The sequence below is a fragment of the Scyliorhinus torazame genome, chromosome 21 (genome assembly GCF_047496885.1).
Source record: "Scyliorhinus torazame isolate Kashiwa2021f chromosome 21, sScyTor2.1, whole genome shotgun sequence".
Taxonomy (NCBI): Eukaryota; Metazoa; Chordata; class Chondrichthyes; order Carcharhiniformes; family Scyliorhinidae; genus Scyliorhinus; species Scyliorhinus torazame.
The window spans coordinates 26,004,542-26,076,630 of record NC_092727.1 but is presented as its reverse complement, the minus strand read 5'-3'; positions in this window follow the sequence as shown (position 1 = coordinate 26,076,630).

Below are 72,089 nucleotides of genomic sequence, written 5' to 3'. Positions count from 1 at the left end.
CCGTGTTATATTTGGCCTGGTTTTCGCCTTCTTCGAACACCAGTGAGTTAAAGACATCGGTTGCGTGCGGGCCTGCGTAGAAGAGGAGCATTGCAATCTTCGAATCATCCGAGACATTCTGTTTTTCGGTGGCACGGATGTACAGGTCAAATCGCTGCCTGTAGAGCTTCCAGTTGGTGCCTAGGTTCCCCGTGACTTGCATCGGCTGCGGTTTGCCGGTGTGGTCCATGTCCAGAATGGCAGGTTAGTAGGCAGTTATCGATCCACTCCTGTACCATGTGGTGTTGGGTGTTCTGACACACAGATGAGCCAACACAGTTGCATATGGTACAACACTTCTTTATTTAAACTCACTATTTACAGTTTGGTCTTTGCACTCTGCACGTGGGGGGCTCCCTGCTTGTGGTGTTTCAACAGCTCTTTCTTGTTCCCTTCTCCCCAGACCTACTGACCACCAGGTGTCGTGCTCGTGCTTTTTATGTGGTTGGTGTTCTTGTCTGTGATTGGTTGTGGTGTTGTGTACTCTGATTTGCCTGTTAGTGTGTCCATCATGATGTGTGTGTTTGAATATCATGACAGGATCTATCCATCCCATGCAATGAATACCTGATACTCAATCTACTAAAAGCATTTTAAGAAAGATGGTATATTATTACTATTTCTCAAAGTGATGGTGTATTGCTTTGTGCAATATCTGTTTCTCACTTGCTTCTTCCAGGATGATCTTTAACTCGATGTTGACTAACACTCGCCATTTTCCAATTAGAGCAAATACTTCATTGAGTAACGTTGATAAATTAACTGTGAGTTTGTTCTCTCTCCAATGCTTAAACTAGAGGTTACATAAATGTGATTAAATAAGAAATGCTTATGATTAGCTGCCTCTGCACTGAGCTGTCTTTGTCTACCTGTGGTCATTAGCCCTGTCCTTATGAAGAGGCGGATCTTGGCTTGAGTCTGACTATTTATACCTGTCTCTAGTGCTGCCCTCTAGTGATTACGTTGCTGTTACATCTATACATTAACCCCTTGTATATATATATGTAGATATGCAGATCACCACAGATGGCAAACAGAATTTTGAGAGGAAAGGACGCAGGATTGTTTCCAATTTCCAGTTCAAGCTTGGATTCTTTTCCCACTTTGACACCATCATCAAATTGCAAAACACAACAATTAATGCAATATAACTACATTAATTGTTTCTGCTGAAGTCCAAATGGGAGCTGAATACAGTCACAGCACCCCAATGGGACCTGGTATCTCACTCTTTAAACCAAACGACATGTTTCTTCCCTCCTTCTGCCTTTGTTCGAATTGCAACATCGTTGATGTGGACAGCTGTCTGGGACATCACTGGCTTTGATGTCACAGGTGCTGCAATCACATAATGTAAAGTGTGTCCCCCACAATTCAGGGTCACAAAACTCAGCCTACCAGGAATTTCAGGATGTGGGTTAGAGCATTGCAATGGAAAATGCATCATGAAATAGTGGGGCGGGATTCTCTGTCCCTCTGCACCCGGTTTCGGGTGCGGCACGCCCCCGCCAGCAGCGGGATTCTCAGTCCTACCAGCTGGCCAATGGAATTTCCCATTGTGGGCACCCTCACACCGTTGGGAAATCCCCAGTCCTGGGTGCGCTGCTGGTACAACGGAGACACCTGCCGAAGGAGAATCCAGCCCGTGAACGCTCTGCCCACCACAATAGATCACCACAATTATGCTAATTCACAAAATCTACTTATGGATACATTGTAGTAATAACGTTATACATTTTTCTACTTGCTATGCATAAAGTGGGTGTTCCTGGCTTGGCCAGCATTTATTTCTCATCCCGACTTGTATTTTAGTAGGTGGTGATGTACTGTCTTCCTGAACCTCTGCAGTTGTAAGAACACTTACAGTGCTGCTGCGGAGGGAATTCAAGGATCTTGATCCAACGACACTGAAGGAGCGGCAATATATTTCCAGGTTAAGATGATGTTTGACATAAGAGGGGAAATTACAGGTGGTGGCACTCCCAGGCATCTGCTGCCCTTGACCTTCTTGGTGGTAGCGGTCACAGGTTTGGGTCAGAAGATACTCGATGACTTGGAGCCGTACATCTTGTTAATGATGCACACTGCTGCTATTGTGCAACGGTGGTGGAGAAAATGCATTGAAGGTGGCGGATCAGGTGCCAATCAAATAGACTTCTTTGTCCTGGATGGTGTCAAGCTTCATGAGCTGGACTCATCCAAGTAAGTGGAAAGTGTTTCAACATTCCCCTGATTCATGCCTTGTAGATGGCGGACAGGCTTTGGGGAATCAGGTCTGAGTTACTCGCTCCAGAATTCCCAGCCTCTGATCTGCTCTTGTAGCCACAGTATTTATCTGACTAGTCCAGTTCAGTTGCTGGTCAATGGTAACCCCCAGAATGTTGACAGTGGGGGAATTCAGTGATGGTAATACCATTGAATGCAAGGGGAGATGGTTAGATTCTCTCTTGTTGGAGGTGACTATTGCTTGGCACGTGTGTGGTGTGCATGTTATTTGCAACTTATCACCCCAAGACCGAATATTGTCCAGGCCCTTGTAGAAGGACACGGGAATCTTCTGTGCCTGAGGAGTAGTGAATGGTGCTGAACATTGTGCAATCATCAGCGAACATCCCCACTGCTGACCTCATGATGGAAGGAAGGTGAAACAGCTGAAGATGATTGGCCTGGCACACTACCCTGAGGAGTTCCTGCAGCTATGTCATGGGGTTAAGATGACTGGCCTCCAACAATCGCAGTTATCTTCCTTTCTGTTAGGTATGATTACAACCAGTAGAGAATCTTCCCCCCTGATTTCCATTGTTATCATAGATTTTACAGTGCAGAAGGGGGCCATTGGGCCCATCGAGTCTGCACTGACCCTTGGAAAGAGCACCCCACTTAAGCCCAGGCTTCCACCCTATCCCTGTAACCCAGTAACACAACCTAACCTTTTTGACACTCAGGGGCAATTTAGCATGGCCAATCCACCTAACCTGTGCATCGTTGGACTGTGGGAAGACACCGGAGCACCCATAGTAAACCCACGCAGACACAGGGAGAACGTGCAAACTCCGCACAGTCACACGAGGCCAGAATTGAATCTGGGACCCTGGAGCTGTGAGGCAGCAGTGCTAACCACTGTGCCACCCATCATTGACATTAGTTTTGCTCATGCCCCTGATGTCAAATGCTGCCTTGATGTCAACAATAGCCATTCTCACCTCACCTCCTGAGTTCAACTCTTCTGTGCATGTTTGGACCAAAGCTATTACGAGGTCAGGAGCTGAATGACCCTGGAAGGACCCAAACTGAGTGTCAGTGAGCAACTTATTGCTGATTAAGTGCTGCTTGATGGCATTGTTGATGAAATTTTCCATTGTAGTAGAAAGGAGTTTAATAGTAATCAGAAAAACTTAACACACAGGCTACACAACAACGGATAACTTAGACATAGAAATTAAAAGAAAATTACCCTAAATGTGAAATGCAACAATGGCAAATCTCCCAGCTCTCCCCATCATTACTGTGCAAAAGGATCAGAACTTCTGGAATTTGCACAAATGCAGTTCCATGTGAAAATCTGGAAGATGCTGCCAGTGATACCTTGGGCTGGATTCTCCGTTTTTGGGACTAAGTCTCCACACTATTGTGAAAACTGTGGTCTTTTGCGCCAGGACGACTGGTGTCAAAAGGCCACAGATTCTCCATTTTGCAGGGGGCTAGCAGGCAGCTGGCATAGAGCTCGCAGCTCTAGCTGCAGATACAGCCCCCAGCACTTCCGGGTCAGAGGCTGTGGATGCGCACGGTGGCGGCCTGCATGCGCCGTTTTCCATGGCAGACTCAGCCTGCAGACCTGGACCGGCAAAGTAGTACCCCGCATCGGCCGCTCGAGTGTCCTGGACCGCCCGCCCACATTGCCCCCAGCCCCGAATGAAGCCCCTTCTGCCCGCCGATCGGCCCTCACCCGACTGTGGCGGCCGGGAACTGCGTCCGCAGCTGCCTCGCGAGGTTCCCGTACGGCTGGGACCATGAGAGTCCCACACCGTTGGAAATTTGGCCGGTCGGCAACGGAGCATCGTGAGGCGAGCCCAGGCAATGGCCTGAGGCGGTGGATACTCGGCGCGGCGTACTCCACGAGTGCGCCGATTTTCGGGGGGCGGAGAATTTATAAACCGACGCCACTCCCGATTTCAGCGCCAAAATGGATGCACCGCCCCATCGCCAAAGGCAATTTCGATTGGTGCAGTCTTGACAGTCAGAATCAAAATAAATCAGTTAATTGATGTGAACTCCAACTTTTTATGACCCATTCCCTCTGCAAAAAACATTTAAAATGTTAAACCTTGTTGAATCAGGTGTGACTGACTTTTTAAATAATGTATACATCATAATTACTTATAAACAACCTCTCTGGCACTATAAAACTAATTTTAAAAGTGTGGAGTTTCATTCATTTCGAAGAACATTTAAACATTGTTTTACACATTTAAAAAAATATCATAATGATATTTCAGCTTCTACCTTCATTCAGGGATGGTTAGCTCAGTTGGCTGGACAGCTGATTTCTGATGCAGAGCAATGCCAACAGTGATTGTATTCCTGTACCGGCTGAGATTATTCATGAAAGCCCCGCCTTCTCAACCTTCCCTCTCACTTGAGGATTGGTGATCCTCAGATTTGTCGTGTTAGGTACACTGGTCTGACACTGGCTGCAACTGGATGCAGCTTAGATCAGAAAGATACTCCAGACCTTGAAGTTAGTTCAATCAGGTTTATTGAACTAATAGCACAGTTAGCACAGTGCGTTTGACTCTCTGCTAACTGAAGTGTGGTTACTCTGTCTGATTGAACCAGACTAGCTCTTAGCCACATGGTGGAGGTGTGAGATTGTAACAACACCCTTGACTGACTCTCTAGAGGTTCATCAGTGGAAAGAGGCGGAGTGTGAGTGCCTCGTGTCTTTTATAGTCAGTTCCCACCCCTGAGTGTCCTGCCTGCTTCTTGGTCATGTCCTGTGCTCTGTGTCCATTAGCTGCTTGTCTGTATATCATTATGTGTGTGTCTGCGTATCATGACAAGATTCACCCTCAGTCAGCTCTCAAAGGGGAGAGCAGCCTCTGGGACTATGGCGACATTTAACATAATCACCAGTGTTCCGATCTTTAAAGAAACGGGGAACATTTTTAAATAGAAGAAATATGAAATCCCAGCTATTTACTGAAAGAATTAAGGCAGAAGGTTTCCCAGTTCATACAGAAGAAAGCCAAAAAAACAAACATTAAAAACCATCTATCTGATACTCTATGTCCAGTTTCAACATGACAAACACAAATGAACAAGCTAATTGTGGTTAAATATAAACTTATAGATTGCATATTAAAGAGCAGATAAAACTAAGGCGAATATTTTTAATTGGCTCAGCAGTCCACTCAGATTTTGGTGATCAACAAAATATTCTGGGCGGGATTCTGTGTCAGCTGATGCCGGAATTGGGAAACGCGATTGGACGGAGAATCAGTTTTGATGCTGGAATTGTGGTGGGCGCCAGCGTCACGCCAAATCGTAATTCTCCAGTGCCTCGACAGCGGCGTCAATGCGTTCCACCCTGCACGTACAGTAAACACCCTTGGCATATCATTAGAGCGCCTGACCCGGTATTTTCTGGGGCCTCCGTGATTCTCCGCCTCTGCTGGAGTGAATTCCTGATGGCGAGGTTCACTTGTGCTTTTAAAAATCATGAAACAGGCGCCCGCCATGGCTGCTGAGGGAGAGAGAGGGGCAGGGAAAGTGTCCAACATCGCTTTAATGTGCCAACAGTTGTGCTGCTGACTGGGGGGGTTGGTTTCTGCCAGGGCTGGAGGGAGCAGCGGAGGGTGGCCAGCAGGAGGGTTGTGGGGTCGGGGTGGACGGGCACAGAACGCCATTGGTGCGGCAGCAAGGCAGCAATGCAGCTGCGCATGCCACTGACTGCCCAGTGTGAACTTAGGGCCTCGGGTTGTATGGGTGTCCCCCCCAGGCCAGGCCCCATCGGAGCCCTCTGGCCCCAGCCAACGCATTAGCAGGATGGGCACGCTCCAGCACATCCAGTGCCATCTTGTTGGCTGGGTGGATGTGTGTGGGGAATGAAATGTGTACGTGCGGCTGCAGCTTACCAGCCTCCCAAGTGTCAATCATGAATCCGGCAAATCCAGTGCCATTTCACATTGGAATCGATTGTGTTCCACATGGAGCCGGTGCCCGCCCCTCCACAGTCGCTGAATCGGTCCAGGTTCAGCACCAGTTTTCCTGTCGTGGAAGTCCATGAATCCTGCCCCGGCGTCAACACTTAGTCTCAGGAACAGAGAACCCCGCCGTCTGTCTTCCTCATGAGGACTTTCAGTTCCTACTCCTCTCTGTGATCCCAGCCGACAGCAGCACACAACCAAACCTAGTTCTATAGAATTCATAAAATCCCCGACAAGTGCAGAAGGAGGCTATTCGGCCCATCAGGTCTGCACTGACCTTCCAAAAGAGCAGTCTACCTAGGCCTACCTACCTAGGAGGTACCCAGTCTACCTCCTCCCACCCTCCCCTTCTCCCATCCCCATAACCTGCATATCTTTGGACACTAAGGGGCATTTAGCATGGATAATCCACCTAACCTGCACATCTTCAGACTGTGGGAGGAAACCGGAGACCCCGGAGGAAACCCACGCAAATACACGGAAAATGTACAAACTGCACACAGTCATCCAAGGCTGGAATCGAACCCGGGTCCCTGGCGCTGTCAGGCAGCAGTGCTAACCACAGTGCCACCGTGCCACCCCAAAGATGTCATGGTGTTGGAGAGGATTTGCAGAACAGCAAGAAGGGTAATTCTAAGAGGAGGAGAGACTCAGATAACCAAGGCAGTTTTCATTAGGGGAAAAGCCTGAAGAAGAATGGAAATGAAAAGAGAGTATGACATTAATCTTTAGGACTGAGTTTAGGAGGAACTTCTTCACCCAAAGGGTTGTGAATCTATGGAATTCCTTGCCCAGTGAAGCAGTAGAGGCTCCTTCATTAAATGTTTTTAAGATAAAGATAGATAGTTTTTTGAAGAATAAAGGGATTAAGGGTTATGGTGTTCGGGCCGGAAAGTGGGGCTGAGTCCACAAAAGATCAGCCATGATCTCATTGAATGGTGGAGCAGGCTCGAGGGGCCAGATAGCCTACTCCTGCTCCTAGTTCTTATGTTCTAATATATTAATAGGCATCGGGAATTTTCATGGGCACAATCTTTACCATAAATAGCATCATTTCTTTAGAACCTCCTCAACGTTGTCTGTATGACACAGATCCACCAGTGTTACCTTCAAATAACAGAAACAGCTGCAGCAACATACTCCTTTTTTATTATTTTTCTTGAGTTCTTCAGCTTGCCTGTCCTACTCCAGTGGACTTAGCAATAGCTTGGGCTGCTACCGGTGTCCTTTTATATCCTTTAACAAGGTTTCAGTTTTGATTTCCTTGGAGACTGGGAAGTTCAGCTTCATTTCTAAGTTTACCTTTGCTGCTTCCCTTTCAGTTCGGTTTCTGTTTAGAGACAGACCTTTTAAAATAGAGATTCGCTCACACATGTGTGCACCCCAAGCTTTATTCTACTTTCTAGACAAGGATTAAAATGTGAGTCACAATCTGTGTTTTCTAATTCTGGCCTTGCTGCCTGTGAGAATTCCTCAACTTGATTGGATGGTCAGCCTATCTGATGATATCACTGTTGCAGAACACCACAGATTGCATATAGATGTTGTCAGCTTTAAAGTCCCTTCGGTACAGTAGAAATCAAGGGTGCGAACCAACAGCCACGCTGCACCTGAGAAATAGCTTGTGTGGCGCATGGCCAATAAAAGCCGGAGACCCCGCTCCTGGGATCTACCCAGCTCATAGCGCCTCGTGAGATCCAATGCGATCTCGTGAGATGTTGCAATGTAAATCCCGCCCATTGTGAGCTTTTTGGGAAATCTAGTCTCACTCTAATGTGCAGATTCCTGAAGTGCCCAAGGCTTTGGGATTCATCCCCTTCTCCTCAGAGACCTTGGGCGAGCGCCGTTCAGTACTGGTCTCCACATATGAGGTTGAGATGGAATAGCACCCATGGGGGTCTCCCAGGGGATCTGAGGCCCCCAGGTACATGCCCTTTGAGCAGGGTGGTACCCTGACACTGCTGATGCCACCAGGGCATCCTGACAGTGCCAGCATGTCACCCTGGCAGTGTAATCTGGGTGCCAGCCTGGCACTTCCAACATTCTCAGGTGGCACTGCCAGGTTGCAAGGTTGGCATTGCCAAAGTGCCAATGTGCAAAGCTGGCATTTTTTGCGCTTGTGCAATCAGGCCAGGGGTGGGGGCAACAACCCTCCCCTAGTGTGTTCGGGCTGGAGGAGGGGGGGGGGGGGGGCGTGTGGTTGGGAGTCGCGTCGAGAACTCGGAAATTCGGCCAGCATTTAAAAATAGCATCCCGATCTCTTGCCAGACTGGAGAGTTCCAGTGAGCGGAGATCCACAGTGTACGAAATTGGATTATGTGTGGCTGAGGCCCCTTATACAACGCAAGACGCGTTGTACACCCATGAACGTCAGGAAACTCACGCCAAACGCGCTCGCTATGGGACTTTGTTCCCAATACTCTAGAGATTGCAAAATACTTTGGCCAGTTTTCTTTTAGATCTGATGAGAATGTAATCCGTTCATTGCTGACTGCAGAAACTGGGCCAATCTACATCGCAACATAGTGACATCCATTAGCAACGGTGAACAAGGGAAATTATTTCCATGTGATTATTAAACCTTTGGGGAAATCACTCAGTCAATGTAAATTATTGTCAAAATTAAATCAAATATTAACAACTCCAGACAATTTCATTATAAATCAGAATGAGTTATTTTAATCTTGCATTGACCAGCGATTAAGTTGTTTATATCACTACATGCGGGTTTGGGTAGTGGCTGGTTAAAAAGGAATTTCATAATAGCAAGAAGGGTAATTCTAGGTAATTCTAAGAGCCGAGGCAGTGTTCGATGAGGGAAAGCGGGACTAAAGAAGAAGTAAAATGAAAGGAGTGTATGACCTTCGTCTTTAAAATACTAAAAGGCACAGGGAATTTTGATGTCGACATGGCATTTATCTCTTGCCATGGGTACTAAACTGGAGGACGCAGGTACAACATTAACAAGTGACATGCAAAATTATTTTGAGCAGCATTGTGTGACGTACACTGCTGTGGTCTAACAGTATTCTCAGCAGTGTATTTAATTTCACAAGCAGCTTAATGCTTCCGTCCTTGAAAATCCTTGGCTATGCAACCAAACTAAATCTACGCCAAGACTTCATTGGTCTCTGCATTACAGTCATGTCTTTTGACACCAGGCAATCCTGTAGCTTATTTCACTACAACATTGAATGTTCAGCTCTAGGCAATATACAAATCATTATGTTATTTTGGTATGTGGAGCATTACATGTCTTTCTTTCCCCATTCAAATAATAATCATTTTAATAGAGAAGAAGTTCAATTCCGTAAGGTTGATAATGCTCCGATGAAAATGACAAAAGAGTAAGGTCATAAAATCGTAGAATTGCTACAGTGCAGAAGGAGACCATTCAGCCCATTGTGTCTGCACCAACCCTCCGAAAGAACATCCCACCCAGGCCTACTCCCCCGCCCTATTCCTGCAACCCCATAATACCATCTAACCTGCACATCTTTCGAGACACTAAGGGGTAATTTTAGCAAGACCAATCTACCTTACCTGCACATCTTTCGACTGCGGGAAAACCAGAGCACCCAGTGGAAACCCATGCAGACACGGGGAGAAAGTGTAAACTCCACACAGACCGCCACCCAAGGCCAGGTCTATGGCGCTATGAGGCACCAGTGCTAACCACTGTGCCACCGTGGTTGAAGTAAATGAAAAATACTGTGGAAGTTGAAATCTGAAATAAAAACAGGAATGTTGAAAATATTTACACCATTGCCCGTTCACAAACCAGGTTCATTATACCTAATTGTGATGATTTCCTAAATGTCCTTTTACATACCGCATTCTCTTCTCCGTCTTCCTTGCAGCAACACTCCACCCGTCACCCTGAAGCTCCCCGTTGGGATGGAGCTAACCTACTGGACAAGTGGGAAACTGTTCAACCTCCGACCCCTCGAGGCCAGAACCAAGACCACCCCAACCTCTGTCATCAGGCTGCGGTACGCAGCTACAAACCATCGTCAAAGCGTTCACCGAGGCATATGAGAGAATGGACCTCAGACTAAATATCCGGAAAACAAAGTTTCTCTACCAGCCTCTCCTGCCACACAGAATTGCCCCCCGACCATCAAGATCCACGGGGAACTCCTGGACTATTTGATAATTTCCCATACCTCAGGAGCCTCCTCTTGGCACGAGCAGACATTGATGATGAAATCCAGCGTCGACTCCAATGCGCCTGAGGAACAGAGCGTTTGAAGACCGAGAACTCAAATCCAGCTCATGATCGACAGAGCAGCCGTGGTCTCCGTCCTCCGATATGAATCAGAAACATTGGCAATGAACAGCAGTCACCTCAAATCCCTGGACAGGTATCCCCAACGTTGCCTCCACAAAATCCTGCAAATCCACTGGCAGGATAGGCATACCAATGTGAGCTTCCTCTCCCAGGCCTATATCCCCAGCATCATGCTCGACCAGCTGCCATGCCCGCATGCCAGAAACGAGACTCATGCAACAAGCGTTCCACTCCAAGTTCCGCAATGACTAAGAGGGCAGAGGAAATGCTACAAGGACACTCTGAATGCCTCCCTAAATAAATGCAACATCCCCATTGACGCATGGGAATCACTTGCTTTAAAACGCACAAACTGGAGAAGAAGCATCTGCGAAGGCGTCAATCACCTTGGGCAACGCAGAGTGGAGCACGCGGGGCCCAAGTGCAAACAGCGGAAAGAGAGTTCAGAATCAGAGCGTCCTACCCACCCACCTCATCAAATACCACCCACCAAACCCGTGGTAGAGTCCACCTATCCAGAAATGGACCACCGCAGAATGTACCTCTCCGGAGTGGAAAGAATTCATCCTCGACACTGAGGAACTGTCAAGAGAGAAGACAATAGGTTCTAGCGTTTCCCCTACTCATGAGGTCGGGTTAGCTGCCTGTAGATGCTATTAGAGGTGCCATGCCCCTGGTGGGAGACTGGTAGACTGGCCATGAATTGCCCAATCGAATGATAATATTGCATATTGGAGACTGTTTGGCATCAAATATCTGGCACCCTCCATTGGATAAAGCCCTGCAGAGGGTTTACAGTCAATACCCTGGACTTTTGCCTACACATGTTTGCCTCTGCCCCCAATCGCACAAAATGTTGCTTCTTCTTCAGCAATGCTCTACATCCAACCAGGTGTTTTTACATGATCTTCACACGGATCCTGTACCCAAGTATCTCCACCTTCCTTGCACCTGAAACAGGTGTAGGTAGTAACAGATGGTATTATGTGCTGGGGAAACAGTGACTCATGTTGTTGTGTGGCCAGTGCTTTTCAGGCATCATTTGGCGCCGCCGGAGTTCTCCATTATCTGTGAAGAGGGAAAGTAAGACTCTGCTAATGGATGACTCAATTTTTCAGCATTTATACTAGTTAACCGGCTCATTAACTGCCTGAAAAGCATTAATAGACTATAATTGCAGGTGCATCATGATTGAATGCTGGCTTTTAATTACCATCAGCTTCATCGTCAGGAAATACTTAAATTTCAAATAAGCTCTTCATTCCTGTGATTTTGTTGGTGAATGAGAAATAATAATTAACAAGTAGTCATTTCAATACTTGTCTTTTTCAAGCTGAGGATAAAGTGAACCCAGGTGCTAAGGTAATTAGTCATCCTTTCCCAAGTATTATTTTAACTATTTAACCAGTTTATATTGTTTCTAAGCATGTGAGGAGGGGTGAAATGGCTCCCCTATTCTCCCACTCCAGGTTCAATTGTAACAACTCTTTTTGTGAATTTCGAGTGAGTGTGTTTCACCAATCTCACTGCTTAAGATTTTATGTTATAAAGAATTAGTCAGACAGGCTTACTTAGGTTGAACAAAGAACAAGATAAGTGTATCGATGCTCTTTCCCAAACTAAAAGAAAAACTAGTTAAATTGCAAACATCATTCATCCATACATCACACACCAGTTCAGATGGCAGAGTAAGAAGATAGTTTTTTTGGATTTTTATACACTTCAGAAAAATAAAAGTAGCATATGGCTAGTCGTACCTTGGTTAGTCTCAAAATAGTGCTTCCACGTTGTGGTCATTTTGTTCAGCTGCCTTCCTGGATATAGGTTCATGGAGCAGATTTTCACATTTTATTCCCCCAAATAGTTTCTGTCTGCAGTTGGCTTCATTTCTCAGGATGTTTACTTTGCAAAGCGGGCACAGCATTTCGGAGAGAGAGAGGCAGAGAGGATCCGCAATGTCAACAGCCTGTGTAACAGCTCCAGGGTCCCAGCTTGGGCCACTGTCTGTGCGAAGCCTGCACGTTCTCCCCGTGTGTGTGTGGGTTTCCTCCGGGTGCTCCAGTTTCCTCCCACAGTCCAAAGATGCGCAGGTTAGGTGGATTGGCCATGATAAATTGCCTTTAGTGTCCAAAATTGCCCTTAGTGTTGGGTGCGGTTACTGGGTTATGGGGATAGGGTGAAGGTGTGGGCTTCGGTAGGATGCTCTTTCCAAGTGCCGGTGCAGACTCGATGGGCCGAATGGCCTCCTTCTGCACTGTAACTTCTATGATTCTGTTCAGTACAACATTCTCTTTTGTTTTCTGCCTCGTGCCAGATAAGGCATCCTTGGAGTACTTTGCTGGGTGTACTTTCCAGAGAAATTCTACTAGTTCATACCTTCTGCGTTCTTGCCTCAGAACAGGCCGTTGCATTCTGATGTCTCACCTCAGAAACCTTTGAGAAATCACAGGGTGGTGTAAATCAACAGGGGTTGAGGTCCTCCTGCTCCATAAGGGGTTGAGCTCCTGCTATCATCCCACTCGGAGGAATGTGAAATTGAGTGTATCCTGGGAAGTTTTGTCATTGCCTGTCGACAGGGTGTCCGTTTTTAAAAACCCAGCCAGAAAAAAAATAGAAATTGTACCTTTGAAAAGCACACCCTCGTAACATTATCTTTAGAGTATAGTGAGATGCACCCCAGCCATTTGCGCCACAGTATTCATTCTTTCACAGAACAATAAGGTGCAGGGAGCTGTAAAATAAATCAATCGGAAGAAATTACTTTTCTCGCAAGGAGGTGAATACAAGGCAATGCAATTAATGGACAAAAAGGAAAACCCAACGATGGCTGATTTAAGAGATCAGAACTTAGTACTATAAGTATCAGTGATGGCTCAGTGATAGCAGCACTCTTGCTGTACTTGATAAGCATGTGGACTTCAGCATTAAAATCTCAGCTGACATTCTAGTGTCGTAGTAAAGGAATCCTGCACTATTAGAGGTTCCAAATCCGAGATAGGATATTAAAGCAAGGCCCTATCTACCATCTGAGCTGGACAGAAATGATTCAATGACATTTTTATGAATGTTATTCGCAATTTCCAGGTCAGTATTTATCCCTCATTATGATCAGGTGAGGAGAAGTAGAATGGCTTCCCTCTGTTCCCACTCCTTGGTTGACTGTAACATAATTTTTAAAAAGAGATAAGCTGACTAATATGTGACTGTTTACATATAGTGACTGAAAAAGACACACCCAGACCGGCTATTTTGTAAAGTTTTAAAAAGAAAAGCAAATGGTATTCATTGTACTTAACCTGGCAACATAATAGAATTGCTTCACCCACACACATTCGAGGTTCAAACACACATGCGCATGCACGCGCACACACACAAACACACACATGTTATCGTGTTGGAGGATAAATTAAGCAGTTATATCAGAGTGTAATGAAGTTAACAGTTTCCTGGTCTTATAGGCTGATAAGTGGAATGATTTCAGGCTGAGCTCAATGGTCTCAGGATCCAACATCGAGGTAATTTAAGTAGGCCGATGGATGGTTATCCGTGTTCGTCTGGAGTCAGTGGCTGATGACTTTATTATTAAATCATTGCCTGTGTTTGATGAATGGTCAATCAACAGACAGAGTTCAAACTTGCTGGCTGGATGGAGGAAGAGAGAGAGAGAGAGAGTGTCTCAGTCAATGTCTTACCCCTCCAGTTTTTATATGCCTTCCACACTTGTGGACGAACAGGTGCCGGAATGGGGGCTTTTCACAGTAACTTCATTGAAGCCTACTTGTGACAATAAGCGCTTTTCACTTTCACTTTCACTAGAGGAAAACTGTTTCTCAAACGCAAAAGAGAGTTAGCTGGCTTGGTACGTGATCCACTCTCTCCAACTGACCAGTTGCACAACTATGGTCATGGCAAGTGTATTCCAGGCACGTGGTTTCAAATTGATTAGATTGTGGCTGGGTGAATTCCTACCTCATCCAGAGTTCATCGTCTGACGTGATTACATCTAATTTGTAGTTTCTACACAGGTGAATACAGCAGGTGATTGTCTGGATGTTCTGCGAATGGGTTAGGAGATGGTTCATTCATACTCCTTTATTTGTCTCTGATGTGGATTTCCACACAGGTTGACTCCATTTTAATGGTTTTGGAATGTGTAAGGTACAGTCATGTAAATGTTCGGCCATGTTAGAAACTGCTGTTTCAAGTCACTGGAATCACATTTCAATTTTTAAAAAGCTTAATCAATGGTTTTCAGCCAGTAAGTACATAGTCACTTTGATATAAAGCCTGGCTTTATAACAACAACAAAAACAGATTTTCTGGTCATTATCATATTTCTGTTTATGGAAATTTGCTGTGCATAAAATAGTACTGCACTTCCTACATTACAACAATAATTGTGGTTTAAGGTACTTAATTGGCTGTATAGCACTGTGGGGCATTATGAAGCTGTGCAAGGTACTTTGATAAATGAATGATTTTCTTTATTACTCTTTTTTAGATCATTTACATCTGCAGAATTGTTCAATGAAAGAGTTAAATTGTCTCAATGTCACAATGAATACCATAAAAACATGTGAAGAAGGCAGTCAGTGGAGCACGTACCCCCACCACAATGCGTTTGTTCAATGATATTATAATTACATCATTCTTCCTGTTGTGTTTTCCCTGCCTCGTTGATGCCATGTAGCGATAACACGGAAAAATTAAATATTATCATTCAGAGGGTCCATCTCGCTGGAAAGCTTCAGCCCAACTGAGATCAAACAACCTGCTCTGGAAACTCTGCTCACTTTTGACAGACATGGCAATTTCCATCACAGCTGAGGCAACCCATAATGTTCTCAAACAATCAATCACATTCTAAATTAAACAAGCCTGCAGCACTCTGAAAGAAAAGGTTAATTTGCCCTATCTCTCAATGTTAATGGATCTTTTTTTTTTAAATTCCGGGATCCAGATTCGGATTTTGATCAGAAACTATTCAATTCTTCCTTGCACCATACCCCATCTGAGCAATAAGCTTAGTTGAAATCTGACCATTCATTTTTGACATATATGGCTCACAGACAAACAGACTAACAAACAGGCGTGAAAACATTACCTCGGCCCACCTTCATTGTCAGGGTAATGATCTGTCTCATAAGCGAAGGAAATCCCCATGTGCGCTACAAATTCTAACGAGTACACAGAATACCAGAATATTCTTTTCTGATTGAAACTCATTACTTTCCTGTCAATGTCCATGGGAAATGCTTCTGCCAATGTTGGAAAATCACATTTCCTGCCTATCTCGGATTCTAGGAAAAACAAATATCTTGCCAATTCCAACTTCTGGCCTAAATCTCCTGGTGAGAGCAATGTGTTATCCTGGAGATCGCTGGTATCAGCTGCAATGAAAAACTGATTAGGTATTTTTGCTATTAAGTTTGATTCACAGCATATTTCCTATTTCCTGACAGTACTGAATGAGTGATGAAGTTCATGCTATTTGATATTGAGTCTCCATGCACATAATTGGCTCCCCCATCAAATCACAACTTGGGGAAAAAAAACATTTAATTCTTCTCGCCAAAAGTGAAATTGCCAGCATGCAGAGCTGAAGACACGACTGGAAATCCTTACTTGAAAAGACAAAAGTATGATTGAGGATTGTCGAAAGCACGTCCACAATTTTCCACATGCAGCTGTGAAAAGAAAGACTGAGAGACGAGGAGCAACAATGCCAGGCAGGGATCTCCACAAGGAAAAATACTAATCTGGTCTGAAGAAAATTATGGTTTTGTAAAGCCTTGAAAGAGACAAAATTTGTTAGAGAATTAGTGCCTTCAAATGAAACTCTTCATTTGGGAGCACAGGAACGTTGAATCAATCCTTGCTGTATGTACTGGGCAAATGTTTCTCATGCGTAGTCGTAGAAACCATTATCATTGCACACGATAGGGGCGGCACAGTGGTGCAGTGTTTAGCACTGCTGCCTCTCGGCACCAAGGACCCAGGTTCGATCCCGGCCCCGGGTCACTGTCCATGTGGAGTTTGCACATTCTCCCCGTATCTGAGTGGGTCTCACCCCAACATCCCAAAGATGTGCAGGGTAGGTGGATTGACCATGCTAAATTGCCCCTTAATTGGAAAAAAAAAGAATTGGGTAATCTAAATTTAAAAAAAAAAATCATTGCACAGGATTAATATCAGCAAAAAACTGCAGATGCTGAAAATCTGAAATAAAAACAGAAAATACTGACTAAACTCAGCAGATCTGGCAGCATCCGTGCAGAGAGGAACAGAGTAATTTTTCGAGACCATATGATTCTTCTACAGAACTGAAACGGGATAAAAATTTTACGAATTATATAGTTGGAGAGGGACATGGAAGAGGTGAGTCAGGTAGCTCTAAACTATCCCTGAACTTCCATCCTGCCCCACCTGCATTTCTATTTCTCTTCAGGCCTGTAGCAGAGTCATACGGGCTCGAGACGCTAACTCTGTTTCTCTCTCCACAGACGCTGCCAGACCTGCCGAGTTTATCCAACATTTTCTGTTTTATACCATTGCACGCAAATCTCCATTGAAATAATAACCAGAACCTTCCGATGTCCAGCAGACTAACAGCAGAGATAGGGAAATTACTGGAAAAACTTCTGAGTGACAGAATTAATCTCCACTTGGAAAGGCAAGGATTAATCAAGGCTAGTCAGTGTGGCTTTAGTCAGGGGGAGATCATGCGTAACAAATTTGGTCGAATTTTTCGAGGAGGCGACTAGACTAGGTGTGTAGTTGAGGGAAGTGCAGTTGATGTAGTCTTCAATAAGGCCTGCATGGGAGACTGATCAAGAAGGTAAGAGTCCATGGGAAGCCTGTCTCCAGTGGTGTTGGGCAGAGGTCCGTGCTGGACCCTTACTGTTTGTAGTGTACATTCACGATCTAGATGTGAAAGTAAGAGATGTGATCAGTAAATTCTTGGATTCCACAAAATGTGGCGGTGTGGTAAATTGCGAGGAGGAAAGCCTCAGATTACAGGACAATGTAGAAGGTCTGGTCGGATGGGCAGAACAATAGCAAATGGAATTCAACCCTGAAAAGTGTGGGAGGACTGACAAGGCAAGGGAATAGACAGTGAATGGTAGGACACGAGGTCGGCCACATGTAAGGTATTGTGTGGCGTCACACAATAGGAAGGGGCTGTTCAGCACAGGGCTAAATTGCTGGCTTTGAAAGCAGACCAAGGCAGGCCAGCAGCACGGTTCAATTCCCGTAACAGCCTCCCCGAACAGGCGCCGGAATGTGGCGACTAGGGGCTTTTCACAGTAACTTCATTTTAAGCCTACTTGCGACAATAAGCGATTTTCATTTCATTTCATTTCATGTGATTTCACTAGAAAGGATGCAGAAGAGATTCACCAGGATGTTGCCTGGGCTGGAACTTTCCAGCAATGAAGAGAAGCTGGTTAGGCTGGAGTTATTTTCCTTAGATCAGAGAAGGCTGAGGGGGGGACATGATCACGGTGTACATAATTATAAGGGAAATAGGTAGGGTAGATAGGAGGAAACATTTCTCCTTAGTAGAGGGGTCAATGACCAGGGGGCATAGATTTAAGGTAAGGGGCAGGAGGTTGAGAGGGGATTTGAGGATAAACATTTTTATCCAGAGAGTGGTGGGAATCTCCAACTCACAGTCTGAAAAGGTGGGAGAGAAGGGAACGTGCACATTGGCAGCATTTCGATGAGCATTTGAAAAGCCATCGCATACAATGCAATAGGCCAAGTGCTGGAATATGGGTTTAGAATAGATCGGATTGATGGCTGACGCAGCACAATGGGCCAAAGGGTCTCTTTCTGTGTGTAAAACCCGAGGGCAGAATCATGAGGCAGCCCTTGCTGCCCGCAGGATCGTCAGTGAAGGTGGAAAAACTGGCGAGAATCGAAAAACATGGGGCGGGATTCTCAGCGAACGGGCAGGGCGGGCCAGTCCGGTGCCGAGGAGTGGTGTGAACCACTCCGGTGTCGGGGCGCGCCGAAGGTGCGGAATCCTTGCGAATAGGCCGGCGCCTGAGCGTTTGACGCCGAACCAGCTGGCGCGGAAGGGCTTGGTGGCGAAGGGCCTCCGCCAGTCGGCGCATGCGCGGGAGCGCCAGCGTGTGCTGGTGTCATCCCAGCGCATGCGCAGGGGGGTACCTCTCCGCACAGGCCATGGCGGAGGTTGACAGCGGCCGGTGCGGAGAGAAAGGGGCTGGTTTAGCAGGCCAGCAGCACGGTTCAATTCCCGTACCAGCCTCCCCGAACAGGCTCCGGAATGTGGCGACTAGGGGCTTTTCACATTAACTTCATTTGAAGCCTACTTGTGACAATAAGCGATTTTCATTTAATTTAATTTCATTTCAAAGAGTACCCCCATGGCACAGGCCCGCCCGCGGATCGGTGGCACCTATCGCGGGCCAGGCCGCCGTGGGGGAACCCCCCGGGGCCAGGTCCCCCCGCGCTTCCCCCGAGGACTCTGCAGGCCGCCCGTGGAGCCAGGTCCCACTGGTAAGGACCTGTTGTGATTTACGCCAGCGGGACCCGCTGAAAATGGGTGGCCACTCGGCCCATCGCGGTCCGGAGAATTGCTGGGGGCCCGCTGCTAGCAGCCGCCGACTGGAGCGCCGCGATTCCCGCCACCGCCAAAATCCCAGCGCCAGAGAATTCGACAGCAGGCGGGGGCGGGATTCACATTGCCCCCGGCGATTCTCCGACCCCGCGGGGGTGGGGGGGGGGGGGGGGGTCGGAGAATCCCGCCCATGACTCTTGCCGGACTAGATCACGTTTCGTGATTTTCCCACCCTTCGTTGGTGATGTCACGTGATTCATGTCCGCAAAGGCCGTGGACCTAATTTACATAAATTTACATTCATTTTGATATTATTAACCCCCGCACCGCCCCCGCCCACGCCAAATTATCCTCCCTCAGGAAATCTTCAAGCCTCCTCGATGTGAACAGGTTGGGCCTGATGTGGGAACTTCGAGGGGATACCTCAGTGGGTGCAACGACAAGTGTAGTCTCGGTGATGATGGTGGGGGAGGGGGGGTCAGAGGGGTGAGCCTGACAGTGCACTGACATTGCACCCTGACACAGTTTGGCACTGGCAGGTTGGCGGCACTGCCTGGCAGTGCTGACGTATGTGGGGTGGCAGTTCCAGGGGCAGCCCTAGTGGGATTCCCATGGTGGGGGAGGGGGATCTAAGTGTGATGGTCGGGAGGGGGTGAAAAGTGAACACTGAGGGGGTGTTGTTTGGCAGAAAATTTATGTGGGGGGGTTGGTGCTGGGAATAAATGTCGGTGGGTTGGGGGGGGCGAACTGCCCCTGAAACCTGCGCACTTCAAAAATGGCCCCACATCTTCATTGGAGCTGGTTGCCAGCTCTAAGAGTCTCCACCGCTCCAGAGGAACAGCGTAAACCACTACCACTCACTTTTTTTGCCAAAGTGCCTCAAGATCCAGTGGGAAAACTGGGGCAGGATTCTCCGCTGGTGGGATGCTCCGTTTTGCTGGCGCCCGGGGCTTTCGCGATGGCGCGGAGCTGCCCCACAATGGGAAACCCCAATGACCGGCCGTCGTAACGGAGAATCCCGCCGGCGGATCAACTGACCCTCTCAACCATGACCCCGACCCTGCAACCCAACACTCCCCTGAGTTAACCACCCTTTAGCTTAGCTAGCCTCCTGATCACCCTGACTACCCACCCAATAAGACCCGACCTGACTCCACCTCCTGGTCTGACCCAACTACATCCTCCTCTGACCCGCCGACTACCTCCCCCGACCTGTCCCGACCCGATTACCACCCCCACTAACCCCACTGTTCAATCCGAACACTGCTGCTAACAGGAAAATCTGAGCCAAAATCTGCATGAAGCCTCAAATGTTCCTGGTCCAGATTATATTTTGTGAAGTTCCAACATATTCATCTTAATACTCAGAACAGTTGCAGTCATCTTACAATGAAGCTATCAGCCTCTCCACTCTCCATCCTGAACCAAAGAAAACCTTATTGTGCTTCCACAATTGATTATTTCACACCCGGCGAGGGTGAGGGGTGGGGGGGGGGGGGGGGGGGGGGGGGGTTGCGTTCAATGCATTAAAACAATGACAAATAAATTGCGATACTTCAAGAAGGAAATGGAACCTAAAAACTGTAACATGGCCACAGGAGAAATCAGGAAAAAAACAATTTCCAGCCAGATGCATTCTCCAGTGACTGAGCACAAGAAGAGGGAGCTTCAGAACACTGCCTTCATTTACACATTAATGTGGCAATTAGAATTATTTGTCTTATCCAAGAACATTTTAAGAAGTTGTTTGGTATACTTCATTCAATTATATACTTCTATTTACAGTATAAGATTTCAGCTGTCAGCAATGTACATTGGTTTATCAACGTAGCTATTTCTAATGGGTAACAATGTGAATCGGTTATATTAACATTAAGATAAATTTAAATTATAGCTCTTTGACCTCTGTCGATAAAGTTTTCTCCTGGAGACAGTGCCAGGCTCTCGGTACTATTAATGAGAATATTCACCTTGTTCTTGTTGATCGAGGTAAATCACATCAGCTAGTGCTGATCTTCTAAGACTAGACTTTTGATTGGCCAAATAAAAAATTGGCCCTTGAAAGCAATTTTCAGTGAGTGAAAACAATTTTACAAACTAAATCTAAAATGGAACAGTAAGAAGTCTTACAACACCAGGTTAAAGTCCAACATGTTTGTTTCAAACACTAGCTTTCGGAGCACTGCTCCTTCCTCAGGTCACCTGAGGATGGAGCAGTGCTCTGAAAGCTAGTGTTTGGAATAAACATGTTGGACTTTAACCTGGTGTTGTAAGACTTCTTACTGTGCTCACCTCAGTCCAACGCCGGCATCTCCACATCATGGCTAAAATGGAACATAAGAGGAAGAATGAACATAATTTTTTTTTTTGAAAGGTAGGCAGTAATGATAGGATAGGTTGCATGAGGTAGCATAGGGTAGCATGGTGACACAGTGGTTAGCTCTGCTGCCTCACAGTGCCAGGGATCTGGGTTCGATTCCGGCCTTGGGTCACTGTCTGTGTGGAGTTTGCATTTTCTTCCCATATCTGCATGGGTTTCCTCTGAGTGCTCTGGTTTCGCCCCACAGTCCAAAGATGCGCAGGTTAGGTGGATTGGCCATGCTAAATTATTCCTTAATGTCCAAAAACAAATGTAGGTATTGGGATAGGGCGGGAAACTGAGCTTGGGTGGAGTACTCTTTCAGAGGGTCGGTGCAGACTCAATGGGCTGAATGGTCTCCTTGTGCACTGTAGAGATTCTATGACTTAATAACTAACATTATAAATGGAACAAAGAATATATGGTGAGTAAAGTTGCCATAGGCCCATCTCACCATAGGCTGCTTTCCCCTTTTAGGGGACGAGCTGAGGATCACCACACCTCAGGCTAGGGGCAAGATTGAGAAAGCAGAGCCTTCATAAATAACCTCAGTTGGTACGGGAATTGAACCTGCGCTGCTGGCCGCTGCTGGCCACTCTGCATCATAAACCAGCTGTCTAGCTAACTGAGCTGAACTAGCCCCCAGAATAGACTAGAATGACAATGTAGCAAACAATCATGTGCATTTTCTAGTGCCGCAGAAATCGTCACAGGCGGGATGGAAAATGTGACGGACCATTTAAAGGTTCGTTGACCTTGGATGGGAATTTCAGGCTTCGGGGCTTTTGCGATCGGAAAATCCCGTCCATTGTTTCATGGAACATGCTCCTCGATTGTATAAATGTTAGTCGTAGGAAGTTAACATTAGACTTTTACCATGAGGGTAGCAATACTCTCCGTGTCTCAATTTGCAACCTGGGAAAAATCGAAATCAGAGATCCCGTGAAGACCGGAAGTTTCTTGAACTTGTCAGTGGTCTAAAGTCAAAATGAAAACACTCTTGTTTGCTTTAAGAATAGGACAGCACGCCTCAGTTCCAGGCGTGTCAAATTAGGTTTAAATGATCCATCGCCTCGTCATTAGTTAAATTATATTTTTTTGGCGGGGTGGTGGGGCACTGTGCAAAAATGTTGAATGCCCAAAAGAATCTAGGACGAGAGATTCAAACCTGAGGAAAGTTGTCCAAAAAACAGTTTTCTGGCAAAAATCTAATTTTCTGCCTAGCAGGTATCAAATGAGAAATTCTCTGCCACCTGCAGAATAATATCCTTTAACTCCTCTGGTGATTCTATCGATTTCCATTTTCCTCCCAGCCAAGCTGCGTGATACTTAAGACTTACTCTGCTGGGTTTTTGGAGAAACTTGTTCTGTTTTTTTTGGGTATGAATCAAAGTTTCAGCTGTATGTGTGTGTCAATCGGATTAGGAGGAAGGAACAGCACATGGGAGAAATAAAGGAGTTCAAAGGTTTTGGCAGAGATAGTGCAAATTTTCTGAAACAGTTTCTATTGTAAACCGAATCGAACTGCACCCTTAAAGTTGAAGGGTGCATTTCTTTCCTGAAGTTCTCTGTCTGTTATGCTGAGATAAAAAACATTGGCTGTAAAAGCAAATGTTTTTATTGTCATGGGTGCAAAATAAAACGATGCTTTTCCAGGAGATAATTTTTAGGAAGAACGATTCATGTTAACGTGGTGTGACAGATCAATGTAATTAATCATTTTCTTGAAGGTAGTAATGTGGAAAGGATGCATGCATTTTTGTGTTGATGTCGGATAGTTAGCCAACTCTCATGACTGTACAATTCTCTCTCTCACATTTATAGCTAAACACCTGGGAGATTTACAAGAATGGCCCAAGTTTACTTGCTAGGTTGATGTTCTCCCTGGGGGCTTCTAACGGAAATTTATGGAAGTGAGCGGCACAGTGGTTAGCACTGCTGCCTCTCATCACCAGGTACTCAGGTTTCAATTCCAGCCTCGGGTGACTGTCTGTGTGGAGTTTGCATGTTCTCCCCGTGTCTGCGTGGGTTTCCTCTGGGTGCTTCGTTTTCCTCCCACAGCCCAAAGATGTGTAGGTTAGGTGGATTGGCCATTTTAAATTGCCTGTTAGGGTCCAAAAGGTTAGGTGGGGTGACAGGGATAGAGTGGGGGTGTGGGACTAGGTCGGGTGCTCTTTCCTCGGGTCGGTATAAATTTGATGGGCCGAATGGCCACCTTCTGCACTGTAGGGATTCCTGAGTTACTTTAATGGAAACTGCTGTAGACTTCCAGTGGCAGTAACAGTCATTTAACCAGCCTGGTGTCCAGATAAAAGCTGAGCTCTCAGTAAAATGGTTCACTGGTTATGTAACACAATATACACACGACATGAAGTGTGAATTTATGGGCATTTATAGAACTGGGAGATAAGTTTTATGAGATCTGAGTTTCATTAGCAGCCTCAATAAAGGCTTTGTGATTAATTATTGAAAACATTTAATAACACAAATAACAGAACTTTAAAAAAATGCTTTTTACGTGTGAGGATGGTGTATTTTTGATTGGTTGAGAATACCAATTTCTCTATTTGATATGTACCTACTGCGGGGCATCTATTTAATGTGTGACTTGTCCCACCCACTCACTGTGACAATTATTCTCAACTTAACTCACTCTGGTCTCCTATATAGTTACAGTTTCTTTCTTCTTGCCCGATACCGAAATTATAAGCATAATTTTACTCATGAAGATTATAATTATAATCCACAATTACACTTGCAGCAAACATTGGTTCCAAAATAATAAATAATAATAAATAGCTGTTAATGGTGCAGTAAATGTTGTGTTCTTACATGAGTCATTTTTTATCCCGTGCAGTCACTGTTCCCTGTGATTGACTTTCCTTCTGATGTCAATTTTTACAGACCATTGCTTTTATCTTTCATCTTTTATCTGTAAGAATATGCTGCAGGGACATTTTGTTTTTGCCTGTGATAAAGTGGGTTATAGCAGCATAAAGCGTTTGTCATGATCCCTCTTTCGTGTTCCAGGTAAGCCGGTCCTTCCGATTTTTTTCTAGTTCCTATTTATCATATTTTCCCAAAGATGGCTGCTCTTAACATCTGTCGGCCTGTCAACTAATTTTTTAAAAAAAATTTAGATTACCCAATTTTTTTTTTTCCAATTCAGGGGCAATTTAGTGTGGCCAATCCACCTACCCTGCATATCTTTGGGTTGTGGGGACACGGGGAGAATGTGCAAATTCTACATGGACAGTAACCCAGGGCCAGGATTTGAACCCGGGTCCTCAGCGCCGCAGTCCCAGTGCTAACCACTGTGCCACATGCCGCCCCGGTCTGTCAGCAAAGTTAATGCAGATGTACACAGTGAAACCTCCATGACGCTGTTGTGTTGGGTGTTCTGGTCTACAAACAGGTCAACACGGCTGGAGATGGTGTTACTCTATTTTATTAACAACTCAACTGTAATAACATACTGTAAGCTTGGGTACGTGCATTACCAGCTTATCTGTGGACCCTGTCCTATCACTATCTAGGTGAGGCACTCAGCACATGGTGAATGTCTGAGAGGCAGGCTGTGAGCTCTGTGCTCTGAGCTGGCTGCTGCTAGGTCCGCGGGAACTCTGGTGTCCCCTGTCTTTATAGTGTGTGTGCTCTCACTGATGGTTGGCTGTGATGTTGTGTATGCTGGTTGGTCCTCCTGTATGTCCATCAGTGTGTCAGTGTGTGTGTGATTGCACTATGATATGCTGATGTAAATCATGACAGACGCCAACACAGCAACGTACAGCAGATTAGCCATTAGCAAACATGAGACTGGAAGTCTGGATCTGTCAATTTGTTGGTACCTGAGCAGGGAGGTTTGAGGCCACCCCAGAATAGAGCCTCAGACCTCATTTATGCCATTGGAGTTAGCACTGCTGCCTCATGGCACTGAGGACCCGGGTTCGATCCCAGCCCCGGGTCACTGCCCATGTGGAGTTTGCAGGTTCCCCCCATGTCTGCATGGGTCTCACTTGCAAAAACCCAAAGATTTGCAGGGTAGGTGAAATTGGTAGATCAGACAAAAATGAGGGCATATGGACCATCAAAAGGACTGGGGTGGCCTAATGGCACTTTTTTTCTTCTTGGCTCTCTAAAAAAATCTTTCAAACATTAAAAATGATTTTTTTTAAATTTCCTTTGGTTGGCAGTCACAGGGTTTTACTGAAGAATTGTGAGCAGCTCATGCCCAGTGCTTTCTCTGCTTGTAGATCATCATGCAGAGGGGACCTTCAACGGATATGAGGCACCTTGATTCATATGTCCATCGAAAAAATGATCCTGACAAATTGCGCGTTGGGATGTGTGTCATCGAACCAATGGGTACGATTTTGAGCCTCCGTTAGCTGTGCCCGGGATCAGCGACATGGGTGGAAAATCCCACGAGAATCAGGAAAGGCATTTCCTTCTGGAGAAATCGCCTTTCCAGATTTTCCACACCCCATAGCCAGCGATGCCGCAAGGTTGACAAGGGTGAACTCATTTAAATAGATTTCCGTGTATTTTAATATTACTAAAATTCAGCTGCAGCGCTGATCAAGCCCTTTAAAGATGGCGCCCTGATCTCTGTCAAGCCGTTTTTTTTCCTTCAGCGAGGCTCAATATTTGGGGAGAAAAGTGCTTTGTGCAACTGGAGAGCTGCATGCCAGCTTTCAATCTGAGCCTGACACTTTGCCAAACTCTGGTAAGATTCAGCTAATACCGTTTTACAGCACAGAAAGAGGGCCTTCGGCCAATCGCGTCTGTGCAGGCCATCAAGAACTGATCTATTTTAATGTCTACACAGATTGGCTGTGGGTTACAGCTATATTTAAAGATTTTAAATGATTTGCTAAAGAAGCAAACATGGGTCGGGATTCTCCGCTATCTGGCAGGGCGGGCTGTACCGGCGACGAGGGGTGGCGTGAACCATTCCGGCGTCGGGCCGCCCGGAAGGTGCGGAATCCTCCGCACCTTCAGGGGCTAGACCGGTCCCGGCGGGGTTGGCGCCATGCCAACCGGCGCCGAAGGGCATCCGCCGGCTGGCACGAGTTGGCTCATGCGAGGGAGCGCCAGCGTGTTTTGGCGTGATCCCAGCGCATGCGCAGGGGGGATCTTCTCCAGGCCAGCCCCCCCCCCCCCCCCCCAAGGACTCTGCAGGCCGCCCGCAGAGCCAGGTCCCGCTGGTAACTGGTAAGGACCTTGTTTGATTTATGCCGGCGGGACTGGCCGGAAACGGGCGGCCACTCGGCCCATCGCGGAGCGGAGAATCGCCTGGGGGGCCACTGCCAACGGCCCCCGACCGGCGCGATGCGATTCCCGCCCCCGCCGAGAAACCAGCGCTGGAGAATCCGGCAGCCGGTGTCGGGGCAGCGGGGCGGGATTCACGCTGCCCCCCGGCGATTCTCCGGCCTGGCGGGGGATCGGAGAATCCCGCCCATGATGTGGGGAATTATTTTTCACACAACCAGTGGTTTGAGTCTGGAATACACTGCCTGGAAGTGTGGTGGAGATAGGTTCAATCAAGGCATTCAGGGCGGTATTAGATGGTTGCTTGGGCAAAAACAATGCACAAAGGTATGGGAAAATGGCAGGAGAATTGTTTTGAGTGATAATGCTGATTAGGAGAACCAAAGAACAAAGAACAAAGAAAAGTACAGCATAGGAACAGGCCCTTCGGCCCTCCAAGCCTGCGCTGACCATGCTGCCGGTCTAAACTAAAATGTTCTCCACTTCCGGGGTCTGTATCCTTCTATTCCCATCCTATGCATGTATTTGTCAAGATGCCCCTTAAATGTCACTATCGGCCCTGCTTCCACCACCTCCTCCGGCAGCGAGTTCCAGGCACCCACTACCCTCTGTGTAAAAAACTTGCCTCGTACATCTCCTCTAAACCTTGCCCCTCGCACCTTAAACCTATGCCCCTTAGTAATTGATCCCTCTACCCTGGGGAAAAGCCTCTGACTATCCACTCTGTCTATGCCCCTCATACTTTTGTAGACCTCTATCAGGTCGCCCCTCAACCTCCTTCGTTCCAGTGAGAACAAACCGAGTTTATTCAACCGCTCCTCATAGCTAATGCCCTCCATACCAGGCAACATCCTGGTAAATCTCTTCTGCACCCTCTCTAAAGCCTCCACATCCTTCTGGTAATGTGTCGACCAGAATTGAACACTATGCTCCAAGTGTGACCTAACTAGGTTCTATACAGCTGCAACATGACTTGCCAATTTTTATACTCAATGCCCCGGCCAATGAAGGCAAGCATGTCGTATGCCTTCTTGACTACCTTCTCCACCTGTGTTGCCCCTTTCAGTGGCCTGTGGACCTGTACACCAAGATCTCTCTGACTGTCAATACTCTTGAGGGTTCTACCATGCACTGTATATTCCCAATCTGTATTAGACCTTCCAAAATTCATTACCAGTGCTGCCAAACTGGCCTCCTTCTGCACCATAATGATACTGTAATTCTGTAAATTGGCATGCTTTGCACCAATTGTACGCCTAGAAGACAGGGATGACATTTACAAATTTATAGCCAAATGTATCAAATAGGAATTGGTACTGAGGTCTAAGACAGTGGTTTCCAAATGAACTATTGCAACATAGTAGCTTGAAGCCACAAAGTCCCTGCATTATTCAACCAATCGCCTTCTTTATTGTTAACTTGATCCTCACTCAACTGTCAAAGTTCAAGAAATTGTGTATTAGTTGGAACAAGAGAAATATAGGCAAAGAACAGAATTGACAGTGTCACACAGCTCACAAACTGATACCGTCACATCATAGCAACACTACAGAGGAACGGACTACCTGTAGATGCAGGTGCATGCCTTGGATGTTGAAAGCACATCCCTTCAATCAGCACGATCCTCAGGCAAAGACATCACACCTCCTCCACAAATGGAATTTCAAGGACACCATCAGGCAGTGGTCGCTGGCATAATATTGTTCACCACATTATGAATTGTTGCCAGGTGAATGGCAATCTAACTAAAGCACAAATCAACCTGATCTTATTAGCTGGCAGAGCAGGCTCGAGGGGCTGAATGGTCTACTTCTGCCCTTGCCCATATGTAAGCAGTGCTGTTACTTGACTGTTCAACTTGCATTTAGACTCGTAAAGCTGCAAAATGTCACACTCAAGAACGCAACTAACTATATCTTTAAACATGATGCTAATTTTTGCAATGAAATGTGTGACTGAAGTGCCAAGTGTTGGGATGATTTTCTGAGTGCTAATTCCCAGAAATCCTGCTGACCTTCCCTCCTTGCTAGCACTGCACATTAAGAGGTAAACATTGTGGTTCTTTTGCCATTCTCCTTGACCTTGTTCTCAGCTTTCTCATAGGTTGCATAGGATTCAGGTTCTCTCTGTTGTCTCTCGAACCCTCAGAGACTATTGGTTCTCTTTTCAGCTTGTCTTCCTGATTGTATGGGTAAGCAGTCCACTCCATTGATTGTCTTCTTCTTGTCGATAGGTGTGTGCTTCTATTTCTTCAATATCCGACTCGTAGATAAAATCATGGGTTTTTTGTCTTTTCTGGTACTTGGTCTTCTTGGCTCTGGTTGCTGACGCAGACTGATTAACTTGGTCGGAGTGCTGGGAAATCATGCATTTTTTGGCATTGAGTGTAGCTTCTGTTCTGATTTTCACGATATTCCTCCTCCTTCACCCTTATTCCCTCAAGATCAGCAGTTTTTAGACATGACATGAGCATGTGTAGAAGAACAGGAAGTTGAGTGCTTAATCTTCTTCCAATCAGACACTCTGACCGAGCCAAGCCGTTCTGTGATGGTGTGGGATGGTAGCTCCACAGTGCTAAGTTAATATTATTGGGCAGCACCATGGTGCAGTGGTTTGCACTGCTGCCTCATGGCGCTGAGGACTCAGGTTCGATCCCGTCCCTGGCCCGCTGTGCATGTGGATTTCCCACATTTTCGCCGTATCTGCGTGGGTCTCAAACCGCACAACCCAAAGACGAGCAGGGTTGGTGGATTGGCCATGCTAAATTGGCCCGTTATTGGATTTAAAAAAAAAGTTGATATTATCAATCTTTTTCAATAAGGCTTTTACCGCTTTACAGATCTTCCAGCCTTTCCATTTGCTTGTGGGCACCTGGTTACGCATAATCTTCTGCAAATTGCTTGAAGCATTCATTCACAAATTGTTGATCACTGTTTGAAATGACAAGATCTGGAATGCTATGTCTGGCAAAAAATTTATTTTAGTAAGTTGATAACTATTTCTGAGATTGTACCAAGAAGATCATAGATTATCATAGATTTACAGTGCAGAGTGAGGCCATTTGGCCCATCGAGTCTGCACCGGCTCTTGGAAAGAGCACCCTACCCAAGGTCAACACCTCTACCCTATCCCCATAACCCAGAAACCTCAGCCAATACTAAGGGCAATTTTGGACACTAAGCGCAATTTATCATGGCCAATCCACCTAACCTGCACATCTTTGGACTGTGAGAGGAAACCGGAGCACCCGGAGGAAACCCACGCACACATGGGGAGGATGTGCAGACTCCACACAGACAGTGACCCAAGCCGGAATCGAACATGAGACCCTGGAGCTGTGAAGCAATTGTGCTATCCACAATGCCTCCGTGCTGCCCAAAGATGTTTAACTTCAAACCATCTTGAGAAATAGTCAACAGATATCAGGATTGCCTTCACCCCTGAGCTTTGTTATGAGAATGTCACTTTAAGAAATGTCTGTCTGCTCATGTTACTACAGTGATGTCAGAGTGTGGGTGGAGCTGAGCTCTGGCTCTGCTTTTTAGTTTTACTTTGAGAATAGCTTGGGTGTGTCTGTGTTTTTTTTATTTTTTTTTTCAGTGTTGGAGCTGAAGCCAGACAAAGCAGGTGTACTGTTGATCTATCTCTTGATTATTTGGTGAATTCAGAATTATAAATGTTTTCAGGAGTGAATGTAAAACTGATGTGCCTCTATTAAAACATGGAACATAGAATATTACAGCGCACTGCAGGCCCTTCGGCCCTCAATGTTGCGCCGACCTGTGAAACCACTCTCAAGCCCATCTACACTATTCCCTTATCATCCATATGTCTATCCAATGACCATTTGAATGCCCTTAGTGTTGGCGAGTCCACTACTGTTGCAGGCAGGGCATTCCACGCACTTACTACTCTATATGTAAAGAACCTACCTCTGACATCTGTCCTATATCTATCTCCCCTCAATTTAAAGCTATGTCCCCTCGTGCTAGACATCACCATCCGAGGAAAAAGGCTCTCACTGTCCACCCTATACAATCCTCTGATCATCTTATATGCATCAATTAAGTCATCTCTTAACCTTCTTCTCTCTAACGAAAACAGCCTCAAGTCCCTCAGCCTTTCCTCATAAGATCTTCCCTCCATAGCAGGCAACATTCTGGTAAATCTCCTCTGCACCCTTTCCAATGCTTCCACATCCTTCCTATAATGCGGCGACCAGAATTGCACGCAATACTCCAAATGCGGCCGCACCAGAGCTTTGTACAGCTGCAACATGACCTTATGGCTCCGAAACTCAACCCTCTGCCAATAAAAGCTAACACACCATACGCCTTCTTAACAACCCTCTCACCCTGGGTGGCAACTTTCAGGGATCTATGTACATGGACACCGAGATCTCTCTGCTCATCCACACTGCCAAGAATCTTACCATTAGCCCAGTACTCTGTCTTCCTGTTATTCCTTCCAAAATGAATCACCTCACACTTTTCTGCATTAAACTCCATTTGCCACCTCTCAGCCCAGCGCTGCAGCTTAGCTATGTCCCTCTGTAACTTATAACATCCTTCCGCACTGTCCACAACTCCACCGACTTTAGTGTCATCTGCAAATTTACTCACCCATCCTTCTATGCCTTCCTCCAGGTCATTTATAAAAATGACAAACAGCAGTGGCCCCAAAACAGATCCTTGTGGTACACCACTAGTAACTGGACTCCAGTCTGAACACTTCCCATCAACCACCAACCTTTGTCTTCTTCCAGCTAGCCAATTTCGGATCCAAACTGCTAAATCACCCTGAATCCCATGCCTCTGTATTTTCTGCAGTAGCCTACCATGGGGAACCTTATCAAACGCTTTACTGAAATCCATATACACCACATCAACTGCTTTACCCTCATCCACCTGTTTGGTCACCTTCTCAAAGAACTCAATAAGGTTTGTGAGGCACGGCCTACCCTTCACAAAACCGTGTTGACTTTCTCTAATCAAATTATTCCTTTCCAGATGATTATACATCCTATCTCTTATAAATCTTTCCAAGATTTTGCCCACAACAGAAGTAAGGCTCACTGGTCTATAGTTACCGGGGTTGACTCTACTTCCCTTCTTGAACAAGGGGACAACATTTTCTATCCTCCAGTCTTCTGGCACTATTCCTGTAGAGAAAGATGACTTAAAGATCAAAGCCAAAGACTCAGCAATCTCCTCCCTAGCTTCCCAGAGAATCCTAGGATAAATCCCATCCGGCCCAGGGGACTTATCCATTTTCACACGTTCCAGAATTGCTAACACCTCCTCCTTATGAACCTCAAGCCCTTCTAGTCTAGTAGCCTGAGTCTCAGTATTCTCCTCGACAACATTGTCTTTTTCCTGTGTGAATACCGGTGAAAAATATTCATTTTGCACCTCTCCTATTTCCTCGGACCCCAGGCATAACTTCCCGCTACTGTCCTTGACTGGCCCTACTCTTACCCTAGTCATTCTTTTATTCCTGACATATCTATAGAAAGCTTTAGGGTTATTCTTGATCCTACCTGCCAAAGACTTCTCATGGTCCCTCCTGGCTCTTCTTAGCTCACTCTTTAGGTCCTTCCTAGCTAACTTGTAACTCTCGAGCGCCCTAACTGAACCTTCATGTCTCATCTTAACATAAGCCACCTGCTTCCTCTTGACAAGTGTTTCGACTGCTTTAGTAAACCACGGTTCCCTTGCTCGACCACTTCCTCCCTGCCTGACAGGTACATACTTATCAAGGACACGCAGTAGCTGTTCCTTGAACAAGCTCCACATTTCTATTGTGCCCATCCCCTGCAGTTTTCCTCTCCATCCGATGCATCCTAAGTCTTGCCTCATCGCATCATAATTGCCTTTCCCCCAGATATAACTCTTGCCCTGCAGTATATACCTATCCCTTTCCATCACTAAAGTAAATGTAATCAAATTGTGGTCACTACCACCAAAGTGCTCACCTACCTCCAAATCTAACACCTGTCCTGGGTCATTACACAGTACCAAATCCAAAATGGCCTCACCTATCATTGGCCTATCTACATACTGTGTCAGGAAACCCTCCTGCAGACATTGGACAAAAACAGACCCTTCTAAAGTACTCGAACTATAGCGTTTCTAGTCAATATTTGGAAAGTTAAAGTCCCCCATAACAACTACCCTGTTGCTTTCGTTCCTATCCAGAATCATCTTTGCAATCCTTTCCTCTCCATCTCTGGAACTTTTCGGAGGCCTATAGAAAACCCCTAACAGGGTGACCTCTCCTTTCCTGTTTTTAACCTCAACCCATACTACCTCAGTAGACGAGTCCTCATCAAACGTCCTTTCTGCCACCGTAATACTGTCCTTGACTAACAATGCCACCCCCCCCCTCTTTTACCACCTTCCATGAGCTTACTAAAATATCTGAACCCCGGCACCTGCAACAACCATTCCTGTCCCTGCTCTATCCAGTCTCCAAAATGGCCACATCATCGAATTCCCATGTAGCAACCCATGCCACATGTTCACCCACCTTATTCCAGATGCTCCTGGCATTTAAGAAGACACACTTTAAATCACCTTCCTGCCAGCAACCGGTACACTCCTGCAACTTTGAAACCTTACTCATGACCTCACTACTCTCAACCTCCTGTATACTGGAGCTACAATTCAGGTTCCCAAGCCCCTGCTGAACTAGTTTAAACCCTACCGAAGAGCATTAGCAAATTTCATCCCCAGGATATTGATACCCCTCTGGTCCAGGTGTAGACCATCCCATTGGTAGAGGTCCCACCGACACCAGAATGAGCCCCAATTATCCAGAAATCTGAAACCCTCCCTCCTGCACCATCCCTATAGCCACGTGTTCAACTCCTCTCTCCCCATTCCTCGTCTCGCTATCACGTGGCACGGGTAACAACCCAGAGATAATAACTCTGTTTGTCCTAGATCTAAGTTTCCACCCTAGCTCCCTGAATTCCTGCCTTACATCCCTATCCCTTTTCCTACCTACGTCGTTGGTACCTATGTGGACCCCGACTTGGGCCTGCTCCCCCCTCCCCCTTAAGGATCCCAAAAACACGATCCGAGACAGCACGGACCCTGGCACCTGGGACGCAACACACAAACTGCGAGTCTCTCTCATTCCCACAGAATCTCCTATCTATCCCCCTAACTATGGAGTCTCCAATGACTAATGCTCTGCTACTCTCCCCCCTACCCTTCTGATCAACAGGGACAGACTCTGTGCCAGAGACCTGTACCCCATGGCTTACCCCTGGTAAGTCCCCCACCCAAACAGTATCCAAAGCGTTATACTTGTTACTAAGGGGAACGACCACAGGGGATCCCTGTACTGACTGCTTCATCCCAGCCCCTCTCACCGCCACCCATCTATCTTTATTCTGCGGAGTAACTACATCCCTGAAGCTTCTATGTATGACCGCCTCTGCCTCACGAATTATCCGAAGTTCATCCAGCTCCAGTTCCCTAATGCAGTTTCTGAGGAGCTGGAGATGTGTGCACTTCCCACAGATTAAATCAGCAGGGACACTGACAACGTCCCTCACCTCAAACATTCTGCAGGAGGAACATTGCACTACCTTCCCTGCCATCCCCTCTAGATAAAAGAAGAAAAAGAAAGAAATAGCTTACCTGTTATTCACTCCCCTTCTCAGCAAGCACTCACTCAACAACCTCTGCGCCCCGCACGATAACACCTGAGGGAAAATAAAATAAAAACTACTTACCAGTCACCAGCCAATCACTTACCTGCAGGCTGTGACATCACGGTTCAACTTGTTTCTACTTCTACCTGCCCTCGAGCCTTCCTCTTGATCTTTACAGTGTCTTTTTTTTTTGGTGAGAGTAGGGGGTAGGGAGGGGAACGCTTAAGAAGTGTTTCAGGTTTAAGTGTCACTTGACAACAGTTCCTCCACAAACCACCTTCAAATTAGAGTGACGGCATGGACGTATGCAAATTTCCCCCGCAACAGCCAATCAGCAGCTCCGCTCTACTGCCCTCTGCTGGATGCTTGTCTTCACTTGAACAGCTAGGGTCTCTTGCACAGGTACATCTTCAAGTTAGAGTGACCGCAGCAGACGTATGCACATTTTCCCCGCAACAGCCAATCAGCAGCTCTGCTCTACTGCCCTCTGCTGGATGCTTGTCTTCACTTGAACAGCTAGGGTCTCTTGCACAGGTACACCTTCAAGTTAGAGTGACCGCAGCAGACGTATGCACATTTTCCCCGTAACACTCAATCAGCAGCTCCGCTCTACTTCCCTCTGCTGGGTGCTTGTCTTCACTTGAACAGCTAGGCTCTCTTGCACAGGTACACCTTCAAGTTAGAGTGACCGCACCGGATGTATGCCAATTTTTCCCACAACAGCCAATCAGCAGCTCCGCTCTACTGCCCTCTGCTGGTGTTTCTTTTGTCTTCTGGATGCTGTTTGGGAAGTTATTAAGGATTATTTAGTGTTGTATTCTTTTGGGGGCTGTATTTCAATTAATGGTTGCTAAGCTGTTCACTGTATGTTTTAAAAAGGTTAACTTGAGTTCATAGAATAAACATTGTTTTGCTTTAAAACATACGTTTCCATTTCTGCTGTACCACACCTGAAGAGTGGGCCATGTGCTCCCCATACCACAATCTATTAAACGTTGTGGGTCAGGTGAACTCCATGATACACTTTGGGGTTCTCTGAACCCTGGCCCATAACAGCTCAAAAAGATTGATTCCAAGGTGTTGCCACAGTCTGCGTGGGAGTGAGAATACCATCAGTGGTTCTTTTCGCTCGTGGCAATGGATTACATAGGTGATGAAGCTTAAAATAATTTCCTCAAGTGTTTTTAAGATTCTTGGCCACCAGACTGATTTTCACGTATGAGCACGGCACTTTGTAATTCTGAGGCATCCCTGCTGTATTCTCTGAAGTACCTAAAGTCTGAGGACTTTTGGTATGACTAACCACTTAGCTGAAGAGGACCATAGCCAGATCAGCCATGATCTCGTTGAATGGTGGAGCATATTTGAAGGGCCAAATGGCCTACTCCTGCGTTAGTACGTTGCCAACAACACTCAGGTGTCTGCATTGTCTTCAGGGGCAGCACGGTAGCATTGTGGATAGCACAATTGCTTCACAGCTCCAGGGTCCCAGGTTCGATTCCGACTTGAGTCACTGTCTGTGCGGAGTCTGCACATCCTCCCCGTGTGTGCGTGGGTTTCTTCCGGGTGCTCCGGTTTCCTCCCACAGTCCAAAGATGTGCAGGTTAGGTGGATTGGCCATGATAAATTGCCCTTAGTGTCCAAAATTGCCCTTAGTGTTGGGTGGGGTTACTGGGTTGTGGGGATAGGGTGGAGGTGTTGACCTTGGGTAGGGTGCTCTTTCCAAGAGCCGGTGCAGACTCGATGGGCCGAATGGCCTCCTTCGGCACTGTAAATTCTATGATAATCTATGATTGCTCAACATATTCTTTCAACGTAGGGTTGTTTGGAACATAGTCTGGTCAGCCATTATTGTGGTATTCTTCGATTTGAACACATTCTTCATCTGCTTTTTGTGCTTGTCGGATTTCATTTCTGCCTCTGTGTTGCTGCTGGTAGTAATACTGAAGTCAATGAAATACATGACTCGACATCCTTGATGGAATTTATACTGTTCAAGCTTCTCTGAAGGAATATGTGACAATGCGTCTGCTGTTGTTTTATGTTTGCCTTGGAAATATCTGCCTATCAGATTCTCATTTGATGCTCTTCCCTGTAAAGGACTTGTGTTTCCTTCACTTGACGTTTGGGGGAATGTCCTGCTTTCTCTTGGTTTTCACATGGTTTGATTAGGCTTCAGCGCTACCATTTCGGAGCACTGGCTTCAGTCTTCTCAAGGCCTGTGATTAGCTTTGAGAACTATCCTGTTGACTTTTTGGGGTTTTGTAATCCATCACATTTGTAGATCTGTGCAAGCTTTCTGACGTAATAGTGAACATTCTTGGTTGTGGGTCCCATACAAAGTTTATGTGATTTCTTTACCTTTGTACAGGAGCCTAACAGTCAATTGTCCCTTCAGCTGAATGCCTCCTGGACCGTGCTGTCTTATGGCCAGTGGCTGGAGCAAGTCTAACCTCAGCCACTGTTTGGTGTCTGAAAGAATTGAATCCGCAGTGTTTAATTTGAAGCATTTTTTTCGTGCCCATTGATCACCTTTTCTGAGCTCCAATAGTTCCTATCTGACCTTTAATTTCTCTCAAGAAACGCACATTGTTATTTTTTTTCTTCTTCAACTTCCTGGATAGTACATGCTTTAAGTTGTTTGTCCTTTAATTTTGGTGGCAGTAGACTTTTGCTGTGACATACCATTTCAATATGGCCCCTCCTCTTGCAGAATTGACATGCTGTATTTATGATGGGGCATTCTTCATGCCATTGCAACCTTTTCCTGCCACAATGAGAATACTGCATAATGGCGGCTACGACATCCTCTTCACTTTTTTTTGTTTTGGCTTTGGTGTGTTGCTGCTTCTATGACCATAGAAGTCCATAGAATCCCGAGAGTGCGATCGGAGGACATTCGGCCCATCGAGTCTCACCGGCCCTCTGAAAGAGCACCCTAGCTAGGCCCAGTCCCCCACCCTTTCCCCGTATCCCCACCTAACCTGCGCATCATTGGACTGTGGGAGGAAACTGGAGAACCTAAAGGAAACCCAGGCAGACATGGGGGCATGTGAAAATTCCACAGAGATAGTCACCTTAGGCCCAAATTGAATCTGGGTTAATGCACTGTGAGGGAGCAGTGCTAATCACTGGGCCACTGTGCAGCTTCATAAATTATTAATGAATCTATGCTCTCTCCCAGCATGTGGGTGTACCTATTGAATTTTACCCACTCTATTTTAGTATTCTTCAAAGACTAAAATAACTATCAGAAGTTTTTAACTTGTTGCTGTATCTTTGTTTATGCCTTGTCTAACTGTTGCATCATCTGCACTACTGTCTATGGCATAGGGTAAGGTATTGACCTGTTCCTTGCGATTCCCCTTTGCTGGGCCTGAAGCTGTTTTGAACCTGGTAAACCTGCAAAGCCAATTCTGTCAACTCTCGCCTTGGTCCAGGCCTTTCACGTGATCGAAGTACTCTGGTAAATGTATGATCTTCTGTAAGGCTTTGCTTTTTCTGTAGCCTGTTTGGGAGTTCCACTGAAGATTTTTCCACCCTGGCCTTGTCCTACAGTCAATCATTTCACTGATTCTTGCATCTGCTGGTCCCTGGTTGCTTCTTTCACTGTGTTTTCAACTGTCCCCATCTGGTATTGTCATTGTAGGTCTCAGAAGAGGTTTCCCATGGGCTGTATTTACAGATACTGCTGTCGGCAAGGTTGAGACAAATGAAGGACAAGAGTAGATTTGTAGTTCAACCCAATTTCATTACTGAAATTTACGATACAAACTCTATTCACAAGACAAACTCTAAATCCTTCAATTAACATCGAAATATTTTGTCTATCTGAGACTGAGCTACTCCCTGTGGAGTTGAACTTGGTCAGGCTACTCTTTCGGGTATGACTCTTCGCTGAGCTCTGCTGATTACAATGACCTTGTTCCTTGAACTCAGGGCCTTCTTCGTAAACGTGGGTCTCACTCGCCCTATTCTGTCGCTGTGTCTTATCTTCGCAAGGATGGAGTCATCACTTAGGTTGGAGTCTTTGCTGGAAGGTGACTTCCAGGTGTCTCTTCTTATACCTTCTCTCTTCTCTCTTTCACGCCTTTCTAGAAAGTTCTCTGACTTCCAGCCAATGGGGTTATTGAAGGGGGGAACCAAAGCACCCAGTGGACTTGCTGCTTCCATTTGTGGAGGACATCAGGAGCCCACTGAGGTGCCCTTCTCAGGCATATGGAGCGCATATTGCCCTTACCATATATTATGTTGAGGTGCCGTTGAGTCTGATCAATATCCGACCTGAAGTGCCTGTGAGTCTGGCCGATACTAGCCAATACACAAAGCACTCGGCTTAAGTGGCTTAGATCGATCACCGCCGGACCCGGGTTCCAGGGTGTCATAATATCCACGCATTTATATAATGAGATGCAGACAGGCAGTGATTGACACACAGGATGACCAGTAAGCACACAACACAGTGCAGCCAATCACCAGACAGGACACTACCACTATAAAGCCAGAGGGCACTAGGTTTCCCGCTCTCTCGGGACCCAGCCACTGAGACAGTCAGAGTCCACGAGCTAGCAAGTGCAAACACCATGCGGTAGCTAGTAAGTCTGGTCAGGCTAATAAAAGGTCTCCAGTCAGTTCAGTATAGTGTCGACCCACAGCTGAATATGTATATCAGTTCTATCATTGAATAAAACAGTGTTGGATCTTCTCCTGTGTTAGACATCTGTTTCTAGCTTCCCTGCATCGAGTGCAGTCCACATCGAACCTACCTGCCTAACACATCATGGTACCAGAGTGATACTGATCTTGACAGACCTACTCAAGTGAATCAGCATTGACCATCAAGCAGCCATCCGGTGAAATGGGAAATATCCAGCCTCCAGCATCTCCGGCAACCTCAGCGCCAATTGGAAAATCTTCAAGCAAAAGTTCCTCTTGTACATCGAAGCCTCCGACCTCGAAGCAGCATCGGATGCCAGGAACATCACACTATTTCTCTCCACCGCGGGGGACCACGCCATCCACATCTACAACTCCCTTACGTTTGCTGACGGCGAAGACAAAACAAAATTCAAAACAGTCCTGCTGAAGTTTGACAGCCACTGCGACATTGAGGTGAATGGGAGCTTTGAATGGTACGTTTTCCAGCAGAAGCTTCAGGGTAAGGATGAACCTTTTCAGTCCTTCATGACCCATCTCCTAGCGCAGTCATGTAACTATGACTCGACGGCTGATTCCATGATCCGGGATCAGATCGTTTTTGGGGTTCACTCTGACTCCCTTCGGCAGCAGCTCCTGAAAGTCAAACAGTTGACCCTCTCTGTCGCTATCAAGACGTGCGTTGTCCATGAGCATACTAAGAATCATTACTCCCACATCAGGGTGGCAGAAACTGCAAAGCTGGCCTCCCACGAGGCGGAACGGGTGCAGGCCATTGCACAAATGCAGGGCCTAAGCATCGAGGAGAGTGGCCGTTTCGCGCGCTTTTCCTGGGTCCCTGCGCATGCGTTCCGACACAGTCCTCAACTGCCCTACCTGTCAGAAGTTTCAACCAGCTCAACCCAAGGAAACGCTGCAACAGCACGAGATCGTGACCTCTCCGTGGTCCAAAGTAGGTGTAGACCTTTTCCATGCCAAGGGGCATGACTACCTACTCCTGGTCGACTACTTCTCCAGTTACCCAGAAGTGGTGAAACTGTCCGACCTCACGTCGCAGGTGGTAATCAACACCTGTAAAGAAACATTCGCCAGGCATGGGATTCCGCTCACGGTAATGAGCGACAACGGTCCTTCCTTTTACAGCCAGGAATGGTCTGATTTTGCATAGTCCTACAACTTCCGTCACCTCCAGTCCCCACTACCTTCAGTCAAACGGGAAGGCCAAGAAAGGGGTCCATATTGTAAAGCGGTTGCTGTGCAAAGCTGCAGACTCAGGCTCCGACTTCAACCTGGCGATGCTGGCATACAGGGCAACCCCACTGTCCACTGGGTTGTCTCCAGCGCAGATGCTCATGAATTGCACTCTGAGGACCACAGTTCCAGCCATCCATGTTCCACATCTTGACCACCTCACGGTCTTACAGAAAATGCAGCAGTCACGGGCCCAACAGAAGGCCACATACGATGCTCATGCCACGGATCTACCTGAGCTGGCCCCAACTGATCATGTTCGTGTCCAGTTGCCTGAGGGCAGCTGGTCAGCCACAGCTGTTGTGATCAAACAAGTGGCCCCAAGATCGTTCCTTGTCCGCATGGCTGATGGCTCCCTGCTACGGCGCAACAGACAGGCACTGCGAAGAGTTCCACGCCCGCTACCTGACCGAAGTGCCCCGCCCCCTACGATGCTTCCTCTGGACCTACCCTGCCACGAGACCACCGATCTACCAGCAATCCTGGCGGCCCATGCGACCACCGCGATGGCAGCGATCCCGCCTATCCACGTGCAGGCGGCTCCTGATCCACCTCTGCGGCGATCAACAAGTATTTGTCGCCCACCACAAAAACTGGATCTGTAGACTGAACTTTTGTACATTTTGTGACTATATCGATTTAACCTCTGTAAATATTGTTTCATTTGCCATGTATCTGCACTATCCACACCTTCCTATGTATATACGTTCATTTAGAAACCTCTTGTATATAGTCAGGCATATATATATGCATATACGCACGCACACCTTAGTATTTATTTATCTAAAAAAAAAAGGGGGGATATCATAATATCCACTCATGTATATAATGAGATGCAGACAGGCAATGATTGACACACAGGATGATCAGTAAGCACACAACATAGTGCAGCCAATCACCAGACAGGACACTACTACTATAAAGCCAGAGGGCACTAGGTTTCCCGCTCTCTCGGGACTCAGCCACTGAGACAGTCAGAGTCCACGAGCTAGCAAGTGCAAACTCCATGCGGTAGCTAGTAAGTCTGGTCAGGCTACTAAAAGCTCTCCAGCCAGTTCAGTATAGTGTCGACCCACAGCTGAATATGTATATCAGTTCTATCATTGAATAAAACAGTGTTGGGATCTTCTCCAGTGTTAGATGTCTGTTTCTAGCTTCCCTGCTTCGAGTGCAGTCCACATTGAACCTACCTGCCTAACACATCACAGGGCAAGTTCAGACTTGCCTTTGTTCATCTCCAATTAGTGTCTGTGTGTAGTGGTTCTGTCAAATTCCCATCAGGCCTGGTGGTTCAAGCTGTTGGCTGCTGTTTAATTTAGATTGTCCACTTCTGGATCTGGCCTAGCTTTTTAGGCTGTTGGACATTTTGTCAGACTTTATACTACATCTGCTCTCTCCGCACCCCTTCCCCCCTGCCTCCCCCCACGTGTCTAACTGCATAAGTACTATTTACGTTATCCGACAGTCATTACTGAGAATGGGGCATTGCAGCTGGGTAATATGCTGTTAACAAGAAACATTGAGCAGGATTTTCTGGTCTCTGCCGCTGTATGTTTTCCAGTGACAGAGGTGGCAGGATAGTCCGGTCCCGTTGACGTCTGTGGTGTTTGGCGGGGCTTGCCCATCCTGCTGCCGAGGAACCCACCGCGGGCGTCGCCTTCGGCAGAACCGGAAGATCCGACCAGCGGGAAGGTTACTCAGACACTGGATAAGTTACAATTCTTTTCCTGTTAATGTCCCCCATTGTTTCTGTCACTGACATGATCTTAAAGTACTGAGAAATCAATAATTGCCCATGTTGTAGATTCAGGGCAATCCAAGATGACACTTGAATAGAGACATTACGAGGATTGCTTGGAATCCCTTTCCACATGCTGGGAGTGCAGTACATGCTTTGAGTTCAAAAGTCTAATGTTACAAGCCAATGCTGATCATCACGTCCTTCGTGTTGTCATAAATCCCTGTGCTTCTGTCAGTGCAGATTGACATACTTAGGCATTGCGTGGATATGTGGCAGAAACAAAGAATTAAATAGCAGCTGCAGTGAAGAACAAAATTAATGGTATAACTGGATTACGACTGTAACAGCTTAAGAAGGCATATAGCAAGAAAAGAATATTTGACATGACTCACTCACTCCTTTCCTGTACAGTTTCCTCTTTCGTGAATTCTACCACACGTTCCATCCATCGCCAAAGATAAAAGTTGTGGAAATTTTCCAGACTGTCAAAGATAATCAAACAAACCTCGACATCCACACACCATCTCACCCCAATTATTCAAACCTGGAATTTGCTTTTCATTAATGGTGGAAGAAGCATATGAATCATTTTCTCCCATTGAGAATTTCATTATTTAAGCTAATATTTATCACATTATTAGGATGTGACAACTAGCGAATGATAATTATATTATCGAAAAGGTCAGGATTTTCTGGTCATCAGCCACATGACAGCCTTCACTATTCCCTTAAATGAAGCTGGCCACAAAGATCTAGCAATCTCTGTGGTTTTTGTGATCTCCTTTCCCAATTAAAATTTGATTTTAATTAATTTAATTCTGGCATTATCTCAACGGGACCCCCCAGTGTCCAACAACAGTGATGCCATCAAGCAAGCTAAGCAGCCAATCACATTGATGAATTCTCACACAAAGCAAACTAGAAAGTAAAAAGCATGGTTAATGGTTCACTTCTTAATCATTTTACAGAAAGTGAAGAAAAGATGGTTCTATTGGAATTAAAATAGAAACTGAAATATCATTAACTTGATCTTTTTTAAAGAACTAGGGGCGCGATTCTCCACTCCCACGCCAGTTGGGAGAATCGTCTGGGGCGCTAAAATTTCCAGGGACGCCGGTCCGACGCCCTCCCGCGATTGTCCCAAGTGGCGGGAATGGCCCGGTCGAGTTTCGCGGGCCGCAGGCCGGAGATACCCAAAATGGCGATTCTCCGGCACCCCCGCTATTCTGAGGCCCGGATGGGCCGAGCAGCCAGGCCAAAACGGCGGGATCCCCCCGGCGCCGTCCACACCTGGTCGCTACAGTCGTGGGTGGTGCGTGAACGCTGGGGGGGGTGGCCTGCGAAGGGGCGAGGGGGGATCCTGCACTGGGTTGTACCTTAAATGTGGGGTGGCCCGCGATCGGTGCCCACCGATCGTTGGGCCATCCTCTCTGAAGGAGGACCTCCTTCCTTCCGCCGCCCTGCAAGATCCGTCCCCCATCTTCTTGCGGGGCGGATTTGGACAGGACGGCAACCACCCATGCGCGGGTTGGCGCCGGCCAACCTGCGCATGCGCGGATGACGTCCGTTATGCGGCGCCGGCTGCGTCATCTAATCGGCACCGCTTTTACGCGGGCGACAAGGCCTCGCGCGGGAGGATGACGCGGCCCTGATACTGGCCCATTGTCTGGGCCTGAATTGGTCGCGACCGGGGCCGTTCCGCGCCATTGTGAACCTCGACGGCGTTCACGACGGCACGGCCACTTCGGCGTGGGGGTGGAGAATCCCGCAATAGGTGCTGGATTCTCCGTCGGTGGGATTTTCCATTTCGCCGGCAGCGCACTCACGCCCGCGAATTTCTCAAATGCACAGGGGTGCCCACAATGGGAAACTCCTTTGGCCAGGTACTGGGACAGAGAATCCCGCTGCCAGTGGGTCGGGCCACCCCAGAAAACAGGTGCAGCATGATGGAGAATCTCACCCAATGTATTTTTATCATAATGCAGAATCTGACATTCCACAAATATACAATTAATTCTCAGGGCCAGAGAGGCTGTTCCGTTCTACTTTTAACTTAGTGCTCTGCTGAAAATCCAGTTAGACCTCATTCAACAAAGTGTAATTTCTTCAACAGTTTTTATGTGAGACCAACAGCTTTGAAATAGGCATTCCATGTCAAATCAGTGATTTCTAAGAATTTCGACCTGGAAGGATGAGCACTCTGTGGAAAGGATTGGAATCACTGGCGATTATTCCTGGACTTCCCTGCTTAACTGCACGGATGCCAGAAGTTACTCGAAGTTACATCGAGTAATGGCTGAGATGCTGGTAGCTTACCCTCACAGCAACTACAAACTCTGGGCCGATAAATATGAGCTCAAATAATGCCGCTCCAAGTTAAATACTTTCGCCATTTCTTTCTGAAGTAAACAAGTCTGGAAAAGATTTGAAAGATCGCTTCAGTCCATTGCAAATCCGATTTGATTGCAATGCAAATGCAATTTGTAAATATCCATCAGAGACCATGGACTGAGAATACTAACTTTAAGTTGGCTTTTATTCTGAGTGAAACCAGTAAAAGATGTGTGTGTTCACTTGAGAAATTAGACTATTTATCAAGCAAAATACATTGAATGGACTGTTTAAAAAGGTACAAAAGAATCACAATGAATAAAAATAATTTGTGCTGACAAGGAAGAATAATTGAATTCTGTAGTCTGTCATTACTAGGCAACTGCCATTTTCTGAATTCCACTCCCATTTAATAGAATAGAATAACCATTTTCGGCACATTTTGTCACTTCCCATTAAATTACAGTTTCCACATTCATGACCCAGTTCACTCCAGTCAAGCACTCTTCAGTGAACATTACATTTGTTGCATAGTTTGTTAACTTTTAAGGAATATTAATCAAGCAGATATTCAGCTTATAATTTCAAAATTGACATTACAACCCCACCTTTTTTGTTAATGTTCCTTAATTTCCACAGGTTTGACTGCAATTAAAACGGAATTGTCTTTTTAACACTCAAATCATTTCCTGCTGTTAATATGCATCGAGAACCGTGACGATTTTGATCGCATTTTTGTTACAGAGGCACTGAACCTTTTAGCTGCCGCCTCACCAGAAGAGAATGTAACAATGCTGCAATCTATAGCAGACCCCATACAAAAATAAATCCGCAACGCTTTCACCATCCTTTCTGAATTATATAAAGAAAGTAAAAAAGAAGAAAAATAAATTAGGCTTGATCGCATAGTAAAATGCCAAGATTAATATGCATCAAATCTAATGGAAAATATTGGGCGGGATTCTCCGTTTCTACGGCTACGTGCCGGCTCGAATGGAGAATCCGCAGGAGGTTCACATCTGGAAAATCGGCTCGAACCCCTCACCGATTCCGGTACCGATGAGGCGCTGCATGAAATGCCTGCAGATTGCGCTGAAAACGGCAAGAGAATGGTTGGGTCCCCGGCCGCGCATGGGCATGGCTGACGACCTGCAGCGGTCACGCCATACAACATGGCGCCGGCCATGCGTGTAACCTAACTCGCAAACTACGACCTCACAGCCCACTTCCTGGCCACCCTCCACCAGTCCTCCCAGCCCTAGCAGAACCACCCCCACCCCTCCGCCACCCCCCCCTCCCCGGCCAGAGGCAAGGATCCCGGCGTGCGTGGCGGCACCGGATACAGTCCGCAGCCGGCACGCCAGCTCAGACCACACGTGTCCCGTGCCATCTGGGTACTCGGCCCATCGGGAGCGGAGCATCGCGGGTGGGCCGGCCAATGAGGCACCAACGGCCTTGCGACTGCGCGCGGCATGTCACAATGACGCCAGGGTGGAGGGGGCAGAGAATTGCAAACCACCATCAAACTGGTGCCGGCCCCAATTCCGGCGTCGGAATCGATTCTCTGCCCAATCGCCAATTCCAATTTTGCCGTCAGTCAACGTAGAATCCTGTTTTTATTATTAATTCACAGGAAGTGATATTCAAGCCAGTATTTATTACTCATCCTTAATTGATCTTGAAATGATAGTGGTGAGCCCCCTAACTGAGTGGCTTGCAAGGTCATTTCAAGGGGCAGTGTCATGACCAGCATGGAACTTACGGGGTGGCAACAATTTGAATCCCCATTAACCTCGTCGAGTTTGAGTTCCCCTGTTAAGGGGTCGGGGTATGCTGAATCATGTGTAATTATCTGTTGTATAAAGTCGGTTTTGGTACCGACAGAAAGAGACCTGGCCGAGATCTCCGGTGTTGTGACAATAATAGTCATTCGTAATGAAACTTTGTTTCATTTAAACTACTTGGTGTGGACTCCTTCGTGGTCCCAAAAAGGCAGTTCAGAGTTAACCACATTGCTGGGAGTTTGGAGTCACATATAGACGAGACTGGATAAGGACAGCAAAATTCCTTCCCAAAAGACTATTTTTAAATCTGATGGGCTTGTACAAAAGTATGGTAGATTCAAGGTCATAGAGTCATAGACCTAAGACGCAATCTATCCAAATAGGAACAAAGTCCCATAGCGCATGATTAGCCGGGTGTTTCCTGGCGCGCAGAGCATCGGGAAACACCATGCTATCGAATAGCCATTCAGGTAGATCGGGGCCCTCAGTGGGGAATGTGCAGCCGGGTTAGTCCCGCTTCTGCACTGAGGAGCTCCACTCGCCAAAACTCCTCAGTGCAGGGAGAGATTTTTAAATGGTGTGCCGATCTCTCGAGCCCCTGACGTGACCCCCCCCAAGCCCAAACTCATTGATAGCTCCCCACAACCATGCAGTGCACCCCCTATCCCGATCCCCGTTGCATGAAAAATGCCAGCTTGGCACCTTGGCAGTGCCAGCCTTGTACTCTGGCAGTGCCAGGCTGGCATGGTGCCATCCTGCCCAGGGGGCAAGCATCTGGGCACCTCCGATCCCCTGGAAGACCCCCATGGGTGCCATTACATCTGGCCCCCGTTTGTGGAGACCAGAACTGAACAGCACTTGCCTGAGATCTCCAAGGTGAGGGGGTTAGATCCTACGCCTTGGTTAGATCTCAGGAATGCATATTAGAATGAGACTAACTGCCCCACTCTAATATGCAGGTTTGACAGAAATTGAGCCCGCCCATAATGGGCGACATTCAGATTGCGACGTCTCACGAGATTGTGTTAGATCTCTCGATTCATCAGGAGCTGAATAAATCCCAGAAGAGGGATCTCCCTGCATCTATCGGTCGCGCTGCTTTTCATGCACAACACGGCCAGTAGATCTCACCCTTACAGTACAGAAAGAGGCTCTTCGGCCCATCATATCCGCACCAGCTATCAAGCACCTATCTATTCTAATCCCATTTTATAACACTTGGTCGTAGCCTTGTATGCTATGGCACTTCAAGTGCTTATCGAAGCGCTTCTTACGTGTTGTGAAGGTTCCCATCCAAGCTTTGTTTCTCCAAATTTATTTACCTTGATCTATTTAAATTCTCCTTCCCACAGTGGGATTTGAAGTGATTCTCTGGATTACTACTCCTGTAACATAACCACCACGTCCATTCCCATTCTTTCAATCTAAGATCTGGAATAATATTTTTTGATCATTATAGTGCCGGATCATGAAAATCAAAAGCTTCTGCGTTTGAGAGGTGCAGAAGCTTTCCACCTTTTCTTCAGTTTTCCCTTTATTTCTCCCTCATCTTTCCTCGTTATCACCACATACCCTGCAACTGGAATAGCCATAATTTTCCACATCTTCCAAAATCGAGGGGGTTTGTAAGGTTGGTATATTCAAGACACTTTGTAGAATCATTGACGAGGCAGTGGGATACTTCAATGCAAGGACCCTAGGTTTCCATGGAGCTGAGAGCTCGTTGGGCCAGATGGCCTCCATTATTTGTAATTATTTGCGAGATCTTTAGTGAGGGGCAATTCAGCAAGGGAATCAAGAGTCAGAGGGAGGGATGAGCCATGATCTCATTGAATGGCAGAGCAGATTTGATAGGCCGAATAGCCTACTTCTGCTTCTGTGGTCTTATGGCATTATGGTTTCAGGTTACCTCGAAGTTTCAACATACTTAAGCTCCACGGTGTACAGTTCTGCTTGGAAGACTCATATCAGAGAAGTATTTAGTGTGGACATCTTTCTGATGTTGATCGTGTTGTCCATTTTGGGCATGTGATTAGCACATTCGCATGAGATTGTGTAAGAGTGTGACACTAGGTTTCATCCTCGTACATCACTGCCTTTCTTGCTTGTCCACAGAGTGAATGCCTTTACCTGGCTTCACCATTTTGCATGGCTGCTTTGACACCTTTCCCTCATGTAGGCCAAATTAGAAAAAAAGCAGCATCGGCCGCATCACAAGTGACAACGAAGCATTGTTATGTACTGTACCGAGAGTGCATTCAAATTGTGTGGGAAAGCTTTCAGCTCTGGATAAGTTATTTCAGCATAGAGCTATTAGAATTGAACTGGTACACTGCACAAATGTTTAATTAAATGGGATTCAGTTCCCAACTTCGGTAACAAGTGCTATTGGTTTTGGTGGGGTACGAATCATATTATAGATTATATTTTAATGAAATATTGTACTTGTTGTTGGATCTTCGAAAATGCAATTTAGAACATGCGAAGGCTCAGTCACATTGTTACCTATCTATGAGATGATGCACTTTATCAGATGTGTCTCATTTCCATTCACCATGTGTAAGTGATTTGATGAGACAATCTCATTCCAATTGTTTATTCCCACAAAGCTGTGCAATATTTAATGAATCCATGTCTGCTTTGTTTCAAATGCAGCAGTCTAGTTACTTGAGGTGTGCTTTACACTGGCCCACATAATGGAGATTGATTTGATCAGATTCTGCTGGCAGCCAGCGTAGGAGGAAGAGGACAATGTGTTGTAATAGGAAAATGCTAGAGATTTAATCAGGCAACTGTCAAGGGCTATTTTTTGCCGATTCGTAAAATTCTTCAGTGATTGTCAACCTTGAATTGTCTTCCATTAACCCCCACCCCTTACTCTTTTTACTTAAAGGATAATTGATGGAAAAATTCAGCTCAACAGCACTGTATAGGTAAAAACCTGCGAGCTTCCATTCCCAGTGACTCCTGTGTGTCAACCACAATTTCTGATAGGGTATCCGTATCTGTCCCAGAAGCCGACAGAGTAAGCAGGTTAAGAGAGCAGTAAGCATCTAGCACTAAATGGCTCCTGATCTGCCATTTTGGAACTCAGAGGTCCTGGGGGTTAATGTCCTCGCTTAAATGTGCATTTAGCTGCATGAGGAAACCCCCAGAAGCACTATTTACAGGAATCACAATTCATCTTTTGCATTGTGTTTTTTGACTTTCTTTCGATGCTGCAAAATTAGCAGGAGTACTGCATTACTTTTGGAGGGTTTCGCTTAGGTGACTGGATTTTCCGATTTTGAGGCTATGTCCCCACACCGGCGTGGGAACGGTGGCGTTTTACGACAGAAGAAATGTCGTAAAACAGCCACCAATCCTCCAATTGGCTGGGGGCTAGCATCAAGGCAGCGTAGAGCACCTGGTTCTAGCTGCCGATATTGTCCGGACAATTGCCGGGTCCTTGGCCGTGTATGCGCACGGACTACAGCGGCTGTGCCGTGCAACATGGTGCCGGCCACTCACGGACCCGGCCTGCGAAATAGCGCCCCTCCCCCCCCTTTGGCCGCTTCGCTCGCCCCCACAGTTCACCCAGCCCCTGGTAAAATCCCCCTTGCCCGCGGATCGGCCCTCCCTTGACTGGGGCGCCTCTGAACTGAGACCGCAGCCGCCACGCCGAGTTCCCGACGGATGAGACCATGAGAGACCCACGCCATCGGGAACTCGGCCGGTCGGGGGCGGAGCATCAGGGGCAGGCCTCAGGCAATGTCCTGAGGCTGTCGATACGTCGCGTGGTGGACTCCGAGAGTCTGCCACTTTGGAGGGGGCGGATCATCGCGGAAGTGGCGCCGCCCCCGATTCAGTCGTGAACGGGGATTCTCCGACCGATTGCTGAATGCGATTGCGGCGTCGCCGATCGAAGAACCCTGCCCAGGCTCTTTCAGTCAGAAGGGAGTGATGCTCGACTTTGGAAGGAGTAGCATTGGTGTGAAAGCGGAGAATCTGCTGCCAGTTATGGAGGTTATGAATGCTGTTCCTCTTGTGCTGCAGAATGACAGGGAGGTGGAGAGCTGCCACATGGGTTATTGTCTTTCCTGGTCTTGCTGCAGTTCACTCATGTCAGGTGATTTCTCACCTATAGATCCGTACTCCATACAACCGTCTAAGGGATGCCAGTGTCTGCGCTGGTAGCTTTAAATGCCAAGTGAATCAAGTGATTCCTCAGAGGTCTGCTCTTCCTCTCACGTTTCAGACTCCGGATCATTGGCAGATCATCTGTATATGAAAGAACAAAGGGAAGAGTTGCGTTGAGGAAATGGAGGTGGAGTGGGTGGAAAGCAAAAGGTGCATGGTCACACTGGCCAGAATTTCATGTCGCTTGGGTGGGCACGCACGCGACCTGGAATTGCACGAAACCGTACAAAAAGATATTGGGAATGAGCCCAGATGTCATCACGCACTTGTTCGATACTTTGATCAGAGGGTGCGCGTGAGAGTCTGAAGCACGCCTGCCGACAATCAAGTGGTCATTTGAGCCCATTAAGGGGCCAATTGAATGCAATTTTATGTGACCCGTCTGCTTTTACAGTTGGCGGATGGGCCAAGGGGCCAAGTGTTCCCTCTGAGTTTCAACCTCCATCTACAGTGGGTGGGCTGAAATAAGATTTAAAAAGGTGTCTGTGGACTGAGATTTGCATTTGAATATTCTGCCTAGACATCCTTTGCATAGTTTCTCCATCACAATATCTTTTTTACAGGTTGCAGCTCCCTGAGATAGCACTGCAACAACTGTCTCCCTGAGGGAGCATAGGGAGCCCACACCCTTCCCCAGCAATCGCTGAGCCTTTATCAGCGCACGAGACACATTGGGTTTCCCGCATAAAATCACATTCCATAAGACCATAAGACAGAGGAGCAGAATTAAGCCACTCGGCCCATTGCGTCTGCCCCGCCATTCAATCATGGCTGACAGTTTTCTCATTCCCATTCTTCTGCCTTCTTCCCATAACCCCTGATCCTTTTATTAATCAAGAACCCATCTATCTCTCTCTTAAAGACACTCAGTGATTTAGTCCCCACAGCCTTCTGCGGCAAAGAGTTCCACAGATTCACCACCCTCTGGCTGAAGAAATTCCTCCTCATTTCTGTTTTAAAGGACCGTCCCTTTAGTCTGAGATTGTGTCCTCTGGTTCTAGTTTTTCCTACAAGTGGAAACACCCTCTCCACATCCACTCTATCCAGGCCTCTCAGCATCTTATCAGTTTCAATATGATCACCCCTCATCCTTCTGAACTCCAACAAATATAGACCCAGGGTCCTCAGCTGATCCTCATACGACAAGCTCTTCATTCCAGGGATCAATCTTGTGAACGTCCTCTGGACCCTTTCCAAGGCCAGCATGTGCTTCCTTCAATCGGGGGCCCAATACTGCTGACCATGGCTAGAAGCATGTTTTTTGAACCTTCTCTTAGGCCCACCAAATGTGCACGCCCGACAGAAGGAAAGTTCAGGCCACAATCAGCAACTTGTACTCTATACCAGTGTGGTTGTACCAGGTATTGCGGTACCTAAGAGGGGATGACCATTGGTTAGACCCAGGAGTCTACCATTGGCTGTTGTACATATCTCCACCCTGAGAGGCGGAGTATAAGAACTGGTGCCATCCCAGCAGCCTTCACTTTCTGTATCAAAGCTGCTGGGGAAGAGTTCTAGTAGATTAAAGCCTTCAGTTATGGAATCACTTCGTCTTGAGTGTAATTGATTGCGCATCAACCAGATTTTTGGAATGAGAGTGAAGTGGGTTTTGAAATGCTGCATAATGCAGGAACACACTGACCTCCTGGTTGACGTCAACGACACTGGTTGCAACGGCCTCAGTCAATTCCCTATCAATCACATGGAGTATCCTCTTCTCTAAGGAGGGTGGGGTGAGAAGGGAGGTTGAGGGCCGGCAGCCATGCCTGTATCATGCTTGTTATCTGTTGTTCTCGTTTTTTTCATGTACCGCCTTGTCCTGCAACAGATATAAAAATGTATGAAATTGTGCTGCAAAGTGTTAAGGTGATGTGCTTATCATAGCTAAATAGCGAGATGTATGTGGAAACAGAGATGTGGAGCTGAGGCTAGCCGCAGTGCTAAGTGTGTGAGGGTAATGTGGAGCATGTGCATGTTAGGCATGATTTCTGATTTGATTTTTGATGGATGGGTGATGGGGATGTTGTACAATCAGCCGTTTGTAAGTTCATTGGTGCGGTTGGTCGGGCATATCATTTGAAGATGCATTCACTGACCTTGACCACTTGTGTGAGGTTATTAAACATTTTTCAGTTCTGCATCCGGATCCTCAGGACCGGATCCCTGGTTTGGCTGGCTATTTGTCCCATGCCCTTCCAAAGCATCCATCCAGAGCTTTCCCAAGCAGTGGAGTAGTGATATTGCCGCTAGATTAGTAATCCAGAAACCCAGAGTAATGCTCTTAGGACCCAGGTTCGAAATCCGCCACATTAGATGGTGTAATTTGAATTCGACAAAAAAAAACCTGGAATTCAAATGGTGACCATGAAACCATTGGTGATTGTCCTAAAAAAACAATCTGGCTCACTAATGACCTTTAAGGAAGGAAATCTGTCGTCCTTACCTAGTTTGGCCTACATGTGACTCCAGATCTATCGCAATGTGATTGACTCGTAAATGCCCTCAGGGATGGGCAATAAATGGTGACCCATCCTGCAGCGCCATCATCCCATGAACAAATAAAAAGAATTCAGAATGCCGTGGACTGGAATTCTCCATTTGGGCGATTAAGGATGGGATTCTCTACCCTGGGACACCCGGAATGTGTTCCGCGATGGTATGGAAAATTGGATCGTCCCAGCGCCGATCTAAACGCAATGCTCCAACCCCCTCCCCACTTGGCGGCATGAACGAGGTCCGTGATGTACGCCGGCAGGGGGATGTAAATAAATGCAAATGGTACTTAATGAAGGGGGACGCTGTGTATGTGGAGGGGGGGGGGGGGGGTGTTGGTGGGTGGGGAGAGGTTGTTGTGCGGTGGGAGGGAGGGCGGTTTGAGGCCGATTTGCCGTGGGGGGAGTGGCTGGTCGTGGGACCTCGCTATCGGGTACCCGCTCAAGATGGCTCCCTGATAGCAAAGTTCTCTGGGAACTCCTCGTATTCCTCGCTGTGAATTAATTTGCATGGTGTTGAAGACTGAATTGCATTCTGCATTACGACCACACAGGGATCAGAAAACTGGTGCAATTCAGCTCCGGCAGGAGAACATCTCCCAAACAGACAATCCCACTCTAAGTGTTGCTGCCGGGGACCAAATGGCGTGTGATTTGCACTTCTGTTAGGGGCACTATTCGGTAAGCAAGCCAGGGCATTCCACTGAGCTAGCACTCTGCCAGCACGAATTGAGAGCAATTCCAGGATGCTGGAACCGCTGGGCTAGAACGGGAAAGAACCTGCTGGAGCTGTTCTTACGTGCTCTCCTTACTGATGTGTTGGGTGTTCTGGATCACAAACAGATCACCAACACTGGAAGTGGTGCAACTCTATTTTATTATAAGGTTAACTAAATTAACATACTTGAACTGTGGGTAAATGCAATACCAGCTATAACTGTTGACCCTTGCCTAGTCCTAACCAGGTGATGCACTCAGCACATGGTGAATGTCTGTGTTGCAGGCTGTGAGCTCTGTTCTCTGAGCTGGCTGCTACTAGAATGAGCGGGAACTCTTCTGTCCCCTGTCTTTATAGTGCGTGTGCTCTCACTGGTGATTGGCTGCGGTGTTGTGTATGCTGGTTGGTCCCATTGCATGTCCATCAGTGTGTGTGTGTGTGTCTGCACCATAATATACTGGTGTATATTATGACATCCCCCCCCTTTTATATAAAGAACATGTGCCTGTGTGACAATAAATATCGTGTAGTGAATGTACCTGACTATGTGTGTGCATATTATTTACATGACTATGTACATGAGGCTAATCTATTTACACGGGAAGGTGCCTGGTGCAGAGAAATAGGGTGTCACACCAACAACGAAATGAACATTATATACAAACTACTGGAACGATGAAACAGGATAACAGAACAGGTCAAAGAGTCCAACATTGTAAAACTCATAAGTTAAGTCTCTGAGGTGGGCGATGAATTCTGGTTGACCGCCTCAAGGGTGGGTCAGGAGCCACCGGCTGAGGAACGGGCTGGGCCACGGCAGACTGAGGAGGATGCAGAGTATTCGGAATCTCCACATAGTCCAGGTTGGGGATAAGAGGAGGGCGTGGCACCGGTGGAGGATCACGTAGCGAGCGTGGAACAAGACGAAGGGCACGCCGATTGCGGTGGCGAATGGAACCATCTGGCAGACGAACCAGGAACGAGCGGGGAGACAACTGCCGAAGAACCACAGCAGTTGCAGACCAGCCACCCTCTGGAAGATGGATGCGGACGTTGTCATCCGGCGCCAGAGCAGGGAGATCAGTCGCCCGAGCGTCATGCGCCGCCTTGTGTTGTGCACGAGACTGTTGTATCCGCTGAAGGACTGGAACGTGGTTGAGGTCTGGGACGTGAATGGACGGCACCGTGGTCCTCAGGATGCGGCCCATGAGCACCTGGGCTGGCGACAGGCCTGTGGAGAGTGGGGCCGAACGATAGGTCAGCAAGGTGAGGTAGAAGTCATCGGCAGCCTTGCAGAGGAGACGTTTGACGATGTGGACGCCCTTTTTCGCTTTGCCATTGGATTGGGGGTGCAGGGGACTGGATGTCACATGCACAAAGTTGTACCTGCTGGCAAAGTTGGACCATTCCTGGCTCGCGAAGCAGGAGCCATTGTCCGACATCACAGTGAGTGGGATGCCGTGATGAGCAAAGGTCTCCTTGCAGGCACGGATGACCGCCGATGATGTGATGTCGTGCAGGCGTACGACATCCGGGTAGTTCGAAAAACAGTCTACAATCAGAACACAGTCCCTGCCGAGTGCATGGAACAGGTCAACGCCTACCTTAGACCAAGGGGACATGACCAACTCATGGGGCTGTAGGGTCTCACGTGGTTGGGCCGGCTGGAACTGCTGACAGGTGGGGCAATTGAGCACTGTGCTGGCGATGTCCTCATTGATGCCGGGCCAGTACACAGCCTCTCGGGCCCTTCGTCGGCACTTCTCCACGCCAAGATGGCCCTCGTACAGCTGTTCCAAAACGAGCTGGCGCATGCTGTGTGGAATCACGATGAGGTCCAGCTTCAGGAGGACACCATCGACTACTGCCAGATCGTCTCTGATATTGTAGAATTGCGGGCATTGGCCCTTGAGCCACCCGTCCGTCATGTGGCGCATGACACGCTGTAGTAGGGGGTCAGCCGCAGTCTCGCGGCGAATGTGGATAAGGCGTTCATCCGTGGCCGGCAGATTGGAGGCTGTGAAGGCCACATGGGCGTCAACCTGGCAGACAAACCCCTCTGGGTCACACGGGGTGTTGACTGCCCTGGACAGAGCGTCGGCTATGATCAGGTCCTTGCCCGGGGTACATAGGAGCTGGAAATCGTACCGCCGGAGGTTAAGCAGAATGCGCTGGAGGCGAGGGGTCATATAATTCAGGTATTTTTGTATAATGTTGACCAGCGGGTGATGGTCGGTCTCGACAATGAATTGGGGGAGGCCGTACATGTAATCATGAAATTTGTCGACCCCAGTCAACAAGCCCAGGCATTCCTTTTTGATCTGCGCGTAGCGCTGTTCCGTGGGGGTCATGGCACGTGACGCATATGCGACGGGGTCCCATGATGAGGCCGGATTGGCTGGCATCCGTTGAAATTTTTGTTTCCTTCGTGGGATCAAAAAATGCCAATACCGGGGCCGTGGTAAGCTTGGTCTTAAGCTCCTCCCATTCGTGCTCGTGGGCGGGAAGCCATTGGAAGTCTGTCGTCTTCCTGACCAGGTTCCGGAGAGCTGTGGAATGGAAGGCGAGGTTGGGGATGAACTTCCCCAGGAAGTTGACCACGCCCAAAAATCGGAGGACCGCCTTCTTATCCGCTGGCTTCTGCATGGCCGTGATGGCTGCCACCTTGTCCGCATCCGGCCACACTCCCAACCAGGAGATGTGGTCTCCTAGGAACTTGAGTTCCGTCTGGCCGAAGGAACATTTGGCTCTGTTGAGGCGAAGGCATTGGTCCCGTATTCGTTTGAAAACACGCTGGAGGCGACTGATATGCTTTTGCGGGGTGGTGGACCAAATGATGATATCGTCAACATCGACGCGCACACCCTCAATGCCCTCCATCATTTGCTCAATAATCCAGTGGAACACTTCTGATGCCGATATAATGCCAAACGGCATCCTATTGTAGGAGTATCTGCCAAACGGGGTATTAAAGGTACACAGCTTTCTGCTGGACCTGTCCAGTTGAATTTGCCAGAATCCTTTTGAGGCATCAAGTTTGGTGAAGATGTTGGCCCGAGCCATCTCGCACGTGATCTTCTCGCGCTTGGGGATAGGGTAATGCTCCCTCATTATGTTGCGATTCAGATCCTTTGGGTCAATGCTGATCCGGAGCTCGCCGGAAGGCTTCTTGACGCACACTATGGAACTTACCCAGTCGATTAGTTCCATCACTCTGGAGAGCACTCCTTCGTCCTGGAGGTCCTGCAGCTGCTGCTTGAGGTGGTCCTTGAGCGGTGATGCGACTCTGCGAGGTGCATGAACCACAAACATGGCATCTTGTTTGAGCAGGATTTTGTCAGTGTATGGAAGCGTGCCAATGACTTCGAAAACTTTGCGTTGCTGGTCGATGATGGCATTGAGTTGCACCCTGAAGTCCGCATCCTGGAAGGCAGACGTGTCCTCTGGAGAGAGATAGTGTACTCGTTGAATGAGGTTTAGGAGTTTGCACGCCTGTGCACCTAGCAGAGAGTCCTTCGAGGAGCTCACGATCTCGAGGGGAAGGATGGCTTTTCGCGAGTTGTGCGTCACTTCGAGTTGGCATGAACCGGTGGCAGGAATGACGTTGCCATTCAAGTCCACTAGTTGGCAGGTCGACGGAAGAATGGTTGATTTAACCCCAAGGGTCTGAAAGTCTGACCACGCTAGGAGATTAGCGGAAGCACCAGTGTCCAGGCGGAATTGTATCTGGGATCAGTTGACCGTCAGGGTGGCATACCACTCGTCGTCTGGATCAATGCTGTGCACCGACAGCGGCTGGTGGTTTTGATTCGGGGACAGCCTGTTCTTTGTTATAACAGCGACTCGAAAAGGCTCCCTCGGGTCCTCGGTGTCACTGATCTGCGAGAAGTCAGAATCGGACTCGGTGAACGTGGGTTGAATTGCCCGAACGTTTCTGCGAGGCTGGCTGAAGCGAGGCGAATTGGCAGGCTGAGCTGCTCGACAGTAGGCAGCATAGTGGCCAAGTCTGCCACATCGTAGACATTGTCGCGATTTTGCAGGACATTGCCACTTTAAATGGGCGGAGCCACAGTTGCCGCACGTCGTGACGTCAGTACGCTCGTTGCACCACCGCGCATGTGCGCTGCGGTCCTGCGTGGTGCGCGCGTGCGCATCATGTTCCTCCACGTCACCGTCCCCTCGTTTGGCACGTACAAGCACGGGAGGCAACGAAAAGCGTGCAAAATGGCCGCTCTCATCCAGGCTGCAGCCTTGGAGGTGTTCAATTGTTTGGACCCGTTCTGCCTCATGGGGACCTTCCACGCCGTTTCAGCCGCCTGTATGTGGGAGTACCGGCTGGTGGCATTTTCATGCAGGACACAGGTCTCGATGACAGCCTGGGTGAGTTGCTTAATTTTGAGGAGCTGCTGACGCAGGGGGTCCGACAGAACACCAAATACGATCTGGTCGCGTATCATGGAGTCGGAGGTTGGCCCGTAGCCGCAGGACTGCGCAAGGAAGCGGAGGTGTGTTCAAAAGGATTGGAAAGGCTCATCCTTACCCTGAAAGCGCTGCTGGAACAGGTATCTTTCAAAGCTTTCATTGACCTCTATGCTGAAGTGGGTATCGCATTTGAGGAGAACCATCTTGTACTTTGTCTTGTCCTCGTCGTCTGCGAATGTGAGGGAGTTGAAGATGTGGATGGCGTGTTGCCCGGCCATGGAGAGGAGCAGAGCAATCTTCCTGGTGTCCGAGGCGTTCTTCCTGTCCGTGACTTCGAGGAAGAGCTGGAAGCGCTGTTTAAAAGTCTTCCAATTGACCCCGAGATTGCCGGTGATGGGGAGCGGCGGCGGCGGGTTGATGTTCTCCATACTTCAGGATGCCGGAATGCTGATTAGTTGCAGGTAGGTCTCAGCAGTGCTAGTATGCAACCACTCCTTGTACCATGATGTGTTGGGTGTTCTGGATTACACACAGGTCACCAACACTGGAAGTGGTGCAACTCTATTTTATTATAAGGTTAACTATATTAACATACTTGAATTGTGGGTAAATGCAATACCAGCTTTAACTGTTGACCCTTGCCTAGTCCTAACCAGGTGATGCACTCAGCACTGGTGAATGTTTGTGTTGCAGGCTGTGAGCTCTGTGCTCCGAGCTGGCTGCTACTAGAATGAGCGGGAGCTTTCTTGTCCCCTGTCTTTATAGTGCGTGTGCTCTCACTGGTGATTGGCTGCGGTGTTGTGTATGCTGATTGGTCCCACTGCATGTCCATCAGTGTGAGTGTGTGTGTCTGCACCATAATATACTGGTGTATATTATGACACTTACCACACACCACATTCTCACTGCAGCATGAAGATGGCTCACAGAAGACCTCCCTCCCAACCCACCAAGTTCAGGAGTCCGAAAGGGTCAGAGAACCAGGGAGAATTCCAAAGGCAATGATGCTGGTGTCCTTTGGGTGAGCTGAGCTCTGCTAATCCCCTGCTTCCCCTGCAGTGGGGCAACAATTCTGAAGAGTGCCAACACCTGCAGGGTCTCTGATTGTGCTTGACCCCACCCATTTCTTGGTGATTCAGCTGGGGTATGAGGGTGTCCAGAGGGGAAGCCTTGGTGGGCTCCCAGACTCCCTGAGCATTCAAATGACACAGACAGCACTCAGCAGCGTGAGCAGCCAGGAGTCTGTAAGGAGCACTGTTGAATCCTTGGTAGACAGAACGCATGGACAAAAGTAGACATTACAGAACAAGGTTTATTTTGATAGAATTATAATACTCCTCCACTTCTCCCTAAGGGTCTCCTTCCCTGACCTGTAGCTGGAGGTTTTATCCAACTGGGGCTCTCCTTGTAAAGGGGAAACCCCTCCCCCTTAAAGGGGAAGGCCTGCCTGCCTTAAAGTGGAAGTTCATATTCCAGGGAGTATAATGTTCTTTGATTGGGCTGATGTAGAATCTCAATATTGCTGTGTGAACAAAGAACATTAGACTTTATTTTGTGAATAAAGCTATTTATTACTAACACTACATTAATGAATAATTAAAATGTCTAAGATGAATAGATTTGGAAATAAACACTAACTTACACTAAGAGATTACAGAGCTACTTAATATGCAACTGCTATCAACTCCTAACCAACACCTTCTGACGGAACACATGGTGCATCCGGGTCCTGGGACTCCGTACTCACCCCACCTGCTGGTCGGATGCTGGAAGTACATCAGTAAAACATATAACTTATAATACTCATGCAGATCATAGATCATAGAATTTACAGTGATGATGAACTACTCATATTATATACAGATGATAATCTGCCTATCATCACAGGGAGGTCTTGGAAAATCGTAGTTTTGATCCCGGGATCTCTATTGGGGTTATAACAAGCACCAAAGGGGTGCATTCAAAGCAATGTAGCAATGGCGGTCTGAGCCAGGCCACCCTATTCCGAGTGGGACATCCCGAGTCCACGAACTTGACACCAGGTTGTTCTCCGCTGCTGCTCTTGGCCCAGGCAACCACCCCCCAACAAGCCCTACAATGTTTGAGGCTTTTTCAGAATTTAAGTACTTGCATTAATTCGTGCCCGGGAGACCTCCGCCCATGAGGGCAGAGCATTGCGGAGGGATGGAGCATTAAGTATCCAATACGCTAATGATATTAAAATCTATGCAAATGACAATGTTGAATGGGTCCACCGATGCAGGGCACAAACCTCAGTATCGGCGCCAGTGAGGGACTGGAGCATGACAGGAATCCATGCTGGGCACAAAATTGATTTCTTTCCATTTCGCGTGATTCTCTACCCGATCACAATTTTCGCTTCCAGTGTTGCGAAGTAGTGAATCCAGCCCAAGCTCCCTCCTTTCAATGTTGTGTCAGAGGACCTGGGAGCCTTGTCTCTGGCCTGCTGCCCCATTGTTCAGACTCAAAAAGTCTTCCGCAGCCACTTCCAGCTCCCGTTGAAACCCGAATGCTTGCACCCTTTAAAAATGCACAGTGTTGGCTTTAATTGGGACAAGCTTTGTGCAAAGCAGAGTGTGCAGCATGCCAGCAACGCATTTAGTAATGGGCTGCATGTCACAATCATAAAGATGAGCAAGCAGCAGGCTGAATGAATTACTTTACTAAACCCATTAATGAGCCTTATCAAACCTTTAGCCCTGTATTCTCTTTTATAAATCCAACCAAAGCACATATTCATTGTTCCAGCGAGTTCTTTTCAGCGGTTGCCTCATAAGCCTTGAGTATGTTTCAGAACTAGATTATTCTGACGTTATGAGCCAATGGTTAATTCATATCCTAAATGAATTAGCATTGCAACAGTCGTTTTACAAAATAATTTCTGATTTAATTATAATTATGATCTGCAGCATTTCAAAGGATTTCATCACTGATATTTGGAATTTTTACTACAATATGTAAATATGGCCTCTGAACATAGCATTTCTCCAGTGTAGACTATCTCTTTGAATCCACCCAGAAGCTACATTTATTTTCTTATTACTTTCGGAGCAGAAACCATCAATAAATAGATCACTGCTGTAAAGCAGAACACTCTTGAATAGTAGCTGAAGGAAAGTAATTTCAAGGAATCCGAGATGATACCTTAAAGTCTCGCCTTAAATTCTTTTTCCCATATTCAAAGGAATGTAAGTTGTTTATTGCAACATTGAGCACAATACATTCTTAGGTGGCCAATGCACTTATCATTCTCTGCTTTTACTTTTAATTCTCTGCGTGTTTTGACAGTTTTTTATTACCATTATATATCCTTTCAGTCACTGTCACCAATTTACTTCAAAATACTTGTCATTGCCACATGCATTGGAAATTTCCTAAGGGGTCTTGTGGCTCAATTTAATGATTAACCAGGTCGTAAAGACCAGAAAGGATCTCAGTTTGATGACATCGCACAAAGGATTTCTGACCTTTGTCATCTTCGTTAACGTATCTCAGCCGGGACAATAGTGGGACAGAGGAAATAGGCAATGGTTACAGCTCGTGATCCAGTGATGGCAACTGGAGACATACATGGGCCTCAAACGAAAATCTAATTGGGCTCAGCCCTGTCAAATGCATGAATGAATGAGATACTGGAGGGTGTCAGAACACAAAACATTGCGGTTTGGAATTGAATCAGTTGGGGAGGGATGGAGAGTTTGTATGAAAAAAACACTTGAGAAATTAAACATTTAGAAAAAAATCATATTGATGTGTTTTTTTAAAAAACTAATCTATCATTTCCAATTGACTGGTCCAACTTTTTAAAGTAGGCAGACTTCTGACAGGGCTTTGTCCTACTTTAAATTATTCGGGATTAAATAATTCATGAAGCAGAATAAACTGACAGCCCTTATTACTATAAAGCTCTATCTGGATATTTACCAGGGAAAATCTAACAGAAAACAAGAAGTGCCTGACAGAGATAACAGACATCATTGTGAAGCTGCAAAGATGCAAAATTGCACCAAATTTGCATATTTTGAGAAATCGGAATTTTTGACCAGTTTGCCCAATCTGTGGCAGAGTCTGCACAAGGGTCCACACAGGACGGTTTTCCACTTGAATTCTTTGGTGGGTCTGTAATATCAATTAGAAGTCTCATCACATACTTTGGAACATAGGAACAGGAGTAGACCATTTAATGTAATCCCTTCAGTCTGTTCGGTCGTTCAATGAGATTGTGGTTGACTCGTGACCTAACTTCACATATCATGTTTGCCGAATATCCCTCAATACCTAACAAAAGTCTCTCAATCTCAGATTTAAAATGAACAGCTGACCTAGCATGAATTGTTGATTGCAGAAGAGAGATCCAAACTTCGTGTTAAGTGTTTTCTAATTGCACCTCTGAAACATCTGGCTCTTATTTGTAGTGGGCGGCATGGTAGCACAGTGGTTCGCACTGTTGCTTCACAACACCATGGACCCAGGACCGATTCCAGGCTTGGGTCACTATCTGTGCGGAGTTTGCACATTCTCCCTGTGTCTGTGTGGGTTTCCTCCGGGTGCTCCGGTTTCCTCCCACAAGTCCCGAAAGACGTGCTGCTAGGTAATTTGGACATTCTGAATTCTCCCTCTGTGCAGCAGACCAGGCGCTGGAATGTGGCGACTAGGGGCTTTTCACAGTAAATTCATTGCCGCCTACTAATGTAAGCCTACTTGTGACAATAAAAAAAAAATTATTATTATTAGATGATGCCCCCTATTCCTGGGCTCCCGAACCAGTGGAAATCATTTTTCTGTATCAGTCCTATCGGTCCCCCTTAATAACCTAGAAATTTTGATCAAATCGCCCCTTAACCTTATAAATTCCAGCGAACACAATCTTATTTTGTGTAATCTCTCTTCAAAATCTAACACTTGGCGCTCCAGTGTCATTCTGGAAAAATTTCAGACGAACAAAGGAACAGGATTAGGCCTTGAGCCTGTCCCGCCATTCAATGAGATCATGGCCGACCTATGGCCTAACTCCATATACCTGCTTTTGGCCCATAATCACGATATTTCACTTTGTCATTAGTCGGATTGAGCGTGTGTAGTTAAACAAGTATGTCTATTTGTACTTTGTATAGCCGCCCTAGTCCCAGATGACCCTAAGCTGCTTTCCCCTTTGAAGGGGGAGAGCTGACTGGTGGTGATTTAACCTGAGGATCACCACACCTCAGGCGAGGGGCAAGGTTAGAAAAGTGGGCCTCCATGAATAACCAATATCCAATAATTGTATTTTCAATTATTTAACAAGTGTCTCGCTGCATGGAATTCTATGAAACAAAAGATGCCGGGGTCAAGTTTCTGTTTCGTTTCGTTGTTTAGTTGTGAAAATTGCTCAAAACCTGCTTATTAGTAAAACGATAGTACTGTATCAAGGAATTATTTTTAATGTAGGTTTTTTTAAAGTTGCTTTTGAATACAATTCTGCTGGGTTATGACAGACTTTATTGTGGGTGATATTCACATGAGTTTGAGTGGAAGCCTGAAGCAAAAACTTCTGAAAACGAGTATAGTTTCGGGTTTTGTTTGCACCTGAATTTGTTGATTGCAGCCTCAGCAAAACCTCCAGGATCTGGGTGTTTCGGAGCAATTACATTCAACGTCACTCACAAGTTTAGTTCTCAAAGCTATTATAGACCACTGTGTGTTCTGTAAATAGGCAATGCTGACTTCAGTTTAAACACGTCAAAGTCAAACAAGATTTTCTTCTGAAATGGCCTGTTCGAGCTTGTAGTGATCTGTACATCTGTACATACATCTGCACATACACCAGGGACTGCAGCACAGGTGTGACAGCCACAGCATCACAAGAGGGAGCATCAGAGACGGGTATAAAGGGTCAAGCCTGTCGTGTTGGGTGTTCTGATGTACAAACGATCCAACACGGCTGGAGTGGTTTAGCACACTGGGCTAAATCGCTGGCTTTTAAAGCAGAACAAGGCAGGCCAGCAGCACGGTTCAATTCCCGTACCAGCCTCCCCAAACAGGCGCTGGAATGTGGCGACTAGGGGCTTTTCACAGTAACTTCATTGAAGCCTACTTGTGACAATAAGCGATTTTCATTTAATTTTTCAGATGGTGTAACTCAATTTTATTAACCAGTCAACTGTAACAACACACTGCTAACTTGGGTACGTGCATTACCAGCTAATCTGTGGACCCTGTCCTATTACTATCTGGGTAAGGCACTCAGTACATGGTGAATGTCTGAGTGGCAGGCTCTGAGCTCGGTGCTCTGAGCTGGCTGCTGCTAGAATGAGCAGGAACTGTAGTGTCCCCTGTTTTTATAGTGCGTGTGCTCTCACTGGTGATTGGCTGCGATGTTGTGTGTGTGCTGGTTGGACCTACTGCATGTCCATCAGTGTGTGTGTGATTGCACCATGATATGCTGATCTAAATATCATGACATATTCCCTTTTCGCAAAGAATATGTGCCTACGTGATAATAAATAAAGAAGTGTAGTGAGTGCATCTAATCATGTGTGTGCAATATTTACAACAATATGTACATGTGGCTATACTATATACACAGGAAGGTGCCAGGTGCAGAAACTAACTATGTTACACCAAGAATGAAACAAATGTTCTTAACAAACGATAACAAAATCTTAAACAGTATGGCAAAACGTCTTAAACAGTATGTCAGAACAAGTCAGTGATTCCAATATGAAAAGGTTCATAAATTAAGTCTCTCAGGTGGGCGACAAATTCTTTATTCAGACTTAGAGAATAATATATGATACCAGGAGTGATTTCAGAAAGCTAGCTAGACATCAGCAAGAGAAAAAAAACTTAAACTGGATATTCGACTGTGGAAGACTTCGCAGCAAATGGATCCTCGACGACTAACTGATTCGATGGAACTTGTTGGAACTCCATGGCGGCTGGAAACAACCGGTAATTTAAGTTATAACTGGAAAATGTTACCACGAGGCAGGAACAGGATTGAAGGAAGTTCTGAGCAGCAGCCATCTTGAGGAAAGAGCCGCACATGCGCAGTTGTGCCAAGAGCGCATAGTAAAGGAAACTCGAATTGCGCATGCGCAATCGAGTCCGGCACATGACGTCACTCGCGTCATGACGTCAGATGACCAGGACCACGCCCACTTAAAAGGGAAATGCACGAAAATGAACAAAAATAAATTTAAAGCTGCAACACCCAATTTTCTTGCCTCAAAAGACAGAACAATGCACGAACTTACACCAGCAGTTAAAAATAACTTCCACAACACCCTGGAACAAGCAGTTAGCACCGCCCTAGAAGATGATATGGTCCTTGTAGAATATGACTCAGATGAAGATTTCATCTTGGGAGATGGCTACCCCAGTACCAAATCCGAACCGCAACTAGAGGTGTTGTACTGTGAAGACCCCGACGATGAGTTCTTCGGAATGGGGAATCTGCAGCCCAGCTTATATGACATCCCGACTCGTGAATGCAGGATTATGCTGCGGCCTGATGCCAAGAAACAGAGAGTGGTCCACGCACGACGAAGGGTCCCAGCCTCCACACAAGAAGATGATTTGTTCATTGAACATGAAGAGAACGATCACAACTCCGAAACAAAAAGCGATGATCTGTCCAATGAACAATACACACAATACTGCTCAGACATGGCTGAGTTATTCGGAGATCCTGATCACAGCATCAGCAACACGGTTGAACAGCTCAATACGACTCTTCTCATGGTAGATGAATCCAACACCATGATGCCATGGCAGATCGTCGATACATTGGATGACAGCAATAGGCAAGATGAAGACGACGGCACACAGAGAGCACAGAATGACTCCGTTGAGAGAGCACAGATCGACTCTACAGCGAGAACACTGCACGACTCCACAAAGAGAGCCATGACAGTCTCCACACAGAGAGTGATGACAAACTCCACAGAGAGAGCGATGAAGGACTCCACAGAGAGAGCGATGAAGGACTCCACAAAGAGAGTGACACAAGCCTCCACAAAGAGAGTGATGCAAGCCTTCACAATGAGAGTGACACAAGCCTCCACAGACAGCTCGGTGGCAGACTCATAAATGAAAGCAAGCAAACACTCCATAGCAAATGCCATGCATGTACAAGACCATGAAGATCTATCAAGCTTATTTGAGCCACCAGAAGAAGACACTGAATGTCTACCCACTGTATGTGAGACAAGTGACGAAGAAATCACAATTCCCATACAGGATGTGCAGGATCACAGCGAGACTGACATATCTCATCTCGTCTGCACAGAAGCACTCAATAAGCAGAGGACGGCCACCCATGAGTCCAGAGAGACCACGTCAATAGAAATCTTGAAGATTTTGACTCCCGAAATGGAGCACCACAACCCACAACAAAATGAAATTGTGAAGACTTTGACTCCAGAAAAGGAGCACAAAGAGATCACAGATGATTCAAATGAATCTGAAATGACTCCAAAAGAGGAGCACCAAGAAATCAATGATGTTTCAAGTGAACCAGAAATGACTCTAGAAGAGGAGTACCAAGTAAGCAAAGAAGAGGAATCGAATCCATCACAAATGACTGATGTCACCAACATCAATACAACATCATATCATTCTCACAATTCTCAAGAAGATATGCTCAATGTAGCAGAGACCACAAAGGACACGGACACCAATAACTGTGACAATGACTCAAATCATCCACATGGCACACTCATTGAGCGCAACAAGAACAACAAAAACTGCACGAAGCACATCAGCAACAAGAACAACAACAGCAACAACAAAAACAACATGCAGCGCAACAAGAATGACAAAAGCAACAAGAAGCGTCCCAGAAACAACAAGCACGACAAGAAAAAGAGCAAGAATAAAAGCGAGAACAATGAAAACAGAATCAAAAAGCGTGACAAAAAGAACAACAAGAATGACAACAATGAAACAACGACTTGCACAAATTGGTACAACTCTGCACGTGAAGGACAATGCCACAGCACACTGCGAAACAATGACAAGACTGCAAACATGCCATGGCATGATAAAGAATCTCACGAATTCACATCTGCCCCAGAACAAACAAGCAGAACAGCTTTCACGAACGATGACATACAGAATCAATACCACAAACACAAGGAAAAGTCGAGGTCAGACAATGGCGCGACACAGAATCGCCACCCACAATCAAATGGAACAGGGGAAAAAGGTGTCCACATCATTAAACAACTCATCAGCAAAGCAGCCGAGTCACGTTCCAACATCAACCTAGCTCTGTTATCATACCGAGCAACCCCATTGAGCTCAGGAGTGTCGCCAGCGCAAATGCTCTTCGGCAGAGACATCCGGACAACCCTACCGGCAGAGCCATTCCGAGACCCCGGCAACGCACCGGTTCTCGACGACATGCGGGCACTATGCTCCAAACAAAAACCATACTACGATCAACATGCAATCCCACTCAAGCCACTGACAATAGGTGACACCATCAGAATCAGGGACCCAGGAGGCGGATGGTCTGAGTCAGCCACGGTGATCAGGCAGGAGGCACTGAGGTCCTACATTGTCCGACGTAACCGCTGGGATCTATTAGAGATTCGACCTACAACGCCAGTATTTCCCACACTGGACTTGACCGAGTCCATTTGTCCACAGGACTTTCCTCGCCACACAACGCCAGACAGTACTCTTGATTACATCAAATCATCATCCTTACTACCACCATTAAGTCGCTCCAGCAGAAGCCGTAAGGCACCTGATAGGCTAGATTTGTGACGACACTTCAACACACGCACAAGACGAATGTGGACATTTCTCACAATGGACTCACAACACAGTTAATTGTTTCTGTATTACTTTTATCATTTTCACAGTGTGCAGATTTGCTTATTCTCACCACTTGTTATTTACAGTTTTCTTGAAGCCAGTCTAGAAAACATGTCCAATAAAAGGGGGGGGGGGATGTAGTGATCTGTACATCTGTACATACATCTGCACATACACCAGGGACTACAGACAGATGTAACAGCCACAGCATCACTAGAGGGCATCAGAGATGGGTATAAAGGGTCTAACCCAAGGGAGGATCCGCCTCTTTCAGAAGTACAGGTCTAGGGAGCAGCAGCAGCAGCAGAGACAGCTCAGCATAGGCAGCTTACCAAAGCTTCATTGGTCATACCTCTTGACCGTATTATATCTAGTTAAGCTCTGGAAACTGAACGAACCTACTGAATAAAGTATTTGTGCTAACTGGAAGTCTACAATCTTTATTCAGACTTAGAGAATAATATGGAACTCACAGAAATCAAGCTCTTTACAGCGCTCACAAACAGCACATTAGCTCAGCAAAGTGGAATCAGTGTCATTAATCCACCTTCATGTTTGAAAGTTTGATGCATTAAATGGCAGAAAAGAGGAGAGATATTGCAGCAAACGTCATTTAGCCTCAAACAATCTCGACAGTCGCTACTTCGCAAACAGGCACCATGGTCATTTGCAACTAACCCTTTGGAATATTTAAAAGAAGTATCTTAAAAATATATTATTGAATAATACATAATAAGGTGGAGTAAAAGACATTGAAAGATATTCCCACTTATCTATCTCATATTTTAAATATGACAATAAAACCCTGACATTTATTGGTTCCCTTTTCCCTGACGATTGTGTGATGGTTCAATTTGCCAGTCTGGTCTATTGCAGATCTGCAATAAGGAGGCATTTTACTCCAATAAAGGCATTGTATAGTACAAATAATTGCTGTTTTTGTAGCAATGATGGTTGAAGATGACTTGAAATTGACAAGATTGCTGTTGCATTGTGCAGTGTTGGGCCTTGCTTTGTCTTGGTACAGTTTGAATTCCTGTATCAAGGGTCAAAGTGAGATTTCTATTTGAATCTTAGTTCTTACAATGTAGGCGACAATGACAAGGCAATTGTTATTTTGCACCACAAATTATCTTCAGGCCAGTCTGAGGCAGCCATGTGGGCTGAATCTTATGCAGGGAAGTGGGGAGGGGGGGGGGGGCATTACCACCCCAATATAAACATCTGGGGCGAGCCCACCTGTGCTTGGCTGGCTTAGAGACCAGGTACCCACCTTGTTGGAAACATAATGGGCTGGATTCTCTGATTCTGAGGCTATGTCCCCAAGCCGGCGTGGGAGCGGTGGCAGAAGGAATGGCGTAAAACGGCCACCGATCCTCCGTTTGACTGGGGCTAGCATGCCGGCAGCGTAGAGCACCCGGCTCGAGCTGCCGATATGTCCCAGAGAATTGCCGGGTCCTGTGGCTGCGCATGCGCATGCCGGCGGCCTGCAGCGGCTGTGGACCTGGCCCGCAAAATAGTGCCCCCCCCCTTTGGCTGGCTCTCGTGCCCCAGACCACCCCCCCCCCCCACAGTGCCCCCAGCACCTGATAAAGTCCCCCCCTGCACGTGGATCGGCCCTCCCCCGACTGTGGTGGCGCTGGACTGAGTCCGCAGCCGCCACGCCGAGTTCCCGACAGAACACACGCGACCGACACCATCGATAACTTGGCAGGTCGGGGGTGGAGCATCGGAGGGCGGGCCTCAGGCAATGTCCTGAGGGTGTCGATACGTCACGTGGCGTACTCTCCGAGCATGCCCTTTGGAGGGGGCAGAGCATCGCAAAAGCGGCGCCGCCACCGATTCATTCGGGAACTTTGATTCTCCGGCCGATTGGCGGACGCGATTTCGGCGTCGGCAACCGGAGAATCCATCCCAATATGTATGAGCATGACTTTGCCGTAGCTTTAAAGGTGATACTCTGATGCTAGGGTGGGCCTCCGACCATATACCATCACTAAGAATGCCCACTTCCACCTCCGCAATATTCCTCAACTTCATCCCTGCCACAACTCATTTGCTGCGGAACTCTCTTCTGCACTTTTGTTATTTGACTATTCCGGTGTACTCCTTGGCAGCCTTGAGACAGCCTCATAGGGCAGAATTTCATGTCGGGGGTTGGGTCCACAGCCCTCCTCATGATAACAGTCAGTGGCGAGCTGACCTGCACTTGATGGCTGTCCCTGCTGCCGTTTGATGACCATTAGTTCTTTACTTGGCTAGATATGATTTCCAACGTCTTCGGAAAGGAAGTCTTACCATCAAAAGCTGCCAGTCATTCAAATAAACAGCAGCTCTCGTATCTCATCAGTGCACAGGGAGTGCTGCCACTGCTGGTACTGCAAACAGTGCCAAAACATTATATTCTTCTTTTCTACAACATTAATGCACCAATCAGGAGTTGCGATGGCGACATGTGGAGAACGGTCACATATGAGATGGGTCCTGCCAGAGTACCTTAATTTTGGCCCTTTTTGCCTGGTTTTCAGGGATGATTTGGGGGTGGCACTTTGTTAGTTTGATGGAGAAGAGTCCTACGTAAAAGGAATGTCCAATAGGTACAAAATCAGGCAGCAGAAAAGTAAAGAACCATCATCAGATTCGGGAGTTTCTAGAGTTGCCCCTGCTGAATGTCATAACCTGGGTTTAAGCAGGTCATGGGACACTTGTGAAACTGGAAGATTGATATTCCCAAAGGGGAATACACACTCCCCCTTCTACATCCTGCATGAAACCAGAGGGCCATGAACTGTGAGCAGGCTCCTGTAGTAGAGTAACTGCTCTGTACTCTTGTTCTGTTGCATTAAACCTTTTTTCCTTTGACTCAACCTGTTCAGTTCAGTGTGGACTTCCTTCTGGACCTTATAATACTGAGAAAATGGCAGAGGCTCCTGCTGCGCCTGTGGGCATTCCACTAACCAATGAGATACTTACCGGGATCTTGGCGGTGTAACTTAGGAAACTGCTGCAGGCTGTCTCTGAAGATCTTGGCTGAATTGGGGGAGGGGAAGATATTGGATATTTATAGTCAGATTTTGTCAGTGGGGCAAGCTCCGTTGGATGAGGTAAAAAGGGAATGGGAGAGGGAGTCCAGTTTTTGATGGGGGTGGCAGTGGAGTGGAGCTCCTCACAGGGTCAACTCCACCTCCTCTTGTGCTAGGTTGAGCTTGATTCAGTTCAAGGTGGTGCATAGGACGAATGTGACCAGGGCGCGGATGAGTGGTTTTTTTTCGGAAGTGGAGGATAAGTGCGAGCGTTGTTCGCAGGAGCCAGCGAATCATACACACATGTTCTGGTCATGTCCGTAACTTGTAAGCTTTGGGTCTCCTTCTTCAATACCTTGTCAGGGATTCTTGAGATTAAGATGGAGCCTTGCCCGCTGGTCATTTTTGGGGTCTCGGACACACTAGGACTGCAGATGGGGATGAAGGCGGATGCTCTCGCTTTCGCTTTGTTATTAGCCCGGAGGCGAGTTCTGCTTGCGTGAAGGATTCCGTTCCGCACAGTGCTTCATCCTGGTTGAGTGACCTTATGGGGTTTTTGTACTTAGAGATGCTCAAGTACTTCATGAGGGGAGTCAGCAGAAGGGTTCTACTCGAGATGGCCACCTTTAATTTCCTGTTTCAGCGAGTTGGTCGCTGTCAGATGTTAGGGGAGGGGGGATGTTTCTGGTTATGATTTGTTTGCTTTATGGGGGGTGAAGTTGGGAGGGAGGATATGTTTGGAACTGTATATGTTCTGTGTTTCGATTTTATTGTGTTAAAATGAAAAATGCTCTCAAGAAAGATATTTTAAAAATTAAATGCTCCAATTGTCGTGTTGTTTCAATGAAGTAAATATCAATCGCTCATCAGGGATTGTGTAAAAATTTGAGATTTAATTTATCTCAAAGGTATATTCATGTATAGGTGGAAAGCTTGTGGAAATCAGTAGAGGAACTTTGTCTGTGCTCTGCTGCAAATCAAAAATCAAACTAAGTGCGGAACGCACAACTTATTTCCCTTCTAGTGATTTTATGCTGCTAATCCTTGAAGACATATTTCAACATCCCCCTTTCTTTTTAAAGGTACATTTCCTCTTCCAAAGAAGTGCAATTAGTTAGTGTACATGTTCATCTTTAGCTGTCTTTACACATGTAGAATTGAAGGATTCATGAGTCCCTAAAGCACAGACGCAATCTGCTGGTACGACTAGATCTTGTAATGTTTACCTGATCTGCAGGTGTCTCTAATTAC